Genomic DNA, 60,220 nt, shown 5'->3' on the forward strand with positions numbered 1-60,220 from the left:
AGCTTTTGAAAGTAGCCGGGCAATGATGTAACAGCATTTGTTGGGTTAGTGAGAGGTTTATAAGGTGAAATACTGTGTCAGTTTATAAACATGTTCTGTGAGAGCTATTTTTATTTGAATGACTCATGTCTGACAATGGGGATGGGGGCTGGAGTTGAGATGAACTGAGTTTGGTTGCAATAAATGTGAGAGCTCTGATCAAAGCAAAAGGGAAAAGGGAGTATCTGTTAATCTTTCATAGTCTCCCTTTGGGAAAGTATCCTTTTGAAGTGGATATACTCAAGGCACCTGTATGTACCTGTGTGCTACACTTCTAGAGAACCACTTACCCAACTGCATTGAAGCTTGGTTCATAAATGATTCACTGTATCGTAATCTGGGGGATATTGGGACGTGCCTTTTCTTTAGGTCAATACATATGCCACGCATACATTTCTGCATGTTATTGAGACTTATCTTTTCATTTTACTGATGGCTTTAATGTTGTATTTACAGCCCTTGTGGGCAATGTACATTTATTTTACTACCATACTGGTTTAGTTGAGTTATGGAAGTGTATAAAAAATGTCAGTAGGATTGTGATCAAGCTTCCTTGCCAAAGGACACTTCACTCATGATTTTAAGAAGGGTTCTGATGTTCCTTCAGTCCTATGGCAGGACACCAGATATTGTTTTTGTCAAGCTGATAAGTTGTATTTCTGACATGGCCTCATATGTTTGGTCGGTTCTGCAGTTTCTCTGACCCAGGTAGCTGTTTTCATTGTCAGTTCTTAATATGATTACGCTGGGGCAGCTGAGGCCTCTTCTTCTGAGGTCGCATATGCAGCACTGTCCCTTGATGCCATGGGATATATAATTCAGCTCAGCATGGTTGTAGCACTGGGGTTATTCTGGGTCTATATAATCAGTAGTTAGTTCTACAGGGTCATCACCGCTTACTGTGGCCTGTGAGCTGGAATTGAGGTTGGCCAAACATTGCTTACTTGTAATGTATCATGAAAATCACTTTCTTGATCACATTTGACCTTTATATGGTGAGTCTGGGGCTTGACTAACAATAACCATATTAAAGCTTGGTCTTTAGATACAAAAAAACAATTTAATGAAAGCCCCTCGTTCTAACAGAGTTATTATATAGTACTACACTGTAAACAGTTAGCAGTATGAATTTTATTTATTTATTTTTTTTATAAATATATGAGTTGTCCAACAAATCTACTAAATATGCTATTCAATATAAGCATGGTACTTTTTTTCTGAAGGAAATAAACCAGATCTAAACATGGTGCACACAGTTCATTTTCATGTTAACAACTGGGACTTTTGATGGCTTGGGAACCATTAGGCTGTACATCTGAATTGTTTTTCTAGGGGGTCGAGCAACCCTCACCCTTTGAGCTAGAATAGCCCTGTACCAAGCAGCAAAGGAATACTCTCAAAGACCATAAAGGTACAGAAATAACCTAGTGCATCTTGCCTGTAATGCATTGCCATTTCCTACAATGTCTCACAGTTCATATATGAAAGCTGCACACATCATTCTAAATGTGTATTTATTTTTAGTTAAGAGCACAGTTTTCTGCTTATATTTTAACAGTTTAAATGTCAAATTGTATTTTTTTTATCCATAGAAAGATTTTCAAATTCTTGAAATAACCTTGTGATTAGGGCCAAATATGACAAAACCTACCCTGAAATACATAAGCCAGTTCTAAATGCAATTCCATATTTAGTGAAGGCTTTAGTCTCCAGTGCTGTCATCCTCTCGCCTTCATGAACACTAGATTTAGCAACACTGCTTAATGGTCCAGGTTTAAACTTTGGATTATCCAGTTCTGTTGGCGCCTATCTTGTGCTTCAGATGGTTCCTAGTCTGATTTAAAGATGATGAAGGGCAACTGTTAAATGAATAATCCTCTGACACTTCAAAGAGCTCACTCAAGACATGAGAAATGAACGGGATGACGGTGGAACATGTTACGCTATTTATCTGTCTCGTTCAAGTGCGAGTATATCGGTCTGTTTGTTTTTTTAGTCTAAATAAATCTTATAACCAAGCAATGTTTGTATTCAGAGTTTCTAGTTTTCATTCTATCACGTTTAACAGAAGCAGCCCAGAGAATGTTTTCTTTGCATGTTATGTGTGATCTTTCAATGGCTTTAAATGCAGCTTTTATTTTGCCTAAATTAAATGCTCATTGTTTGATTTAATCGTACTTGTGCACTATTTGAAACCTCACATGTATAGTCTATTACTAGTATTTGAAGAAGTTTGTTTTGCTGCTTGTTTTTTTATACACTTTTATTGTTTTGTATTTATTTTATTTGAGAGGTAATTACTACAGTATATATCGTGCATGTTTTCAGTTGCATTTGAAGAGCTAACAATGTTTTGTATTATTTTTCAGTAATGTCCTCAATGCATTAATTACTGTTGGATATCAAGTGGCTGCATCTCTTGCTAATCGCTACCTATGATTTTTTCTCTGCTTGTTCAGTGGTCTGGTTGAGTCTTGAACTATGTAAAAGTACAACTGGAGTCATGAAAAAAGACTCCATTGAGTAACAGTTTGATCCATTCCTGTTTTTTTTTTTTTTTTAATGAGTTTAATGAGACACACCTGTTACGTCTACAATATGGCTAATCAAGCTCATAGTAAAATCAGGGATGGATGAAACTGCTGTGTGGTAGGAGTCTTATTTCTATCCCTGAATTGCATATGTAGGTCTATATTGCAAAAATGGTGGTAATTTAAATGAATGCATTAGACTGTGCTACATCAGTCTTCCCTTACAACCCTTGACTTCGAGCTCCAAACTTGCACAATTGAGTGAAGTCTCTGTACATTTTAAGATGTGTTGCCCTGGATTGAATATGTGTTTTATATTAAAAGGTATACACTTCTTTTTCGGTATACACCACCCCACCCCAATTAACCCAGTTCTAGAAGCTGATCCTCTGGAGTTCTGCATAACCATTTGACTACTGCTTACTACAATTCTGATGGCAATTAGTCTCGTTCTCGTATATTCCATTTTTGGGGGGGGAGGGGGGCTGGCAGTCGAACCCGTCAATCAAAATTTGGAGGCACCAAAAGTTGAAAGGTGAGGCCAAGTGCCAAAACCAAATCAGTCAAAAAGCTGTCATTCATTCCATCAGCTGTTTTAATTATATTACAATCTCATTTTTAAATTACGAGATGCTCTGACTAAAATTGTCAGCAGCCAAGGCACACTTTCAGAGCTCCTACATTTGCCAATGAGAATTATTTTTCTCTCTGTTTTTAGTTTTAACGTCAGACAGAAATAAATAAATCGCATGGATGTATTGTTTGTGCTAATGAAGCTCACACAAGTGAAACCGCATTCCCCTACACATACCCAGAATGCTCTGCAGGTTTGTTTTTCATTTCCTTTGGAATAAATTGAGCATAAGCTTGTTTGACATATGGAAGCGAAAGATTTCCATCTCCAAGCAATGCTGGGTGTCAGTAAACCCCTGTGGTCCTTTGGAGGGGGTGTAATGCACCTTTGACCCTTATGACCTGGACCACCCAGTAGGCTCCCAGTAACCCATTATGGCATGACATACAAAGATTTTAATCTGTATCTTAGGGTCCAGTTGGATGTGAATCAATTAACCACATAAAACTCCTTCTGGGGTATCAACTGTGCACACATTTTGTGCCAAAGCTACAGTACCCCGGCATAAAGAACTACATCAGAGACTTCCTTAAGGCATTATGTACCATCCAATTCCTCTGCATTACTGATCATTCTAAACACTGTTTCGACAAGAAGGCTTTGCCAGTATCTTGCACTTTACCCTAAGTGGCAAAACTTTAAAGAAGACAATCTATATTACTTGCTGGTATTCATTGTAAATCTGTGACCATTAAATCATATTCCTCTTTTGAGAGCGCATACGGTAGAAATCCTTAAGTAACCAGCAACTGTGTGCGGTTGAATTTTGCATTTTGTTGGGCTGTAACTCATCATGGTAAGGAGGATGCTGAAATCAAGTTAAGTCTTACTCTACTACAGCTAGTGGTTTTTACTGGTAGTGCAGCGAAGCACACACAACTATCCCTGGTGCAGTTTCTCAATGACACTGGTCATATCCAATAGTAATTGACCTCTATGTTGAAGCTCAAACTTCTCTAGAGAAGTCTGATGTGATTTCCTTGCCAAGTTGTATAATCTGCTTTATCTACCTTGTTATAGAAAAACAGTTTGGAAACTGTCAAGCAATTTAACCCTCCAAAAAGTGGTCAGAAACTCCTTTTAAATTGTTCTACTAGCGCTGTTAATATTACAACCCTAAATCCAATCCACACACAAGGTTAATTAAGGGGCTTGAACTTGTGCTTCCTGAAAACTAGAAGTAGGGGAATGAATCTGTATTTCTGTTTTGTTATATACTTTTAGTTGAACACCAGTGCACTGTGTGTTTGTGTATGTGTGCTTGAGTACAGTATGTTAATTTTAATTTCAAAAGTTTGCCTTTCAGCACTGCCTCAAATCCCCTCAAATGAGTACGTCACTCAAAGTAGGGGCTGAATCTAACAGGATTAATTGCGGTGAATGAGATTTGAGGTTTTATAAAAAATGCCAAGTTTTTCTGAATACTTAAAGGTGGATTAGTGTGGTAACTCAACTGCCATAGCTATGTTTACTACTAAGAAGCTTAGGGGCTACTTTATACAATTATTACAATTATTTACTTGCTAATGAGTGTCTGTGTGAAATAATGACAGTTGCATTAGAACAAATTTAGCAAGTGGTAAAAATGTTGTGTGAAACCTGATATATACAGTGTGTGTGTGTGTGTGTGTGTGTGTGTGTGTGTGTGTGTGTGTGTGTGTGTGTGTGTATATATATATATATATATATATATATATATATATATATAACACACACACACACACACACACACACACACACACAATACCAGTCAGAAGTTTTAGAACACCCCCATTTTTCCAGTTTTTATTGAAATTTAGGCAGTTCAAGTCCAGTGAATAACCTGAAATGGTACAAAGGTAAGCGGTAAACTGCCAAAGGTTAAAAAAAAAAAAAAAAAAGTTTAGGTTACCAAAAACTGAAAAATAATGTACATTTCAGAGTTATACAAAAAGTCCTTTTTCAGGGAACAAGTAATGGGTTAACAACTTACAGCTGTTCTGCAGCAATGGAAGTAAATTAAGCCTTGAAAGTTGATGCTAACAATTCCTACAGGTGTCCCAACTTTTGTTGATTACTTACAAACCCTCTGTCTATATAAAAGCAGTGTTGGAATAGACTGTGTTACTACACCCTCTTAAGCATTATTTGGACAGTATTGTACTGCAGGAAGTAGTATATTGCCATCATAATGGCGAGAAAAAGGCAATTAACAAAGGAAGACAGACAGACCATTATAACCCCTAAAAGTGTAGAAAAAGTCTTTCCTTTAGAGAAATTGCAAAGAAAGCCAAGGTGTCAGTGAGTACAGTTTCCTACACCATCAAAAGGCACTTGGAAACTGGAGGAAACTCTGACAGGAAGAGGTCTGGCAGACTCAAAGCCACAGCAGAATCAGAAGAGTTTCAGAGAGTCAACAGATAGCGTGATAGGCGGCTGACAGGTCAACAGCTTCAAGCACAGCTTAACACTGGTCGAAGTAAGCAAGTCTCAGTTTCAACTGTGAAGAGAAGACTTCGAGCTGCAGGTTTGACAGGTCGAGTGGCAGTATGAAAGCCATTGCTAAGATGGCAAAATAAGAAAAAGAGGCTTGCCTGGGCCATGAAGCACCTCCAGTGGACTACTGAAGACTGGAAGAAGGTCTTATGGACCGATGAATCAAAATTTGAAATCTTCGGTTCATCACGCAGGGTTTTTGTACGCCGTCGACTAGGCGAAAGGATGGTTCCTCGGTGTGTGACACCAACTGTCAAACATGGAGGAGGAAGCGTGATGGTCTGGGGCTCTTTTGCTAGATCCAGAGTCGGCGACTTGCACAGAGTGAGTGGCACCCGGAACTAAAACGGCTACCACAGCATTTTGCAGCGCCATGCAATACCCTCTGGTATACGTCTAGCTGGTCAGGGGTTCATCCTACAGCAAGATAATAACCCAAAACATACCTCCAGGCTATGTCAGAACTACCTTAGAAGAAAAGAACAAGATGGTAGGCTTCAAATCATGGAATGGCCAGCACAGTCTCCAGACTTAAACCCCATCGAGCTGGTTTGGGATGAACTGGACAGAAGGGTGAAAGCAAAGCAACCTACAAGTGCAACACATTTGTGGGAACTTCTGCAACAGTGTTGGGAAGAACTTTCCGAACAATATTTCGGCTGTTATATCTGCAAAAGGTGGCTACTTTGAGTCAAAAATTTAGATTAAGTTTTGTTAAACAAAACGATTCCATGATTTCTTTTTTATCTCCAATTGTTTATTTGTTCTATGCTTTAAGTTCAGAGTACATTGAGACATTAAACTGCAAATTTCAATAAAAACTGGAAAAATTGAGGTGTTCTAAAACTTTTGACCGGTTGTGTGTGTGTGTGTGTGTGTGTGTGTGTGTGTATGTATGTATTATGACATTATATATATATATCTATATTATAGATATAGATATTATATATAGATTAAATTAAACCTTGGAAGCAGTTAAATTACTGATTTGCATTATGTTTATAGAAATCTGTATGTATGTATATAGAATAATACATCAGTTATGCAGCTGGGGATGATGGCAGTGGAATGCATCTGGAGTATTGAATCTTCTGTGACTCTCCCATGCTGTGCTTTTCACAGAAGCAGATTGTACAGTTAGGCACTTAAAGCCATGGTAAAACAATTTACAAGGCTGTAGCCCTTGAACTACACAGTTGGCATAATTAGTATGTAAAACAGGTTTAGTGTCCTATTGGAGGATTTCAAAATTAATTTTGTACTATTTATTTCTCTTGAAAATATGGGTCAACTCTCCAGCTAGTATTTAAATCCCAGAGCATTGCTTCCCTGGATGATTTCATGAGGTTGTTTTTTTGTGACCCAAAAGCAGCTTTACAAGTTTGCAGTTTAAGTCACTTAACAGTTTTTAAGATTGATTTATTCATTTTTGTGTGTGTGTTCGCCTCCCCCCCCCCCCCCCCCCCCCCCCCATAACGATCAATACAAAGCCCATTAGCACATGGTTTATTGATATGCACAAATAGCATTCTAGAAAGATGCCGTCAGGTCCATTGTCCAATGTATGGATTTTTTGGTATCATTACTGGAATGAGAGCAGACTTGCAGTTGTTATTTTATTTAGTTGTTATTGTCTGAATTTGTGAAGAAGCAGTGGTAGCACAGGGGCATCTACAATGGTACACAACCATTAAGAGTACCACAGTGCACCAATATATCTGCACCAGTGCTGTGGTTTAATATCAGGACACAACTATAAGAAACTAAGCAAAATGAGCAGAACCACCAACAGACCACCGTACAGCCACCAGAGAATTTGGAATATTGGGTGTTCTCATTACCTCTAAAACCATGCAGTGTGGCTGAGATGCACAAACCATTTTCATAGTTTGCTGTTTTGCAGTTTAGTACCGTAGGTTGCTGTATATGAACAGCTGCATTTTTATACCCTCAGATTCTGTGTTTGTCAGATAGTCGGATGCCTGTCAAGTTGATGCATAACAAAGTTTGTAACTGGTATAGGAATTGAGACCTCTAGAGAAAGCTGTCGGGGAGCCCATGAGATGAGAATGATGGAGTGAGAAACTGAAGGAAATCGGGGGGGGGGGGGGGGGGTGTGTGAGTTGAAGACTGAGCAGATGAGGGCGAAAAAGTGTTGTTTTTATGATGAATGAACAGAGAGATGGGATGGTAATCTAGCCAGTAACTCTGATACCTCTGTGCTGCACTGTAGGGAGTGGGCGCTGGACACTCGTAGATGAATGAAAAGCGACTAGCTGCAACATCATATTGGATTGTTGCTATGTAAGATTTAACCCACAAGGCTGCTTGTGAACACTTAAAGGGGGAGGTGGGTTTCTCGGCTATTCTCATGTGTATATTTTAAATGACCTTCATAGGAAATGAATACCAAGCCATGTCTGGACAAGGAACACTTATAAAAGCCATAAAACAGTCATCGTGGGACACATTTTCTTTCAATAAAAGATTTTTCTTCTAGTTTTAAAGCATGAAAGAAGTTTTATGTATGTATATGTAGATAGATACGATTTAACTGGGCATTTGCATTTTATATGGAATGACCACCAACAATTTTCAATGGAATGTCCATGTGCTTTTAATTAACTCTGGCTGCTTTGATCAGAAATAACATAAATCAATTAAATACCTACTTTGTTTGACTTGGTACTCTCTCCTTGGAAATTCTTCCCTCTCACAGCATCGTACAGATATTTGGCTGAAATATCTGCCTACCTTCAACAGAATGACTCAATTAACTTTGTGTTCTAAGAGATTTCTATGTCGCCCGCAAAGCCTCTGTGATAAAACTGAACATGAGTGGCTCACCTGATAAAGGGCAGAGCGAGTCACACAGTCAGGGAAGCACAGGTTGGTGTTTTAGTTGTGTGGAGTAGCTGAGGAGCCCCTGGGTGTAAAGAGGTGAGTGGTTTTGGGGTGGGCTCTGGGACCCCCACTGAGCTTTAGTGCTCCTAAATATTTGGGGGGGGGGGGGGGTTGTGTGTTTTTTGTCTTTGTCCCTAGGGTTAAAATAACATTAACCAGACTAATTTTAGCTGCATTTGGTTTCCTTCAAATGGATAAGCACATTTCTTAGTCTTTCAGTCTTTCAGGGAATGCTGAATTAATATAGAAACTGCATAATTACTATCTCACCCAGCCTTCATTTCTCCACTGGTGGGTGAAAACCTGCCTAATTAATCAGCCTTCTCTGTATCAGTTGAACTCCTGAAGAATGTTGCACTACATCTTGATTTGCGTGTTTTTATTCTCCGGGCCTGATGTCAAACCCGATGACATTTACTGTCCTAATGATAAATATTTTTTTCCAACATATTCATGACTTCTATCATCTGCTTAGTCTGTTTTTTTATGTTTGATGCCAAGTATACATCTTTCCTAGACATGCTAAGCCATGAAATCCGGTTTTGGATATCACAAAAACAGCTGGTTACTGCATTTATTACAAAAAGATTTCTGCATAAATGCAGCCTGCTAGGTGTATGCTAATCTACTTATTCCACCACGAAGGGGCATTTGGTCATGCCTGCAGAAAGATAATTGTAGGCTCTTGGCTCATTTTTAAATAGTTTCATTATTTCTTTTTAAATTGCTTAGAATTTATTTGCAGATGAGTTGCTCTGTTTTCTTAATGCACTGCTATCTGATTTTGACAAAGCCTTTATGTTTTGCCAGTGCATTCTGATGTTTGGGGACTTAAGTGGGCTGTCCTATGCTGATACAGGGGGCAGGGCTAATCACTCAAGCCCCACTGCCTGGGACTGTGTGCATGGGGCTGCTTCAGATGTAGATTACAGCTTCTACTGCAGTGTGTCTGTGTGTATGCGTATTTGTGTGTGGGTGATTTAATGCCATGGAGTGGAACAACTAATGGCATTACCTGAAAAAGGTTACAGGGAGAAAGAGAAGGACACTGCTTTTTTTTTCTTCCTTTTTTTTATTTTTTTTGTTTTGCATTTTGCTTCTTTTTGAAGAAGTGTGTGCCAAATGAACCAAGAGAGAAGGAAAGTCATGCAGTGTGCCTTAGCATTGTTCCAGCTCCTCTAGACCTGAACAAACTTCAATTTAAACAGCGACCTTTCGATATTTTTTGTGAAGCTTTAGAGAAGAGCGCAAACTGACAAACGCTGGATGTTTTAGGGAAAATAAAAAAAAAAAACAAAAAAAAAAAAACAACAAAAAAACTTGAACGAATAACTACCATCCATTTAAAAAAAATAATTTGTGATTTCACATTTTATACAAGGGGATCTAGAAAATCACTATATGTTTGTACTGTTCATAAAATAGTACAGTCTGGCACAGCTTTAGCATGATAATAACTTGCTATTGATGGACTCATTCATTTTATCATTGGAGATGTTTCTGACAACAGTTTATATGTACTACAGGAGAAGGTCAAAGTGATTTTAAGTTTTTACAAGGAGATTTTTAATTGCTGGTAGATGCAGTGGGTTCTGCCTAGAAAAGAAAAAAAAAACGGATTCATGAGGAGAAAAAATATCAAGAACAACCGCGGTTTGTGAAAAACAGGTTTTACGGTTCGAAGTGGGACTGATTGAAGTAGCCAAGTGCTGGGACGCTGCACCAAGGCCTGTCTGACAGGGTGGTCTGTTATTACAATTAGCTGGATGTTTTGATAGACAATAGCAGGCATGCTGTGCGGATTGAGAAGGGAACTGCAGTCAGAATTTGGTAAGTGTTTCAGTAGATCCTTTGTGCTGTTTAAAGGAAGATGCTTTTTTCTACATATAGTTGTAGTACACACAGTGTTTGTAGCACATTAGTAATTCCAATAGCCTATTCAGAACACAGAGTTATGTCCGTGTTGATCAGTCTGATTTTTTTCTTTGTTTTATGTAAACTGCATCATTCAATTTGCCTTATTCACGTCAGGGTAATGATGGAGCTTTCATCTTCAAGAGTGAAGGGAATTTTCTGGAAAAACACAAAAAATATTTACACATTTTTAAAGCATCAACCTTGGGTCAGATTCATTGCAGCTGTTGACTAACTATACAAAGTTTCATTACCCTTGTCTCCTGCTGTTGCTATCTACATTTCTTCATTCATTTTGTACCTTGGTCTTAATACCTTTCTTGCGCTTTAACAAAAGCTGGAAACGGTTATATTTCTTAAGGTCTTCCCCAAGGATGTGAAGTTTTATTGAATAATAATTCACTTCCTCAGGAAGGATTGTTTCTCTCAGAGGTTAGAAACTGATGGTACATGTGATAGCCCCGACGGACTATTTGTTTTTCTCTGTGTAATAAGATAAAATGAGAATTTAATGATGGGCCGTTTTGATACTAGTCAAGGTTTTATCTGTGCACAAGATGGCAAGGAGGTCCGTACACTTACTGGAGCCCATGATTCATCCTTTGGCTCTCCTGATGTTTTATATCAAAGCAGGTTTTTATAGGCTTCTTCTGACAATCCATTCATATATACTGTGTGTGTGATATATATATATATATATATATATATATATATATATATATATATATATATATATATATATATATATATATATATATACTTCTCCTTCATAACAATATAGCGTTGGGAGCCATGGTCACGAGAAATGGAAGCCAGTCACGTTATAACTGGTTCTCCCTTATAAAGGGGAAGCAGTCCATGAACCATTGACACACCAGAGACTGACACACCAGAGACACTGATCACATACAACAGGGATGACCATGGGAACCAAAACATAATATATTAGTGACATAATTATAACGAAAAGCCCTGTACTCCACCATTTACGTCACTCCTTGGTTAATATATTCCCAGTCAGATTTGATCATTCAGGCAAACATAGACATGTTGGTGTTTTGCCTCTGAAGTTCAATTCAAGCAGTGTTTGTTCTAAATGTTTGTCCCAGTATTAATTTAGAACACGATTTAAGACCATTTTAAATAAGTGACTATATATAGATAAACTTTCTCAGGTTTTCTAATAATTGCATGTCTCTGTGTCTCGGCTCACAAAAAGCTCTTGTTATGCCACCCAAAATCGAAAGTCAAAGATTAGCCTATCATGTAGGTTAAGAAAATGGGCTGGTCTAAAAATAGAACTGCAATTCCGTAGACATTTGAACAAGTACATACTGCCACCATCTATTTTATATTATATTAGTGAATCTCCACAACCTGATACGTTCAGTAAATCAAAACAAACAACCTGCCCATTTTCTAATATAGAAATAGATTTTATTTGCTTGTACAACGGTTGTACTGACATTAATTTGCTTTACTTCTCTGTTTAACACCTGCTAGTTACTGGCAAGAACACCCTTGGCCTCTAAGATTGAGAATTTAGCCAAAGTATGTGCTGCTTTTGTGAAAAGGACAAATGTCCACTGTGGACTAGGTTATAAAAACCACTAACTTCATTCTTGAGCTAGGTTTGAATGAAGAGTTTTAGAGGTAACAGGCATCACATAGCTCATTTTATTATGTTGATGATTATGGCATTCAGCATGGAAAGCACAAAGTAACTGCAAAGGCCATCTATCAAGTTATTATTTTGCCACTTTAAACAAAAAGGTCACATTCCAGGCATCTTAAAGTGCTCTGTATTTTGACCTCCTGCCCCTCCTTGTTTATTGTCTCAGAGTGTATTGTATTTAACCTTATGTTAAACCTTAACATTAAAACTTCACAGGGTAAAGGCTCTCTTTCTTAGCAGTGTTGTGTTGATGGCTCTTGCAATTTAGTGGTGCACTTCACCAGCTAGACCTTTTTAAATAAACTTGACATATAATTGATGTCCTGTAAAGTGGCCCTGGGTGGTATTTGGGTTACACAAGTCTTAATTAACTGGTTGAACTTTCAGTATTCTGTTGTTGCCAAAAAATATTGATGGTTCTGTTATCTGGGTGAAACTCCTACTAGATGAATCTTGCAGTCTTTAGAGTTTTTGTGTATCTTTTAATTTTACCGTCTTGCATATCATTATCACCACTATAGCAGTGTTCATAACATAATGCAGTTTACAATCGGGAAACATTTCAACAGATTCTTAGGTAAAACTATGAAGTTAAGTGAAGTAGAGAAACAATTTAGTTAAAGGCTTCATCAGTGATTTCATTTTACAGATAGAAAGGTTTAGGTCTGACCAGGGTGCACATACTGTAGTTTTTATTCAGTTAGATGATCTATAATTCTCTTTTGTGCTTTTATAATATGTTGTAGGAATGTGCTTAGTTTAAAATGTCCAAGGAGTCCATCGTTGAAAGGCCACTCATCTCCACAATGGTGTCTTCCATTCTGTACATAAGAACATTGTATCACATGATGTGCTTTAGGGAGTGCAAAAGGCTGTTGCCGTTACAGCTGTATGTTTAAGAGATACTTCATGCTTTTAATGTGTTCAGCTGGGATCCACAGTTGTCTAAGGCACTAGGCTTTCCCCACCCCAGGCATGTAATATGATCTGCTTCTGATCATGCTGGGAATGCGACAGGCTTCCTGAGTTGGAATGTGCTAGTTTATGGATAATCCTTATAGGTGTTGGTGCGAGGGTGAGTGGAGAGGTTCATATTGGAACTTGAGATTTTCCACACTAGTGTAAGCTAGGCTGCCAAACCTAGGAGAAAGTATTGACAAGCAACAGCTGGAGGGACGGAACTGAACTTTAACCTTATTACTGACTGAACCTGAATGAGCTTCAACACGGCATGCCCGTTATTGGTGGCAGTCGTTTATATAGTAGACATTTTGAGTCTTTCCTGAAAGATATATCCTATATATTTTATTATACACTACTACTGTATGCGAGGGCATCTCCAACAACAAAAACAAAATTAATTGAGAGCTAGTTGGCACAGCAAGTTAATTTATGAGTCTCTCTGGAGGACTCTGAACAATTGCCAGTCTCTGCTTGTCAGAAGTGCAGGACTCAAGGGGGTGTTCAGGTCAGAACTGAGGGGCACTCGCTTGTTGAGTTTGGAGAGGAAGTCCCTATGTTTCCTGTGTCTCACTTTTCACCAGTACTGCATTGACAAGCACCAAAAACAAATCAAAGATGTATGTGTCTTTTAATAGCATGTTTTACATACTTAGTTATTTCTTTAAAAAGTAACTGTTTCATAAATTACTGTACCTTAACAAATAAGTGCATTCAGTTTGCCTTTTTGTGTGTTTTTGGTTTTTTTGTTTGGGTAGGAAAGGGAAGTAGATAAGCACCAGTCGGTCAAGTTGTTTGCAAGTGCTGAGGAAGGAAGCACTCTCAAATGCTTGTTCATTTCATCAAAGCTTAAAGCCTCTAATCTTTGAGGTCTGGTTGACGCTCTGAAGACCGTGGCTTAAAACGGTAAGGAACTGGCAGGATTTAACATGAAAGATTTACAATGTCTGAACTTTTTGCGTTGCTTTGCAGTTTTTTTGTAGGCTTTGTAGTTGGCTCCATGCTTTGCTTGGTTCCTGTCTCCAGTGTAAGAACAGAAAGTGCTTTGCATGTACTGTACAGCTTGTATCGTTAAAATATTTACAACGAAAAGCCCACAAAGCTGCTCTCTGGTGCAGTGGTTCACCATATTGACAGCAACGGTATTATTACATCCCACAAAAGCCAATTAATACTCGGTCAAAATAAGAGCCTTACTGAGGGAACATCTCTAGGGTAAATGTGTCCTTTAAAAGGGATTGATTTTAGAAGACCTCAAATAAAATCAATCACAATATATAATGCAATGGATTTTACAGTAATCTGAACTGCAGCACAGCAGATTCAAATGTATGTATGTATATTTTTTGTTATGACCAACACAGTTACTATGCATTTATTTAATTGACAAACAGGTTTATTTTACAATTTCAATTGCCTATTATGGACGAGAGGGCACTGAACAAGAATATGAAAAATGCAGTTGCCAAAAACATTCCTGGAAATGTGGTTGGGGTCAGTTCCTGTTTTTCAATTCAAATTCCTTTTTAAAATCAATTGCCAGTTCCAATTCCCATTCCTTTTAATCAATGCCAACACATCATTGATCAAAATTGCAACTGGCATCATTCTGTTAAAGTGAGCTTCTCACAGTGGCAACACATCCTTCGAAGGAGTTGGAATTGGTTTTAAAATGGAAATGGAATTGACCCCAACCCTGACTGGAAATGAATGTGTTCCCTTCCTTTGACTTTTGATATTGAAACAAAAATGGAGTTAATAAACAACTCCTAAAATTGAATTATGTTGTGTTGGTTTTTCCTCTCCTTCTCTCGGAAAAGAGGGGGGGGGGGGGACCTTGCAAATAGAACTTCTACAAACCTCCCCTCTGCAGTCGCCACGGAAACTGCCTTTGTCTATTCCCTGTTATTTGTGCCTCACCATTCCGCCTCCTCACTTGCTGTTTATCTGGGTGCAGCTGTAATGTTCAGTGCCGTCCCTTATTGAAGTGGCACTGATAAGGCACAGCAGGTAATGAATAGTGTCTTGCAGGCACATTGTGCAAGGGTCTTTTCATAATGGATTTGATTTCCTGTTATTGCATGGCTGATGGCACTGATTAGATGCCAGGATTGTGAAATGTGTGCGTTTTTATATCTGGATTTAACTCCTTGATGATTTTAAACAGTAAGGTTATCTCTGTTTAAATCCAAGTTTCTTCCCATACTGTTGTAGCATCGGGTGGATTTAATCAAAACATGCTATGCCCCATTGAGCTGTGCAGTTTCCGTATTCTGTGGTGCTATTCAATCAAAATTCTAGACTTAGTTGGAAACATCCCAAACGTGCTAGTCGATCAAGTATGGCAAAAGTCAGATAGTGGGTTGGGTTTTACATCATACCCATACCAAACAACTACAAACGTTTCCAATATTAATCTCCAATTGAAAACGTTCATCCTTAGCCGATGGATTAGTCTGTTCTTATTAATGAAGGAGAAAAACATGAATTTATCACCATAACAACCTGCTGAATATGTGTAGCACGCGCAGCGGAGAGCAGCGGGTGATTGAAAAATGATCCTTAGCAAGTGGCTCACAATTCAGCGGTCTCCATTCCGTTTAGAATCAACAAAGTTGTCTGTTCCAGCAAATCTCATGGAGATCAGAAGGGGCCAAAAAGCCATTGCCCTAACAGTTTTTTTGGGAAAAAGTAGTTTCCGAAAAAAGTATATAACATTTATTTCCACTTTGACGTGACTGTGCAGCGTGTTGTCACTCCTTCAGAATGCCGTGCACGCATGTAGTTTAATTTTACACTAGACTGCAGAGTGAGAGGAGGGTTGCTTGCATCTTCATTGTCAGGTGTTTGTACCTCTTTTTTTTAAAGCTCTATAGATTTAACTATGATGACCAAACAAGAAATGTTTTAGGATCTGAGAACGGTAGCGGGACAGGCTGCCGATTTGCTACATTAAGGACATATATTATTAAGAGGTTGTAATACAGATTGATTTGTTAAATTCCACAAATGATATGGTTTTTAAGCATATAAATGTTGGCATAAGTGCATACTTGCATATGTGTAGATTTGCAGTAGCTTATAGTGGTGTACTTTCTTCCATGGCAAAAATACTTTATAATGTAAAAACAAAACACTGCAAAACATCAGGTTTTTTTATGTTTCAGATTTAATTGTGTATTCATGTATACTGAGTAAGGGAGAGACAGTACAATTGGTATAATTACTCTTTCTGAGAGCTGTCTGTAGCCCCCAGTACATCTCTAGAGATGGCAGCTGTGTTCCTTCACATTGCTTCCTAGTTTTCTTCGTAGATAATGGAGAGTGTAATTAATACTTGAATTTGCTATCTGAATAAAATATGTTGTGAATATGAATTTTACGAATATTTTCTTTCTTTATTTTTATCTGTAATTATCTGCATAGTAATTAGGCGAGACGTAATTCACAAGAGTCCTTGTTAAAATGACCATCTATAACCCTGGGAACAAAACCTGGCTATTTTCCACTGGGCACAAATCGAAATCGTTTTTCAGAATAAATAAACCTAAAATGTACTTTTAATTTGAGAATAAAAAATGGTATTTGTGCAAAAGGTGATATATTTAGTTTAATTTTCAAGATAAGCCTGTATGACTTAATGTACTGTATACAAGACAGAAAAAAAAAAAAAAAAAAACAGTACATCGTGCATGCCAAAGCAGCAGATTGAGACCCATTTTTTTTTTCTGGGTCGCATCTCGGAATGTGGCTGGTCCATCATTCCTAGTATCATTTGCTTATGGACTTTGACAGCTGTCTTTTTAATCTTTGCAGCATTGCTCAAAATACATTTAATTTCCTGTATGTCCTGATAGCATTTGAGTATTATAATTTTATTTTATTTTATACTTCTTCCTCTGGTATGTTACAAACAAACTTTATAGTGTTTCTCAGTGTGACACTTAAAATCATGCTGCTGCTCACCGACCATAGACAACAACCCACAGGGCTTCCCAGTGATTGATGTGCACCCGAGTAAACTGGGGCAGTGAAAAGGAGATCCGTGCCCTATAAGTAGCTCTACTTTGGAGGGAAGCATGTGGCAGATGACACACACCCATGCACAGTTCAGATTGATGTTGCCAGGACTCTCTAGACAAATGGTGCGTTTACAGGGAGTGATTCTAGACTGGCTCCTCGGTGCCGGGGCATACTGTAACATTTATACACAGTAACAGCAGGAGATACCGTTCTGATATTTCAACTCGCAGTGCCCTGTTATTCTATATTGAGGTCTGGCAAAGCTCATTTGGTTTCTGCAGTTGAAACTATGAAAGCAAAAATACATGCCTGTGTTTCCTCTGAATATTTGACAGATACCAGCTGTATCTTTTTATCTGTTTGAGTTTGGTGACTCAGTGACTCAGAGTGGCTAGACTTCATTTTATTTTTTTTTGGTTTTAAATTATTTGCGATAATTGGCTTTTAGAAATTAGCCCCCTTTCCAAAATGGTTAGTTCTTTTGTTCCAAATGGTGATATTTTATTCCTAAAACCAAAATCAACTCAAAAGTCAACATTATTCAAGAATTTAAAGGCCAGTATTAAAAATAGCTGCGCTAAATACTTAGTTTTATTTTCTTCAAATTATCTCCAGATTTTCAGTCAAAAAAGTGTATTGCGTTGACAGACATTTTAACTAAAGTAACTGTAGTATGTTTTAATTTTAGGCTTGTATTTGCCAATGGGTGCAGGAAATAACACATTTTTTTCCCTGGACAATTCTCCTACAGTCAGATTGATTTGACCATTTTCAAGATGATTCAGTCATTAAGGGTTGCTCTCTAGCATCCCCTTACATAAGCATAAATGAGCAGGAAACATATTGTTGTCATCAGCTTGGGAAATCAGTACCATGACTTGGGTCTACACTTATGCAACTTGACATATGATGCTATAGTGTAAAGTCTAGACCTGTAGATACTGTGCAACAGTTCAAGCCCACTGTGATGGAGAACTCCAGAGTGATGGTTTAAATTCTATAATGTAAGGGGAGTTAAGCTGACATTTTGTAGGGTTTTCAAACTGTATTTTTGCATATTGTCAGGAAGGCCTTTATTGGTATGTACGTGGGTTTGCACAATTTCACATTGCTTGCTCATTTTATTTCCTTTTCATTGTGAGGCGCACAGAAACTGTTTAATTACTCGTTAAGTTCTGCTCCACAAAGTTATTTTTAGCTTATTTAATATACTGTAGTGTTTTTGACCCAAGTGCTGCCTTGGATGTCAATTTAAAATTATAGACCAAATTGTATAGGCGGGTTTACTGTGCTGCAAGTTATTTAACTACAATATATACTATATAATCCTTTTCCCCCCTATATCAGATGATGGCCCATACTCCAAGGGGAGCAAGAACCCTGCAGGGGCAGAGAATTCCCTCACTACAAGAAGGCAGAGTATACCAGGTAATGTAAGATTATTCTCCACTGATGGAGTTGAGGCGGGCAGGTCCTCTCCATTTTTTTTTTTTTTCACCCAGGTTTTCTCCCAAATTTAGTGTGCCCAATTATTATCTGTATCCTCAGTTCACCGCTCGCAACCCCCCCCCCCCCCCCCCGGCGACTCTGGGAACGGAGGCTGGAGCACGCGTCCTCCGAAACGTGCTCCTGCCAATCTGTCGTTTTTCGCAATGCGGATCCACAGAGAGGCCACCAGATCTATAGTGCCGGAGGACAACACCGATCTGGCGGCTCCACTGCAGAACCATCCCTATCGGCCACAGGGGCCGCTGATACACGCTGAGCCATGGATTCCCCTGCCGACCTAGGCCCTCCCTACCCGGGCAGCGCTCGGCCAATTGTGCGCCACCCCCTGGGAACTACCAGTCACGGTCGGTTGTGACTGAGGAGGGCAGGTGTACATACTGCAAGTCATACTTTAAAACTGTAATTATAACAACTGGGTAATTTACCCACGATTCCTGCATTTAATTGGTTACTTTTGTGCAATTGCAGGGAAATGGCCTTGTGAACAGCATTTTGTTATCTGCTGTAATTTCATGGTAACCCCATAGCACAGGCCATTTGCTTCCATGTAATCCACCAGTAGTTAGCATGCAAGAGCAGGACACACTGGTATTTACCCAGTTATTATCATGCTCTTGAATGGTTACCCATGCTATGTAAGCTAAATTTCTATAACATTAGGCATGCACTGTATCTGGAGAGCTGATTACAATTGTGGTAAATCATGTAAAGGAGCTTTTTTTTTATCACAAGCTAACGATCATTATCTGTGGGTTTATGGAGGCTGTCGGTCTGTTCGACTGCCTGTTTTTAATCATTTACTACACCCCTTGACCAGTTCCATAGTTATTCTGTGTATCAAATATGGGGATATCGGAAGGTTGTCAGTCTGTTTGACAGTCTATGTAGTGAACCTCTTATCCAGTTAGGAAGAAACCTTGAAGAGGGCATTCTGGGAGCAGAGTACTCTGGTCTGTCTGTCCGTACTCTATATCAGACTTACGTTTTTACTAATACATCGAGAATCATCCCCTATTCGATTGTAAAGAAACTGGGACATTCAGTTATTAAGAGGATCAGAATCTGGGGGCACATAGAGGCATCTGTGTGCATGTCAAACTTAGGTTTTTACCTGTGCATACAGTAGATGTAGGTCATGTAACCTATTTGATCATGTTAGCGATAGCTTTCGTTTTGACGGGGATGGCAGGGGATACATGTTATTGACACGCTTGTTTTATTGTGTCTTGCACATGATCCCTTATTTCAACTAGTGGATTACCACAGTAATTTTTTTTTTGTTGTTGTAGTTTGAATACATTTAGATCATAATTGTATTTTCCCTTGGGAGAGGATACTACTAATATATGTGTATTTTGACAAAATAAATAAATAAAACAAAAAAGCGGTCATTTGAAAACAAGTACAAGAAAACCAAATATATTTGTAGCTGCTCGTATGAAAATGCAAAGTCCCATGTGACAAAGCACAAAAGAGGTGGAAAATTGCTCCGCGAAATCTAGTTACCTTGGCTGGTTGAGCAGAGTTCCATGATTTTTATACCTGTGGCAAGTGGTTTAACCCTTAGAGTGTTGTCTACCAATATATTTGCCCTTAAGCCTTCATTTAGAATTTAGAAGTACATCTTTGTTTTGTAAGAATACATCTGAGTGTTTCACAGCCTTACCACAGAGCCTTGTATGGGTTTGTTGTTCATTACACTATGGTATATCTGTGCTAGTAGTCATGGATAGTTTGCTGTATTTGTTTAATGTTATTTTATGACAACTTAACAATGACTGTATTGTATTATGAAGGAGGGTAAAAAGTGTCGTGACTACTTCAGATTAGGGTTAATTGCTGAATCTTCATTTTTGTGGTGGTCAGAAACTGGACAGTAGCCCACATCAGAAAAAGCACCAGCAAATTCTGTATAGTTCACCATATCTGACAGAGACCCAGAACTGATGAATATCCCAGAGCTGTTTTGTGCAATTAGCTGTTTTGCTTCCAGCCCTGTACGACCTTAAAGCAAATGTATCCTCATTTCAGCTGAACGCTTCTAAAAATAAATAGAGGTAAAAGTAGACTTGCTCCAGTTGTATTCAATTCTGCCCTTTGTGTACAGCAATTTGTTAGTTATTGATTGTTATTCAAGCTACCAATTTAAGACTCTGCTGTAGAGAAGGATTAGTCTATAGAAAAAGACAATGGTAATCAGTTCACAATGCAATCCATTTCAATTTGAATTAAGTGTCAATGTTGCTTTTTCTTCATTACTCTCTGTATCTGTATATTTGACAGGTTTGAGTTTGGTACATTGTTCAGATTTGATGGTATGTATCAGAAGTCGCCGCTGTGGTGTGCTCACTCTTCCATTGACCAGACTTAATGGGGGAAGGGGATGAATTGATTGAAAGGTGTAACTTTTTAGTGTAATTCTAATTCGTGTTTTGTGTTAAACACGCCATATTATTGTTAAGCCACAAGTGAGGCATTTGATGTGTCGTCTACAGCATTGCCATTAATATCTGGTGCATTTTCTGTTCACAGAGGAGTTTAGGGGCGTTACGATAGTGGAACTAATAAAGAAAGAAGGCAGTACTCTGGGGTTGACCATCTCTGGAGGAACAGATAAAGACGGGAAACCAAGAGTGTCGAACTTGAGATCCGGGGGTCTGGCTGCAAGGTAAGCACTAGAGGAACTCAGAAGTGACTGTAAAATAAACTATTTCGTCTTTTTCCAGGTATGTTTTGTCTTTGTACTCAAAAAGACAACAAAGTTCAGTTTGTATCAGGCAGAACATTTAAAGTGTTGGCAGTTGGGTTGGCTGCAATTCCTTAATGAATTCACCCTGAGTTTATTTTGCCTTGCTTAATCTGCAGGGGTCACTCGTTTCTGTAAAACAGCCTTTTCTTACAACGCTTTATGTTACACTAATGTACTCTTTGCAATGAACCTTATTACAGCTTAAAAGCTATTTCTGGCAATTGTCGTGGTGTGTTTTGCAGAAGCGACCAGCTAAATGTGGGTGACTACATCAAATCGGTCAATGGGATAAACTTGACCAAGCTGCGACATGATGAAATCATCAGCCTCTTAAAGAATGTGGGCGAGCGTGTGGTCCTGGAAGTGGAGTATGAGCTGCCCCCTGCTGGTAGGAAGTTGACTAATATCTTTGCTTCCAAACGAGGGGTGGGTGAGAGAGGGGCTAATGAAATATTAAGCTGCGCTTCTCTTGTTGCAGATCTCCAGAGCGTTTTAATCTATGCTAGTTTTTTTTATTTTTATTTTTTTTAAGTATTGGCCTAGACAAGTTCTCATTCTCTCGTCAGGTACGTACATGCTCTGCAGGTAGAATCAGGCTCAAGGGCAAAGCTGTATTAGTTTTTGACAAAATGTATGGGGCACAGGCAATTTAGAGGCTAATACACTTAAGAGATACTGACATGCTTTTGATGAGAAATAAAATGTAGGTCCCATACATCGTTACAATCTCGGAGCATTTGCTGAGCTTGTATTTTATAGAGGTTTTTCATTGTGATGGATGAATAATCTGTGCATTACAAAAATGTTTACCTGAAAGATGTTAAGTGTCCCTACTTTCAGAAAGACTTTCTTATTAAAGCAGCACAATAATAATAGGCTTTCCCTAAAAGGTACAATACTGTCGCTTTGAGTTAGGAATTTTAACTTGACTTTGTTAGTTTAAAATTAGCTGGTGTTAGACTGGAGCTACTTTAGGTTCAGAATCCATCTCAAACGTACCATGTGTAAAAAGAGCCTAGCAATTTTATTATAAAGTCGTATTGACTCAAAAAATTTAAAGATGGACATGGTGACTCCGTTCTGTTTTGAAATAATCACTGTAGGTGAGAATGACAGAGAGTCTCCACCCCACTAATTTGGTTTGTGTTTGTTTTTAATTCGCTCTACAAAGATGAAAGGTGAATTGTGGAATATTGCTGAAAAAACTAAACTCTTTCCAGAAATGTAAATCTAGCCCCCTGAGTCTAGGCTGCTATGTTTAACAAATGGTAACACTCTGAAACTGGAGACTTCATTGCAGCATTGAAACCGCTGAGTAATTGGTAGAAACATGCAACTGGAATGATGCAAGCATTTCCTATGTGTTTTGTCTATCAAAATTTGGACCACATTTTTTAAACGGTAAATTCATATTATCTAAAACCAAATGGATATCAAATGTTTTAAAAGATACACAAGAGTAACATTTTAAAATGTTACATTTTAAGCACAATTCTGGTAGATACTGTACAGTGTAATGCCATCCCACAGTGGTCTGAAATGCAAGTCTTAAAAGAAACTGGCAGAATGATATTTCAGATTTTTTTCAAGGTTTGAGGCATCTTTGGTGTTGCATCATGCCCAATGGGAAATGGGAATCACATTTAGAATTGATAGTGTGAAATTGTTATAGCTGGCCACCATGAAACCTTTCAATGTATTTTGACAAATTTTTACTGTAGTTTTTAATTTTGCACCACATTATTGCTTTGAATTTTTATACAGTTTTGAACAAAATACCCCCAGGGTTTGTTAAAAATACACTTCTATGGAATCTGTCTTAAAAAGTATTAATTTGTTTTATTTTTATTTTCAAACACTAGTAGAATTGGTGGAAAAAGGGTCTTGAAAATGCAAATGAACTATAAAAACGTGAATTTCATGCAAGTATGATGTATTTTGGAGAGAAATCCACTCCAGTCCTTTGTTTTAACAAGTGTTGGTTGTCTCACCTGTCAAGACTGTTGGCTTGTAAAAGGGGGATTGTGTTTACTCAGTACTGACCTGCTTCCTCTTCTCTCCAGCTCCTGATAGCAGCTCAGGTGTTATTTCGAAGACAATCGAGATCTGTCTGTATAAGGAAGGCAACAGCTTTGGCTTTGTGTTGAGAGGTTTGCATCAATTTTAGGTTTTTTATTGCAGTACTATAAAAATGGCACTACTCCAATTTATCTAAAGGTCAACTGTTACCTTTAAGTACCCAAATAAAAGGGAAACAATATATTACTATGCTTCATTTTTTAACCACAGGCTTCATAATATCTATAGCAGGCAGTAAGTCAAACTTTTAAAAGTCATTTTGATGCAGTTTTTCTTTTCTTCACTATTTAAATTCAGTAGTGTTGCTCTGCCATTATCCGCACTTCCAAACCATGTGGGCAAGAGGATAATTCCATGCAAGTTTAACAAACAATTTTTATACAGAGGTTAAAACGCTACCAGAACCACATGATAGCCAGTTAGCATATGCACACTTTTTGGTTTGTCAAAGGACAGTCAAGTAAACACACAACTCATAAGAGACACAGCTATTGGAGACCATTCAGAAACTACTTGGGGATATAGATCCTGGACTATTTGTAGCTGTGTGATTCCCTTAACAGCGGTGCAGTGTGAGGTGGACATTTTTAATGTTGCAAATTGTGATTTCAGGGGGAGCTCACGAAGACTGGCACAAATCACGGCCAGTGGTGGTGACCTATGTGAGACCTGGTGGCCCAGCAGACAGGTACAGTTTCATTATATTGAATCGGCAATCTAAGAAGAAAATGAATCATGAAACCTCATACATGATGAGCTAGATTCTCAAAGCAGTTACCAGGCCAGAATGAACTAGTTTTAATTGGGGGGGGGGGGTCTATGAGTAAAAAACTGCTTTGAGAAATTCTACCTATTGTGCATTGTGATGCAGAGATACAAAACCAAACCAAGTGGTTTTGATTTTATAAATCTTTTACTTGATCCCACATTCTACACGTGATGGTCCCGATTTAAGGGCTTTGTATCATGATTTAATATTACTTTTCAAATCTAGCGAATAGTTTCATTTTAATTGCAGGCACTAGTCAGCAAAGCACAGTATGTGGATCAGCAATAAGCCAGTTTTACCTGGCAAGGTTTGTCTGTTGGGTATAGCCATGCAAACTGTGCTCTGCAGTCTTTTGCTTTTAATAATTGAGACACTCCTTGGTCTCTAAGCTTAATAGAAGGTTACACTTGCCAAACTGTACAGAATGAATGTCTTTAAATAGAACTTTGTATGGGTCTGAAATGTTACAGTTACCATAACTACTAGGATTCGTCATGTTAGAATAACTTTGTGTATCATCATGGTAACTTTTTAAAACGAAGATGTTTTTAAAGCACTACTGTGGCCTCAAGAAGGCTCTCAAACATGCCTTGTCTCTAAGTTCAGCTGATACACCAGAGTGTAACCATTAACACGTCCCCCTGACACACAACCCAGTGCATGTGAGAAATGCTACGCACCCAATGCAGCATGGACAGGTTACTTATGGGAGAGCCCTATTGAGCCCACTGGGCTTAAAGCTTTTGAGTTTTGAAAAGTCACCAGGTTATGATATACAAAGGTATTCAAAACAGCACGAGGAACTCTAGTTTAAGGTAACTGTGATATTTTAGACCCATACTGTACAAGGTTACTCTTCAAGTAAAAGGTTTTCTATAGAGAAACACTATAGTCCATGAATCTCAGCCTGTAAGGATTAAAGACATTCTGTATCTTTCCATTTCTGTGCTCTTGATTCCATTTTTTTTTTTTTTTTAAATCCTACGATTTAAGAGTATCTTTGGAAGAATATTTCTTAGCGCTGCTTTGTTTTAGTAAAAAAAAAAAAAAAAAAGTCGACATGTTGGTCTTCAAAGCGAACGTGTTAAACTTTAATGTGCTTGCTTTAGAACTGGATTATTGGATTAGCGTTGGTACATTTTCTGTGTCAGCCAAATGGAAGATGGAGTTGCTTTCTTGTCAGTCTCCTTGTGCATCTTCCCCTCCTCCACTGGCAACTTTACAGAAAGTGCATATTTCTCATTCTGCATCTTTCAAAGATTCTCACTGGAAAAAACAAACATTGACAAGTTTGCATCCCTGCCATCTGTACTGTACTTGCTTGGGAATTGGGTACATACACGTTTTAAAACCACAACCTATGAAGGCAGAGATGCTTTTAGAGCAGAAAGAGTGGGATGGAAAAATCCAGAGTTCTTAGTTTACCAAGTATATAGTATCTTGCTAGTTGTTGAGGTGGTGGAATTTGTGACCCCAGAAAAATGCATTCTTTGCAGTGCCTAGTGCTTGCTAATTTGAATGCTTCGATAAAATTATCCATTTAATAGTACAAAATGTCCTATCAGCATCCCAGTCTAGCTGCTTTAAGATTGAATTGTCAAAATGCAACATAAAATGCACTTAATTTATTTTGCATTATGGTCTTCAAATCACCCCTTTTATTCACTGGGTGGTATCAAGTCAACTGTGGCTGTTGCTCTTCCCTAGTCAGCAGTAATGAATGGGAAAATTTCAGCTCTGCTTGTTCTCTGCAGGGAAGGGACCCTGAAAGCCAGTGACCGTCTCCTGAGTGTAGATGGGATACCCCTGCACAGTGTGGCACATGCCGATGCCCTCAATACACTGAACCAATGTGGCCAAGAGGCCCTCTTCCAAATCGAGTATGACGTTTCCATCGTGGGTAAGAAGGTCTTCAGCTTCTTTGGGGTGGGCTGCTACTGGGCTGGCCAAGCATTGTCTCGCAGGGTTTTTCTTCCAACACACCCCTAGAGTAAAACAAGCATGTAAATGCCCTTTGCTTGTTCCGTCTTCTGACACCTTAATTTTACAGGATTATATGATTTGGGTGATTTTAACTGTCCTAGTTTAATGTTTTTAATAGTGCTGTCCAGCTTATTGAAACTGTAGGACAGGTGTATAATACAAGCCTGTGTGGATGTTTGTATAGGGATGTACACAAAGCTTATTTTGCATTTTTTTATTTTTTTATTTTACCTTATAAATGGGATTTTAACATAGAATACAGTGTATAGTTGTTTTACTGTAGTTGTGCATTTCCTGGCTGGGGTTAAACTCTTAATTTAAAAGCTCATGGTGTAATTTGTACTTTTACAAGCAATTGACTGGACTGATGTTCCTCAGCAAAGAAATTGAACAATATCTTTTCTCATCCGTATTGTGTTAAATCTAGATAGTGCCTTCCAAATGTTTTTTCGGTGTTCTGAAAAGTCAAGACTCCAACTCACTCCAATATTCCGCTGCCTTTGATAATGAGTGTATTTAGCTTCCACTTAATTACTGATGCAAATTACTACGTGTTTTCAATTTGGCTGAACAGCAGGCTCCTGACCTTCTGACGACGGAATGATTTGAACTTTTCAAAACCCCCGTAACTGCTGCTTTCCTGCAAAGGGGTCTCTGCCCCCTATTTAGTGCTAATAATACTTTCTAATATAATGCCATTTAGTAATGCAAGTGGTGAGCATATAAAGCAGTTTACAGGTGGCTAAATGCTTCTGTCGTTTGAAAGCCATTTCTAAGCATCCTAACCATTTTTATGCATCATATTCTCCCCGTCTACACACTTCAAAAGTCAACAGGAAAAAGTTGAGCGGTTTTGCAAATGCAGCTGACATCTGTTCCTGAATAGAGGAATGCCAATCTCCAGTACTTCCGCTAAGCTTCACCATTGAAACTACCCATAAGTGGCATTTTGGAGAAATGTGCTTTGGAAATACTTCTTAGCCAGTTGTTAAAGGACAGCAACTTTTAAATCCTGAAAACAGGTAGGGAGTGCAGTAATCATGATGCTTTGGCTACATGCAAGACCATGGATTTACTAATTTACCACTGTAACCCCACAGATGCAGAATTTATTTTAAGAACATTTGATCTAAAGGCAGTACCGCATGGAGTGCAGGGCGAGTCATAGGATTGGGATCTTTTTAGTTCAAATCCTGACTGCACTAACCTGTCAATCTCGGGATCCACAGAGAACACTGCACAGGCTTTTTTGCCCTCATCGGCGGTGATTAATTAACATTTTTGGTTTTGCGTTTGGTTTACCCAGATTCCGTAACAAACGCATCAGGCCCTCTTTTGGTGGAGATTGCGAAACCTCCAGGGTCGAATCTGGGGATCACCTTGACAACAGGGTTGCATCGGAACAAACAAGTGATAGTCATTGAGAAGATCAAAGCAGCAAGCGTGGTCGACAGGTAAGGCAAAGTCAGCTTTAAAGATCAAGGAGTCTGCTTCATCACAGTCTCAAAGAGCACTGCCTCGCCAGTTTAATGTGCTAGTGGTTCTGTCATTAAAAGTTAAGTAGAACAGTTTACAAATTCATAAACTTGTGTGTTGCTGATGGTGGTTAACTAATGATGCAGAGAAATCTGTATACATCCCTGAATGAAGAGTGTCATTTTAATATGAATTTGATTATCACATAAACTGCTTTTGTCATCCTTCCATGAATTTAAACACTCAATCAAGTCCTGACGTAAAACTATAAGAAACTAAGTGATTTATTCATGTTTTAGTGTGCTTAGTTTCTTATACTGTAGTTGTACCCCTTAAAGGACACTTATGCATGTAACATTATGTATTTATTTATTTGGCAGACTCCTTTATCAAGGCATGTCTTGTGCACCAGTAACACCCTTGAAACCAGTACATTTTTCCATTGCAGCTCTTGAAGAAAATAATGGTGCACAGCCTCTCAGTTGTCATTTGGATACTGGCCTTCTTTCAGAAACTCAACCATACTCATAGACAGTAACAAAGATAAAACACAATGCCAGTGACTTTATTAAACATGCCGGTAAAATATTTGCTGCTGTTATATATCCAACTTTTTTACAAAACCGCATCAGTGTGTGCTCAGTAAGATAATACTAGCAGAATAGGCCAATGTATTTCTCTTGGACACGGACAGTGCAAGAAACTGAAGCTCTTGTATAGATTTGGTCAGACACCTAAACCAAAGTCGAACTCAAATTAATGCCTACAGTAGAACTGTGCAGTGTTGCATAACTAAATACTAAACTATTCTCCTGCTAAGTCATTCCACACATATAATTAGTGAAGTGTTTCCCCTGCTTGCCCCTTTCCCATGCTTTCTTCCAAAGCAATATGTAAGAATCTACAACATGCTATTAAAAACCGGTGCAATACTTCAATGGGGGGCCTGGGGAAGTTGAACGATGACGATTAATACAGTACCAGTAAGAAATGAAAGTTACTTTCACCTCTGCCAAATACCCACGAGTACAGAAACAACAATAAATGATGAGTCAAATCACAAGATAATAAACAAACAAATACTGTGCAAATTCAGAGTTAATTCAATAAATCCTTAGCAGTGTTTTTATAATCTGTTTTGTTCTACCAGATGCGGTGCGTTGCACGTCGGGGATCACATCCTGTCTATCGATGGCACTGGTACTGAACACTGCTCAGTCCTGGAGGCCACTCAGCTGTTAGCCAGCACCTCTGAGAATGTTAAACTCGAGATCCTGTCTGCACACCACAGCCGACTGCCACTGAAACCCCAGGAAACAGGTGAGTGCCATGCTTCAGTTGTTATTCTGCCACACTGGGTACAATCCAAGGTTGTAAATGTAATCCTAACTCTTTATGGTGTTTGTTATCATTCTGGTGGTTCTGAGTTTTGTTGGTCCAATAGTGAGTCACTCTGCAGGTTACTAAATGTTGCGTTTGGAAGCTGACTGCACCTGTGCAGCATCTAGACAGGTCCGCTGCAGTTCATTTATTATTCAGAATTGCAACCTCTGTGCAAGATTAGGGTGGTAGGTTTTTTTTTTTTATCCTCACTCTTTAACACATGCATGATCAGGGATCGAAATACCAATTTATTTGCGCAAACTTTGCATTAATCAAAATTAGGTATACGTTTTCAAAACTGTTATAAGCTACCGCCTTCCGATACATAGAATTACACAATGCAGTCTGTGGCCTTGCCAATATTTGCCTTTATTTAGACCAGCAGCTGTGATGACAAATGCTTTTGCTTTATCAAGACTTGACCGCTGCTATTGTTGGTGGTGTTTTTTTTTATTAAGGTTGTCCAGAATGCTTTTACCGTGGGGTGCTGCACATCTTCCTAGCTCTGTGTTTTGCATTAAGAAGTGGTGTACATCTTTGTGTAGGCTGTTGTCAATATAGAGAAATGGGGTGGCAATATATGATGTGTGTGTGTGTGTGTGTGTCTATATATATATATATATATATATATATATATATATATATATATATATATATATATATATATATATATATATTTCTACAAATACAACATGTACATATAATAACACATTTGTACCACTGCTTCAAGAATCCAGCTTTAAGGCCAGTTGACTAATAAGAAACTGACAGATCTCAATAGACAAACTACTCCTTGCAGGGTTTTATTTATAGTGTGTGGGTCATTTTATACTTTCAATTTAAGCTGAAATGTTCACTGCTGGGAATAGAATAGAGATGGTCTGCTTTACTGCTTCAGAAATGGGGTATATGTTGTAGCTTCCCAATGTTGTATTATAAACTAGGATATACTCGTAGAACACTGCAGTATTGAGAGTGGACAATACATTGAAGTGCATTTGTAAACCTTGCATGTAGCAAAAGCTGTCCTAATAGAGCAGTGGTTGTATTGGCAGTTTTTACGGTATATTTCCTGGTTTTGTGGTCGTACAGGGAATGTTTTGAGAGTTATGAGTGATTAAAATTAATGGTAGCATGTTTACTATACACATAATAAATATATATTTTTTTAAGATAAATGTAATAAACCAGAAGGCATTCGTCGGAAGTTTTGCTGTTGCCTTCAAATTCAGTGGTATTAATCTCCCTTATAAGATGAAGGCTTTTCAGTTTCAGCACTTCTGGTTTTAATATGCGCTAGGTGTTGGCATTTGCTGATGAAGATCAAATGAAACTCTCTCTGTAGATTTATTTTCCAGAAAAGTGGCTTCTTCAAAAGACTGATAAGCTTAGCATCAGTCCGAGAAAGTGAGGATTTTAAATGATTTTTTTATAATTCTTTAAAGAAATGAGAATTCTACAACTCAATCTTTTTTCTTTTTTTCTTGCAATTCTCTGCATTATCTTTGTGATTCATCAGTTAACCTGCTAGCTGGAATTTTAAAGAGGCAGCACTTCTTACCTCCACGTTCTTTGCCTAATGTGAAAATGAAATATCAATCTTCCAAAGAGCTGGAAGATCAAGGATTACCTCTTTTCACATTGTTTAAATAGAGACTTTTGAGCAGTTTCTGGTTGCCAATAACAGATTTAATATCAGTACCAAGTTTTTCTCCAGTATTAGTTGGTGGTTTTCCAGACGTATGCAACAATGTGCACTGCTTATGGTAAGTATTCACTCGCCTTGGATGTTTTCACAGTTTGTTGTGTTACAACCTGAAATCTTGATGCATTTAAATGGGATTTATTTACCTTTTGATTTACACAAAACACTCAGGCAAGATAATTTTTATTGTGAAAACAACAGTTAATGGAGGGGACAAAACTGAAATGTCTTGGTTAGATCAGTATTCACCCGCCTGAGTCTATACTTGATAGAACCACCTTTGGCAGCAATTACAGCTGTGAGTCTTTTGAGATAAGTCTCTACCAGGTTTGCACATCTGGATCATGCAATATTCACCTATTCTTCTTGGCAAAATTGTTCAAGCTCTGTCAAGTTGGATGGGGATCGTTGATGGACAGCAGTCTTCAAGTCTTGCCACAGATTATCAATCGGATTCAAGTCCGGACTTTGACTGGGTCACTCTAGGACATTCACTTTCTTGTATTTAAGTCCGGCTAGTGTCGCTTTGGCTGTGTGCTTGGGGTCATTGTCCTGCTGAAAGGTGAATCTCCGTCCCAGTCTTAGGTCTTTTGCATGCTGAAGCAGGTTTTCCTCAAGGATTTGCCTGTATTTAGCTGCATCCATTTTGCCCTCTACCCTAGGATGAAAATCATCCCCATAGCATGATGCTGCCACCACCATGCTTCACAGCAGGGATGGTGTTACCTGGGTGATGTGCTGTGTTGGGTTTGCGCCAGACATAACGCTTTGCATTTAGGCCAAATTGTTAAATTTTTCTTTCATTGAACGACAGAATCTTTGATTTGTGGAGTAACTCATCTATTGTTGACACATGGACAGTTTCTCCCATCTCAGCCATGGAACGCTGTAAGTGTTTAGACAGGCACGTACACTATATCCCCAGAATCGAAAAACTGTGACAGATGAATGTATAGCCATACACCTCCACTATATCTTGTGCTGCCAGGAATAATATGCTAGCCAAGTTGAACATGACTTCTCATTGGTAATGCTCTCTGGTAAAAACCTTTAATTTTTTACTGTAGGAATTAGAAGTGGTCAGCTTGTCTGTCAAAAGAAAGTGAACTTTAAGGAGAATTTTGCCTCATCATTTTCCATTTGCACTGTCTATCCATTTTTTGTGAGTGAAAGTTTGGATGTTGATTGTGCCAGAATCTGCTGCTTAAAAAATAAAACTATATAATTACATTTTTAAACAAGTGGGATGCAAGGAAATTCTTTTTGCACAAGTTATTGAGAATATCTGAATCGGAGGGTATATTGTATGTCCTTCAAAACATCACGCTTCCATTTTTACAAGTGACAAGCACTTGCCATAGAAATTGAATACATTGTATTAACACATCTGAGAAAAAGTAGTTCCAAAACAGGGCTGGGTGAAAGAAAATACGTTTTATCACCATTGCATTCTGAGATTGCTATAGAACAAATTGTTTGTCTTATGTGGTCATTATTCTCATTCTGATGGTATTTTTTTTGCTACATTTTAACTAGAAGGACTTCATTTTTCTTTGACAGTAAAAGTACAGAAGAGTGACCACCATCATTGCTGGGACCCCTGTGTCAATTATTGTCATACTCAGCACCCAGGACACTGCAAGACCCCCACCTGGACCTCCTCTAACCCACCCACCAACCAGGACTACTGCAAATGTAATTACAGTGCCATTCATTCCAGTTTTGCTGGGCATCTTAGCGACCCATTGAAAGATTGAAGCATATCATAGAACAAGTTCAGCATAGGCCAGTGCCTTGCCGATTCCTGGTATGGCCTTTATCGGCAGATTCCTGGTTTCCATGAAGTCGCGTTGACTTTTCATTATTGTTTTATTTATTTTTATTTATGAAAAAATTAATTAAAAAAAAACTCCACAAATGCTATAGAAGTATATGCAGGGTCTTGCCAGTTATTTATTGGGAAGTTAAGTAGGCCAGCTGAGCCTCATAAAGTGTCATCTGATGTTGTGTATAAGGCCTGAAGTACTAACAGGGCTGTTAGTTGTCTGTAAAATGGGTGGCAAATATTTGTGAAGGTTTGACGTGTTACATTTTTATGTATTTTGAGTTGCCTGGTTACTTTAGGGCAGCATGTCTCGTATTTTATTTGGCGATTTTTGTATGAAATTGATCTGCCAGGATAAGAACATGGAACCAGTCAAAGAGTAAAGACTGGTTCATACTTCAGTCATGCCACCATCGCCAAGGGCAACTGTCTGGTGATCCAAGGGAAAGTTGAATCCTTCCCTAGTGAAGCTGGTTGTGTCATGCCTTGGTCTCAGGGTATTCACAAGACTTAATGAACTGGTCTTATGAATTTCCAGGACAGTTTATGGGTAGGTCAACATTGCCACCAATGTGGGAGAATGTGTTTATAACTGCTTCACTTTCTTTAAATAGCTGAATTCAAACTACCTGTCTTTCAGTAGATTTAATTTAGTCCCCTAAATAAAATCTCAACACTGACATCCAGCACCACAGCAACGCAGCCCCAGAATGGAACAGTGAATCTCATTTTTAATCCCTCCCAATTCCAATTCCCATGTGGCATTAATCAGCTTACTGGCTTTAAATACTTCAGCAGGCCTTTCTGGTGTAAATATATGCAAAAGCTTGCCATTTTAGGTACAGTAGAAGATAATTTGCCTAAGCTTTGTTGGATGAAACATTGTCCTCTCCCAATGTGAATCACTTGTGTGTGTGTGTGTGTGTGTGTGTGTGTGTAGAAGAGTAAATGTACAGCACCTGTATCCCAGCACTGTGCCATACTGGACCTAGTAGTCAGACAGTTTAGTTGCAATATATTAATAATTGCAGAACGTTAATACAATTGAGTTAAATATATGGCCAATACCTTTTACAGAGTATAAAATAACACTTCATTATTGTGAAGATTAATATTGACTATCCAATTTGTGCTTTTGAAATATTCATAAAACCTCTTCTTTGCTCAAGTTTGTTTCATATCACTGTTCTGTCTGTTCCTACAGTTAAACACTTTCCCTATTTGTGATCTCTCTCATTGTGATAGCTCTGGTGTCTACCAACTTTTCTCCGGGCTCCATGAGCACTGCAGGATTCTTCAGTCAGAACTCAAGCACTCTGCCACGCAACTCTCAGCCCGTGAGTCCTCGTAACACCATGATGAAGAGGAGGCAGAAGAAGAAGGAGCACAAGAGCTCATGTGCGTAGGGAACAGCTGCTCTTTAACAGCACTCTATTTTGATAACTGACTGATTTTGCAACCAGGCTTATGCGCTCTCCTCCTGCTTGTGCCCTGTCAGTGTCTCTGGCCTCCAGCTCGGTGGGCCCAGGAGGTCAGATCATTCACACAGAGACTGGCGAGGTGATCCTGAGGGGGGACCCCCTAAATGGCTTCGGCATCCAGCTTCAGGGGGGAATCTTTGCCACGGAAACCCTCTCCTCACCGCCGATCCTCCGCTTCATTGAGCCTGACAGCTCAGCCGAGAGGTGAGCCACACTTTATCATCAAGTCATTTTAAAAGTAGCTACTACTTAATGCAACACATTCCAAATCCTCCTGTACACAAGTATAATATGGCATAAAACCGAACTGGTTTGTGATGCTGTTTAAGTACAATCAAATAATTTTCATAAGCAAGCTGTCTCTCAAAATGTGTGGTATCAGTATTCAAAATGTTTTTGTGTTTTACTGCCAAGGTACAATGAGTGGGCGAGATAGTTTTTGTTAATTTTTCCCTAAACAGTGGATTTCTGCGATGATGAATACCCAGACTGGTGTCATAATGATATATTGTCACTAGAGGCTTTCATGATAAAACCGCTTCTGCTAGCTCATAATGTGCACTAATCCTGTAGGCAAAGAACAAGCTAATTGGTTGTAGATGTAGATGAAACTGTGCGAGACACATTTTATATAGTTTTCAAGGAGATACTGTATTTAATAGAAAAAGGATTCCATTTAGAATTTTTAAAGAGGGTATCCCATAAAATGTAATTACTAACCTACACCAAAAGCACAGCTAATGAAACCATTAAAAGGAAAATAATACAGGTTTCAGATGATTTTAAAATAGTCTGAAGCGTGGATGTGGAAATAATTGATGAATCATGTTATGTGATGAACTTGACCAATTCGATCATTTCTGATCAGTAAATTATAATTATTCTTGAGCTGAGTTGTTCTGCAGTTATTAGTTGTAAACCTTTCAAATTTTTTCATATATTCTCATTTATCATACTGGATTATTGCTTGGTCACCTACAAGACTTGCATGCTTTGTTGCGTAAAAGCGGTGTGTGTGTTTCTCTCTCTCTCTCTCTCTCTCTCTCTCTCTCTCTCTCTCTCTCTCTCTCTCTCTCTCTCTCTCTCAATCTCTCTCTTAAATTTGCCATTTCTTTTCATCAGTGCGATATCTCACTCATTGCAATGTCAGCTCGGATCTGTCCAGGCTCATACTCACAAGAGTGTTTTCTTCTGAGCAAAATTAATTAACGCTTAAGTATTGAGACTGACTGGCTGGGGAGGCTGTTTATTAATAATGTCCAAATGAGGTTAGCTAAGGCTTTATATACTGAAAGCTCAGTAGAGCTAGGGCAATACTTTGACTGGGAACTGTATATGGAAACTTCTGCTGTGCTGTGTAGCTACCCAAGTATGTCCAAATTCTAGCCTGACTAAATTCCTAGCTCTTGACCTTAAATTCATTTTCTATACCACGTTATTATTGCAAAATGGACTCGGGTTCATTTAAAAAGTGCATTTTAATAAAATGTATACAGTAAAGGTTGATACTGTGTGCCACTAATTATCAGCATGAAGCCCAGACTTCATCCCATCCACTCTTTTTATTTAAATTTGTAATAATTATCCTAACACTGTTACTTGTATTACTTAGCCAAACAGACTTTAAAAGCATGAAGACATACATGTCTCATTGCTTACAGAGGTTACTGAGTGCAACTTCTGATTACAGTGGGGGCAATATGCACTGTTCCTTCAGCACTGAATATATTGCTGGACCCTTTTTTCGATCTACGTCCTGGAGACAAACTCAGATAATTTTCTAATCAATCTGAATCTGTCTAATGGGGTTCAGGTCATAGTCCTTGGGCATTGAATTATAAACTATGGACCAGTCATGGTATTAAAGAGGTGGCCTTTTAACCCTTGCTCGGTGTAATTGAAATTCCGAATGTAAAGCTTTCCTTGTGAAAAGAAAGTGTTTAAGTTTTGAACCGTTGCCATTTTGTAGTTCAGACCTGGAGTGGATTTTCAGAGTTGTTTGCATGTTGTTTTTTTGTGGTGTTTCCAGCTGTTCAATGTCTTTACAGTTATACGTTTAACACTACTCAATAAACATCGAAGACAAAAATAATCACATTTCATTTGAGCAGTTTCTTGTCTTATTCGAACGTACTTAACGCCTGTAGCTAATTAGTATAATTTCATGATACTTACTGTAATTCAAGAGGTAAAGTCATCGCGGTGGATATCAATCTTGGCTTTCTTTCAATATATAAAATCTTTCCACAGCGAGTATTTTGATTTGTCAGAAGTCAGATACAGAATCACATCTTAAGACCTACTTGTTTGATGTATCTTTTTAAATAGTTAAATTGTTTTTCAATTACAATCAAAGTGTGTATATATATAATGTCCTGCATAGTAATACTTAAAAAACTATAAAATCTGTGAACCTGATGAAGACACGGTAGTGTCGAAACACGTTGTTTGTTTGTTTTTCTAGTCGTATTTTAAACTAAAAGATATTTTTTATAAGAAAATAAATGAGCAGGAATTATACAATTAATCCGTTTTGAAGTAAAATAACGAGAGTGCGACCATGACCATGCTTTCACTATATATAATTACCTTATACTGGTCAGCACCTCATTAATACAACCAAAAAAAACCCACAAAAGGGGAAGTATTTCGTGAGTGCACATCACGGTTTAATGGTTTTTTTTTATATATATATATATATATACACACATACACACACACACACACACACACACACACACACACACACACACACACACTTTTACTAATTACCTACAATGGAAAAATATATATAAAAAAATTTAAGATCCCAGATAATCAAGGTTTCAGTCCTGTTTCTAATCCCAGACCAGCCCGGAGGGGAGCAATTAATCTTCATTAATAATGTTGTTGGCATATTGTACAGCTCTGTACAAATAGTCGAAAACTTCCAAATCGTATTGGATAAACATGAATACATCATAAAAGCAATTGCTTTGACTCCTTTGGCTACCTTTCACTGTTTTCTCTAAAGAGGAGCAGACCAAAATGGCAAGAGGGGCTGCTCTATATTTTACTAAAGGGAAGTCTTTGTATAAGAGAGTTAATTTACTAGTAAGGGGAGCTTTTAAACTTGAGGGACCTCCCATTATCTTGCGTTCTAATGTGGAGGCTCTTCATTGTGTTCACAGGTGTGGTTTACTGCAGGTAGGAGACAGACTACTGTCCATCAATAACATACCAACAGAGGACGGAACTCTGGAAGAAGCTAACCAGCTCTTAAGAGATGCTGCGCTCGCCAACAAAGTCACCTTGGAAGTAGAGTTTGATGTTGCAGGTAGGGAAATGACAGGATTCTTTTTCCTACCGAATTTAAGTGCAGTGGACTTCCGCTAATGGAACTGTGCTAGTCTGATCTGACCTAAATATGAACCGCACTATCATAATGAAATGCAGGCTGATGGCAGCTGTAGAAACAAAACTTGAATATTGTGTTTCTGTGATTAGGGTGTAAAACATGAACAATTATCACTGTGTGCTTTTACTAAATAAAAAGGTTATTGCTAATTTTATAGGAAATCTAAGTCTAGCAAACATAACAAAGACAGGGCTTTATTAAGTATCCTTACTCACTAAATCGCTAACCTCTTCGGTTGCCAACTGTTTATCCTTTTTTAAGTCAATACCGAATCTTGCTGTTCTCGCAACCTTCAAAAGAAACTAGTTTGCAACTAGCACCAAGTGCTGGTGTGAAAGGTATTTCTGTTCAGACATTCCAGGTGCTACCCCTAGTCAACACAGCTGTGGATGGGTACCTGGAGAAACAGACAGCTGCCGAAGTGCAGTCAGGTGTAGTTCAGACCAAGTCAATCTATGTTATTGTCCTGCTGTTAGTCTTATAGGAGATATTATTGAGGTTTAAAGAAAAAAAATTGATTTTCTCACTGCGTGCTGGGTGGCTCACTATCAGCCTAGTGTAAGGTACTATACATGCAATCCAGGACAACAAAATACCTACCACTAAGACTTACAGACCTACTTTGACCTCACTAAATTACAATGCAATCAAGTATAATAATGCACCTGCAATATTCTGCCGCTGTTTAAGTGGTTAAAATAGAACCTATTTACCCTAAGAAGTCTGTCCTAGAGAATCATAGCAGTTAGAGGTAGCTATAAACCAGACCCACATTGTTTTTTATGGTATTGGTTTCTGGGGATATGTCCATCTGCATGTCGCATTTACATATTTGCATGTGTCTGGAAAACATTAAAGAAACTGGCTTTTAGCCAGGAGGTCCCCGGTTCAAATCTCAGCTCAGCTACTGACTCATCATGTGACCCCAGGCAAGTCACTTAACCTCCTTGTGCTCCGTCTTTCAGGTGAGACGTTGTTGTAAGTGACTCTGCAGCTGATACATAGTTCACACACCCTAGCCTCGTATCTTGTAAAGAGCTTTGTGATGGTGGTCCACTATGAAAGGCGCTATATAAAAATAAATTATTATTATATACTGTACGTTATGGTCATCAACGTTTGTCATCTGATGGCCCTAATTTTACCACTGTGGCAGGTTATGTATGTTCATGACATAACTTGCTCATGTTTACATTTTCATTCCCAGAATCTGTTGTACCCAGCAGCGGCACATTCCATGTTAAACTACCCAAGAAGAAAGGAGTGGAGCTGGGAATTACAATCAGTGGTGAGCAATGGCCAGTGAAGCCTTATTAAAAAAAAAAAAAAATTCCTTCTTCCAAACCCGTATTCAGAACAGCATCGACGGCCTCATACAATCCCAGGCCAGTAAATTAATCTTCTCCTAAATCGATTCCTGTGCAATGTGCTCTGTTCCATAACTTCAGCAAGCCTGTTAGGAGACTGTCATTCCGTGACGAAGTGCTTCATTAGAAATGTTTAAAAAAACAGTGGGTGGTTCTGGACATTTATCTTTGTCGATTTACCATCCTCTATGTTTCCCCTCTTGCTGGAGGGATAACCATTCCAAATCCGCTGGAATGCTAAAATAATCTACTCTTAAGTCATAGTTTAGTTAAATAATTTGCAAACAAGGGACAATTTTTGTTGCGAGCACAACAACCGATAGAATGCTATTTCCATGTACAGTGTTCTCAAGAGGACTTCAAGTAGTACCATATTCCATGTCATGTCAAATGAAGATGCTATAACATGTATGTCTTTCAAAACTGCACATTTTAGACCAATGTAGAAAGCAACATGGCTTCATTACTTTTTTGTTTTTGTTTGTCAAATAATTAACCACTAAGAAATACATAAATATTATGTTAAACCATTTTTTAGAGGGGCTTTCTGTTGCCCTTGTAGCATCCTAATATGTCTGTGTCCAAAAGCATAACGTTTTGCATAGTTGGCAATATAGGGGTTATCAGAAAGCCCAACTCTGTCAATTTTAAGTGTTGTCCTTGGCGTTCATGGGGTTTGTTAAACTCATTTGTTGTAGTGCAACGCTCCAGGTAACGGGCCTTCTCGGTGCAGCATGCCCTTGGTGTAGTGGATGATTCATAATGCAAAGAACACTAAACATCAGCTTCTTTCCCTTGACAATCTCTGTCTCGTGGAAGGTCTGCAGTGTCCTGGGATAACCAAGGGAAATGGAAAGTTTTGGCTTTATGCAGCGATCAGGCACTATAGATGTTTGGCATCTGAATTTCTATTAATTCTTTATTACAGTCTGTTTATAGAAACTGTAGGCTGATACAAATAATCTTCATCTGTTTTACTTTTCCCAGCTCCCTGGCTGCAAGCAGTGGCTGTTATAATTTTTAATGTTTTTATTAATTAGATCCATTATGAACTTCAAAACATAGCAAGATGTTTTGTTTCCCTGCAGCAAATGTAGCTTTTAATATGCATTTACTTAAATGCCCATGGCTTTGTAAATTGGACCTGATTCCTGTCAGATTTCCTTGTTGTCCAGAGAACATTTAAAGTCATTTTTACAAAGTACCTTGCTCTTGCCTAATTGTGTTTCTTAATGTATCTTTCCAATGTATACAGAGTCTGACAAATGTTTTATGAAGTCTGTGTTTAAATTTCCCTTGGGGAATGGTTCTGTGCAGTGTGATACAGCTTATAAATTGAATGCCCTCTCAATTATCTTCTCTTGACTGACAGCAAGCAGAAAGCCAGGAGAGCCCCTGATAATCTCAGATATTAAGAAAGGCAGCATTGCACACAGGTACACATCTCTGCGTCTCTCTTTATATGAAATGCCTTTGGGGGAACTCTTGACAGAGCTACAGTGTCATTTAGCAAATCAGTTTTTAATTTTTAAAATTTATTAGATAGAATATAGAAGAAGGAGCCATAGAAGGAGGAGCCAGCATCTTCTAGAAATGCCACTTTGGGTTGTTTCCTTGTGTTGTGTTGTCAATACACTGCTGTACTAGATGGTGCTGCAGCTATTGTATTATAAAGATGCTGATCTAGCTGGCAGTATATATGGTAACCAAAACTAAAGAGCAGCTCCTGAGTTTATTCAAAGCACCTTGAAGCTACTTGCTCTTAAAGTCAAAACTCAACCATCTTGAAAGACATGTGTGTTATTACTGTTAGTGACAAAAGCACACTGCTTAAAAGATAAGGGGAAATGATAATTGATTTAAAATGAATAACATTGGTTCTATTTTGTAAAAAGACTAAATTGCATGTCATTCATGTGTAAATATATTAGCCTCTAAGCACATACCATTAATGCAGGTTTTTTTTTTTATTTTTCCTTCCACTCCACAGAACTGGCACCCTGGAGCCCGGAGACAAGCTGCTGGCCATCGACAACATCCGGCTGGAGAACTGCTCCATGGAGGATGCAGTGCAGATCCTGCAGCAGTGCGAGGACCTGGTCAAACTGAAGATACGCAAGGATGAAGACAACTCCGGTAGGAGACACCCTCCGGGCTGGTGTATCCCACTGAGTCAGTTTGGAGGAAAAAGACACGAGTGCCCCAGGAGGACCTTGAGGGGACTTCAAGTTGCTTAATAAAGTTGGACAATTCAGAGAGGACTTGCTGTTCTGAGATAAGAGTGAAATACAGTAGCTGTGATATTATTTAAGTGTTTTTTTGAAAAGCATTCTAACCTGCTCCAAAACATATCAATTGTTTTTAGAAAGCTTTTATTGCTTTATTATTTATGTAGAATTTTCAAAAGCAGTCCTTAAAAAAAAAAAAAAAAAAAAAAAAAAAAAACATTCCTTAAAACAATTCTATTTGAGAAATTCTGTTTTTTTTTTTTTTTTTTTTTACAGTGATTTTTACACAGGCATGAGAAATATATTTTGTGTGTAATACACTACATCTGAGACACCTTTAGACAAACAGAAAGCTTTCTTATTAGCGTCTGTACATCAATTCAATTTATCTCACCTCTTTTAAATGAATAGGAGTATGTTCTCTACTTGTTTAACATTCTTGTTCCATGGTTTTACTGTGTCAGAGAGGAATGTATGATCTGATCTTGTCCACTCTCAATCCCCACAGATGAACAGGAAATGACTGGCTCTATAATCTACACTGTGGAGCTGAAGAGGTATGGCGGTCCATTGGGAATCACCATCTCGGGCACTGAAGAACCCTTTGACCCCATTGTCATCTCCGGCCTCACCAAAAGAGGGCTAGCAGAGAGGTAAGCACTTCTACCCCTCTAATGTAATGAGCTCCCTCTGGTGGTTGGTTGTCAGAAATACAACATATTACACTGTATAGAACACTGTATTCCACTTTATATAGCGAGCCTTGAAGTCAAACCTCTTGCCAACTAAGCTTTTGTCAAAATGCTACTTCATATCAATTGTGAGGAGCTAGGTCTTACAGAAGCTAAATGACTAGAGGCTGGCTTAAGCTTTCCCCTCCATTGTAATTTGGAGTAATTATATGACAAGGACGACCCTCCTGTATCAAGGTAATGCATTAGATGAATGTAGAGTGCAACAATTAACTTTAACTATATATTTCTGTACGGTCTCATAAAAATGCTCGAATAAACCAATCCTTTAGAAAAAAAATTATGGTTTTAGATGTTAAATGGGGAGCCGCATATACATCTTATACCCAATGTACTTTTTGGGGTCATTCCCTGAATGCAAAATAAAAAAAAGAAGGGCGTACATGAAATACAGTGAGTAAAGTAGCAATGCTGTGAGGTTGCAAACATCGTGTGAAGAGAGAAAGTCTGTGATGAAGATGAGCTTCCATGTTATAGTTATCCAACTTTGTGATATTTCCATCTAGGCTATGTCCATTACAACCACAAGGGCTGCAATGAGTTAATGCTGAACATGTGTGTGTTTTACTAGGCTTTTAACAGCATGTCCCTGTTAGTTTTATGAAAATACAACCTACTTTAACAGTGTTCTAGAGAGTAGTGCTGCTATTGGTCTTTATGGTTTATTTGTATTCATATTTTTCATATAACTATAGTTACACACACAGTACTACATACAATAAATGGTGGATCAATGTCTGCTAAAAAAAATGTCAGAGTGGCAGTGACAAGATAATTAAAACAGACCCCGATGTGTCTGTCTGACATTGCTTTTACAAGTCCACCTCCTTGTGGTCATTTGTAGAAATGCAGCTTCTGGTAAAGGTTGGGCATCCACACTCCACTGCTTATAAGTATTTGTAACAATTTGGAAAACAAATAAGCGAAAATAAATAGAATGCACATACATATTCAATTCCATGAATATTGCATTGAAAATGACTAGACAAAATGTTAAATAAAAAAATGTAAGCAAAACTATTTAAATGGCATATTTCTAGATTTGAATAGTGTTACAAAATGAAAAAGAAAGATTCCTTTAATTTATAGTGTAACTTAGTTTTACTTGCAAACATTAACGACCATTTTTCTCATAGCAGAATTTCCTTATTTACAATTCAAGAGGCAGCATTGATACTTTGAAATTCAAAGATTTCTAATGACATACACGCTATACACTACAACAGTATTGAAATTTCTCTCAAACATTGCCTCCCAAGGACTGGTGCTATTCATGTGGGGGACAGGATCTTAGCCATTAATAACGTGAGCCTGAAGGGGAAACCACTGAGCGAAGCCATTCACCTCCTCCAGATGGCAGGAGAGACTGTCACCCTGAAGATAAAGAAGCAAGTGGACAGTAAGTGTGTGACAGAGAGGGTGGCAGGTGGGCCAGTAATTAAATTCTCCGGCTGCATGATTTTATTATTGGGCTCCATGATGGGCCAGCAAGAGTCTTGCTGGATGACTGAGAAAAGAAAGACTTTCAAGGTCAGAGGAACAGTGCAAGAGTGTCCCTCAAGTGTTGCAATAACATATAAATTGGTGCTGATACAGCAACTTGAATTTGGCTGTGTCCTTTCACCTCTGATAACTCCTCCAGTAGAAACCTGCATAATAGAAATCATAATGTAATAAACCCAGGTGCTAAAACACCAGAAAATGCCTTTGCAAAAACTGAACATTTAATTGACTAAAAACTAGCCAGTTTTTTATTAAACAAGCTTAACTGCACATGGCTACCTTGTTTGTGTCCTCAAGATGTCATGCCACTGTTTATTGGACCAACATTCTGTAGAAGACCACATGGGTTAAAGTGGGTTTTAGAAGAAACCTCATAGATGTTTATTTCTTTACACAAACCAACCTGACACTTGGTAGTTCAAACACGTTTCTATATGAGTTATGTCTGTTACAGCTGACAACTTTGCTAGCTTGCTTAGATGTTCACAAAACAACCTGAAATTTATTAGTCAGGAAGAACCAAGTCACAGAATTGAAAATCAGCTGTACAAATATCTACAGTAAGCAGGCCCCTTTACTACAAAATAGTAAAGGGGATCCTCATCTCTAACGTGCTTGTATAAAACTGCTACTTTGCTAAGCATTTCAGCCATAACCTTGAGCCTGAAAGTACAATCTAAAATGTTAATGCTCCAACCAACACTGAAGCTACTGTATCATGTTTTGTACCATTAAGGATGGTTGATACAATTAAATAAAATGCTGTGTTTTAATGTGATTGAAATGGTAAAGAAAAAGCGAGGGAGGTTACACAAGTTGTAAAGCCTTTCATGAAAATGAGTGCATACATTTATATTGCAGGACCAAATTCCCAAAAGAAACTAGGAGCCATGAATGACGTGAGCGATCCCGAAGACGAGCTGACAGACTCCCAGAAGACGTGCAAACTCTCGGAGATCTACTCCACCACCATTCCCAGCGTAGACAGTGCCATGGAGTCTTGGGACGGCTCTGGATTCGATGCAGGATACGGAAGTCAGGGTGAGACCGCTTCAGTAGTTACTGGGTTAAGTGACGAAGTACAGTGAACATTAGAGTTTCGTGTTCATTTCAGTGAGCTGTTCAGCACCCCTCCAGGGCTTTTATAGGAAACAAGCTACAGTAACATCTGGTACATTATTGCCCTGAGGTGAAGGCCTTGCTTTATAGGTGCCACATTAAAACACGTCCACATTTCAGCTCAGTTTCCTGCCCATACTAATGTTTTAGCCAACCTATTTGCTTTTAAACTAAACTAACGTCCGAGACATTGGTTGCTGAATGATGCAACTTACTGGCTTTGTACAGTAATTAATTACTTAATTTTACTATTATGTACAGTTCATTAAATAGAGAATACTGTTTTATCCAGAACACTAATTTATCCAGAACACTAATTGATTCAAAGGCAAAACTTTAAAAATAACTTTTTTCAATGCCTCTGTTTTGGCAACATAGTTTATTTGAACAATTCCAGTGTTTATGTACACGTAGTACAGTTAAGTTTACTGCAGTTAGCGGTCCTGTTTATACGGCAGCCTGATCATACACAGCGTTTGAACCTGGCTTCTCCAGCAGTGATCTTTGCTAAAGTGTGAGCCTTGATTGATTCCTCCCTTGTTTAGGTACATACATCCACCAGGCAGCAGGGATCACGCTGCATCCCCACGAATGGAGGAACACCAAACAGCGGAATAGCACCCCTCCCGCCAACCTCCGGAAGAACTACCCCTACACTGACGGGGGCTTTAGCGAGGATGACTGGGACAAGCCCACAGGGTAAGGGCATGGATGCTAACCAGCCGAGCTGGTATCTTTGTAACAAGAAGACATGTTTTATAACTCAAATTTCAGAGGGTTGAGGAGTTGAAAAAGTTGTCAATTAAGTTAGGAAACATATTTATATAGAAATGTGACGGTCGAGTCACCAAACAGACCCGCTTGGGTTCTTTACCCTTCTCAAATCACAGACAACACACACAAGTTTGAAAGAAAAATAGCGCTGATGCGCAACTTTAATAACAAAAATAAGCAAAACAACAAAGACAAAACAAACACCTAACTCCTTCGGAATACTGACTAAACATTTACTGCAAGTTCCTAACTATCACGCAGGACGGATACACTGTTTACCTGCAAAAAGACACACAAAATGGAAGGCTATTTATGTCATTGTAGTGCACAGTAATGTAATTGTGTGCTTGTTTTCTTCCTGTCAAATGGCTTTTAAGATTACAGATATGGAATAACTGCAGACAAGTTGTAGAGTAACGTCCCATCTCTTGGTTGCTTTCAAATCTACACTTTTTTTCGCAATTCCCCCCCCCCCCCCCCCCCCAAGACTGCTGCATATCCCTCATGTTTTAGCTGCATTTCTGTACCTTCACCTCATTTTCAAGCCACTATTTTTCTTGATTTAAAAAAAGAAGTTGTGTTCATTACCTGAGAAATTCACACTAAACAAAACCTTTTGTAGTGTTCATTCGTTCACATTGTCTTGTTACCCTGTGTGTTTTGTTGTTTTTTTTTTTTCTTTCTCTTCTCAGGTGTTCTGTGTCTCAGATCTGAACTCTGTCCCATCTGCCTTTGTACTAACTGTGAAGCTCCCGGTTTACCCATAACGCATCTTCTTTCTGTTGCTTCTCTATTACACCAACACAGTCTTCTTAAACCTTCGGTAGTCCAAAGACACTTTTATTTATTTATTTATTTATTTCTGAACTTCACTTTGCTGCACAAAGTCCTAACTCTTGGAAGAGGGGCCTATCGCTATATTTTTTTAAGTAACTGCATGAAGGTTGTTGTTCTGAAGAACTCTGTCTTCCTTTGGCTGAACAAACAAAGCTCTTCCCTCTTAATACTAGGACTGTTTTTTTATGAAGACCCTCCTCCCCACTTACCCAGCAAGTCTAGCAGAGTCTGCCATCAGTGATGGTGAACTGTTGTTGCTGTTGCGGCTTTGCTCATCCCTCAAGAGGATTGCTCACATGTTTTGGTTCCTGCATTGAAACAGATATGTCAGCCACCACCAACACAACCCCCACGACGGACTAAACCTGGAACACGAGGACAGTTTTTGGTGCCAAGCTTTGGAAGATTTAGAAACTTGTGGGCAGTCTGAGCTCCTAAGGGAGATTGAGGTAATCTTCCTTTTCCCCAGGAAACATTTATTGATTTATTTATTGTACCAAGCAGTTATTCCATCAGGTGATTTTTAAAGACAATTGAAACAGTTGATATATAAAAACAGTAGGTATAAGCATGTATCGCAACTTTTTGACTTGCTTCATTTTGGCAATTTGACTTGACATTTGGCTTACTTGATTCGGCTGAGAGATAGGGAGGCAGTTCAACTGCCAAACCCCTTGGCGAGACCAAAAATGAGGTGGAGGCTGGAGGATATAAACTCAAAGCTAGGCCCTGACTGCAGAAAGAGGTAAGTTTAAAATTTTTCAAAAAATGTTTCAAGATTCCCATTCATGGCAATATCTCATTCAGTCACTTAAACAATTTCCTCTATGCTGTGACTGAAGGAAAAAATAGGACAAAATCAAGGATAAGTAATGTCAAACTGTCTTTAAAAAAGTAATCAGAGGGAGAATTCAAACATCTGAGGCTCCATAAGGAGTAAAGATTCTCGTGCCCACAAACTGCACTTGACCAAAAATGACTTATTCAAACTGGTCAGATGTTAGGTGTACATCTGATCATTAAATAACCATGCATGTCTCCAGTCTCTCTTGTATATTAAAAATACAATTTATTTGATAGTGCACAGGAGGCCAGTAAAGTTCAGGCAGTCTAATGTTTTCAAGTTAAGATATGGCTTGCTGAGTTGAGGACCATCTGCTGTCTGGAAATTGAACAGACGGAAGAGTGTTGAGGTGTAGTTGTCGATTTACTTAGAACAGACTCAACATGAATAATGCTGCCAATGCAGTCAAATAGTTACTCAACAAAGTTGTATTCTGTTGGTGAATGCACTGAATACCATTACAGGATGTAAAGAATGGGTTCGGATTCAGCAAGACAATACAATGTATCTTTGCAGGGTCATCGGTAGAGTCAATCTAAATCTACAGGAAAATACGGGATACTGATAATCGGGATTGCTGCTTGAATGGGATGCAACTCTGGGAGATGGTTCTTACCAATGACATGTATGCCGTTTAATGGGATGTCACTTCTTTTAATTGGGATACAGTATTTTCAAATGAATGGAGATTGCTCTTCAAAGCAGGACAGGTTGTGTAGCACAGTGCAGTGAGTGTGTGATTCCACTGTGACTTGTGTAAATTGCTGAAACCAGATTGAATTCTTGAAGGAAGAGTCTCCTGTGGTTTCTCAGGCTGCTGTTGCAAAGAAAGTTGGCGTGTCAACATCGCAGGTGTGATTTTAATTTTGTTTAGGAATAAAAAAAAACATTGACACTTATTTTAAATTATGTGTTTAACATTTACTCACAATATGATGTGATTTAGTTATTCGAAAAAGCATGACCTAAGGTAGTCTCAAATGCCTCTTGTTTAATTGAGACAGCTGCTTTTTCAGGATATTTTTCCTTCTCCCAAGATGTCCTGATAAAGCAACGCCAACTATATGCAAAAAAAACCCAATGGAAATTGTGCAGAGTGTTCTGTGGAGCATCCTGTGTGTTGAGTATTTCTATTAATAATGGCTTATAAACATGTAAATCAAGTAAACATAATCATATGAAACAGTGTCTGGGCGAAGGTCTTCCAATTTAGTATATCAAGCATTTCTGTCAAAAATCTTTAGAGACTGTTGAACAAACACATCACATCACAATGAGACTTCTCATTGGGCCACATTGTCAAAGCCTTAACTCCAGTCTTTAATTAACACCTACTTTTTAAAGAAGACAATGTAACAAAACTAGAACTGAACAACTAAGCTATATATTTCAGTCCACTTTATGACAATGATGATGACAATATAGCTGCAGAATATGGCAAGTCTATGGAAGACAGCGAATTCCGCGGGAGTCTGCAAATTCTGAGGAATTCCGTTCTCCACAGATTTGGACTACCGCTAGTCCTCAGATGCCACAGTGAACGATAATCGTTGTACAAAACAATTGACTGTAAATGATGACTGTTCACAACTGATAATGAAAGGAATTTAAACATGACTAATCTTCAATTTAGCAGTTTAATTACCTTTTAAATAAACAATTTGTCAGTATAGTCTATGTAACTGCATACGCTTGCCCCCACCTTTTTATTAAGGTCTCGTATTATTGGTCCGTTACTAGGGGCCTTACTAATTTTACTGTGTACAAAGTACGGCTTTTAGTGTGCCTACTACACTAAGGGAAACCTGCTTAAAACTTATTAGAAAAATGTGACATGTATATCTAAATCTCTTCCCAAGAACTGTTAGTAGTCTAATTAAAAAAATAAAAAAAAATGATGCATGGCGCAATATTAAAGCTTGTATTTTCTTGCCTTTGGCCAGGCACTGATAATGAGTGGAAGCACACTCAGTTTGGACGTTGACGGGAACAAGTTGCATGTAGATTCTGTCAGCCAAACTGGGTTAAGCCCTCGGAGGAAAGGAGCGATCCTTCTCCACGCTGACGAAAAGAGGAAGAGCAAGAGTTCGGGGAGTGGGGCCGAGAAGAGCTGGGAGACGCAGAGGATCAAAGACGAAATGCAGGAGATCATGTCACCAACGCCGCTAGAACTGCATAAGGTATAACAGTCAATGAAAAGCAAAGCAGTTGATGAGAAAGTTCCTCTTCAGTAGTTCTGTACCACACACTCGTTCACTCGCTTGCATGCTTTATTCTTTCATTTTTTTTCCAAGGGAAATTAGTAACCTATCTGTTAGATATGAGAGACTTGCAGGATTCTGCTATCTCTGCTCATAGGAACACCTCCTAAGAGAACTGTAGTGTCATAATCCTACTAATCTAAAGCAATGCACAAAAAAATGAAAACTGTACCTGCCTATGAAGTAGTGTTTAGATTATGCAGAGCTTGGCTTAAGTTCCCCCTATGCTGGTTAAACTCAAAGTACCGACATACTACATACCGGCAGTATTATATTGTGTGCAACACAGCAAGTTATATCCTGTATATACAAACCACACACACACGCACAGACCCACCACAGGACACAAAAAAGGGCATTAGATTTGGATGATTTTGACCATGTTGTTTTGCTTTCGTTTTCTTAACATTAGTTTGTCTGTTGCCCACGTGTCAGCCTGTCCCTATCCAGTTTTAACTAAAATAAGTGTTAAAGGGACTCGGAGCTCTTAAATAAAACAAATCCCCTGGGCCAGATGAGAGCCTCCCAATAGTACTCAAAGACATTAAAGAAGTTATTTACAAACCGCTAACCAAGATCATGCAACTTGAGAGAGGAGTTGTACCGACAGACTGGAGAATTGCAAACATAATACCGATCCACAGAAAAAGTGACAAAACCACACCAGGTAACAGTAAGCCTATGACAAAAGCATATGACATTGTTTATTTAGATTTCCAGAACGCTTTTGACAGAGTCTTGCATTAAAAGATTACTTCTCAAACTGAACATAGTAGGGATTCAAGGAAATGCATGCACGTGGATTAGGTAGTGGTTAACATGTAGAAAACAGAAAATACCGATTTTAGAGAAAAAAACTCAATATGGAGTGAGGTAACCAGTGGAGTACCACAGGGATCATTATTAGATCCTGTGCTCTTCCTAATCTTCATTAATGAATTAGATTCTGGTATAGTAAGCAAACTTGTTAAATTTGCAGACGACATAAAAATAGAAGGAGTGGCAAACACTTGCAGCAGCAAAGTTCATTCAAAATGATCTACATAAGATTTAGAAGTCGGCAGACACATGGCAAATGACATTTAAGTGTGTCCATTATAAATACCATATGGAAGATATTGAAATCGAAGAAGGAATCTGTGAAAAAGATCTAGGAGTTTATTTTGACTCAGAAATCATCTAGACAATGTGGGGAAGCTATTAAAAAGGGCAACAAAATGCTTTACAATCCATTAGTAAGACCCCATCTAGAATATTGTGTTCAGTTCTGGTCACCTCTCTACAAAAAGGATATTGCTGTGCTAAAAAAAAAAAAAAGAGTGACCAGAATTATTCCAGGTTTAAAAGGCATCTATTCATTTAAAAGGAATCTATTCAGTCTTGAACAAAGAAGACTACATGCCAATCTGATTTTAAGCATTCAAAATTCTAAACGTTATTGACAGTGTCGATCCAAGGGACTTTTTTGACCTGAAAAAGAATTTTTTACACAGAGAATTATGGGAGTCTGGAACTAACTCCCCAGTAATGTTGTTGAAACTGACACCCTGGGATCCTTCAAGAAGCTGCTTGATGAGATTCTGGGATCAATAAACTACTAACAACCAAACGAGCAAATTGGGCTGAGTGGCCTCCTCTCGTTTGTAAAGTTTCTTATGTTCTTATGATTGTAAGTGAATTAAAATATGCTTGTTTTGTTGCAGGTCACTGTCGTGAAGGAGAGCGATAGCGATGACTTTGGCTTCAGCGTCTCAGACGGGTTTCTAGAGAAGGGGGTTTACGTGAACATGATCCGCCCAGACGGGCCGGCCAACCGTGGGGGTCTGAAACCCTACGACAGGATCCTGCAGGTAACCCACTAGTTTAGTTCAGTGGTTTTCAAACACAGCTGCAGTGCTCTAATCATGGTCTGGGCTTACATTTTGATTCTTCCTACTGCTACTCTTCTAATAAAGACTGTGGTCAGCTGGAAGTGGAAGCAGCTCTGTGTGACTTGAGAACCACTGGCTTGGGTTATAGGATCTGAAGACTGGTATCATGTTAATTTGGTTCAAATCTAGAGTCATGTGGTTAATGCTACCTTATTCACAAATTGCATTTCAGTCTCTTGTATTGTAATCTAATTAGTTATGCATGTCCAAGCTATTGCAATCTGTGTTTTTTTTTTGTTTTGTTTTGTTTTGTTTTAGTTTTTTTTGTTTTTGTTTTTTTTGTACACTGAAAAACAAGACCTAAATTCTGGTAGAGGAATGCAGACACTGCCAGACACCAGTTAGAAGGAAGTTAGCAATCATGTTTGTGTTTGGTACCTGGTCCTGTAAGGCAGGAAAATATTTATTTGGTGCCTTTTCTGAGCAGAGCATCTCAAGTTGCTGTAGGACTGCAGTGTAAACATGTTTTAAAGTGCTGCAGAGGTTCAACAACTCCCAAACCTGGAAGGATTTAAAGTAGTAAATCTTATCTCTCATTTACCTTTATAATTGTAGCTTAGTTATAATTATAGTTTAATGACTAAGCATCTATTCCTGATAATGTATTAACCCCTGAAGTAATTTTAATGAAAGATTACCCAAATATAACTACTAAAGTAGTTTTGGGTGTCTCCTGCTCATCCCAAGCTTTTTTCCTTTTATTTTTTTGTGGCAATTGGTAGAGATTGTATGGAGCTGGGGATGATCTGCAGATAGAACAGCTGGAACAGCTTGTACTCAACTTCATACAGAACTAAGGACTTCATTCAAGTTGACCTAAAAAGACCAATTAAGCTCTAACCAAATTGAGCAAGTCCCTGTTTTTCACTTTCACATATGCCTATTAGACGGTGGCATTGTAACACAAGCCTCTCTTGCAAGAAAAAAAACAAAACAAAAAAAAAAAACTATTTAGCGTACAAGACATTTGTCACTGGTAGACAAGTTCATTTGAAGATATTTTAATAAGTAGCAAATAGACAACAATCAGCCCTGATCCCAACACCACAAATTAGCAAGTTTTGAGTTTTTTTTTTCATTTAATGTAGGACATTTTGCAGTGTCCATCAGGGCTTTCAAATAATTGTTTCAAGTGGGACAACTTTAGGGTTTTGAGAATTTTTGTTGGAGAATAAAATTAATTGAGAACTGATTGACATAAGCATGTATCACAGCATTGACAGCCTCTTCTTTTGGGGTACTTAGTGCTGCCTCAAAAATGAATGGACATCTCTCAGCCAGCGCTGAGGTTGGCAGAGGCAGTTTGACTACCAACCTTACTATGAAGCCAAAAATAAGGTGGAATTTGGCAAGGAGCAGATAAACTCAAAGCATGTCACTGACTGTAAAGAAAGGCAGGTGTAAATGTACCCGGCTTGATTGCTATTGGTAGCTGACATTGATTGAAGGTTGACATAAATGTTACCTCCTTAGTCCCAATGTCTGCTTGACTTTTGATGAGGGCTGCATAGATTTTCCCATCAATCAGATGATCATATTTGCAGGTGTATTCAGTTTTCTGCCCAAAAACCTTGCCCAGCTTTACATTGGCATGTTCTGCTTTTCAGGTGAATCACGTACGCACCAGAGACTTTGACTGTTGCCTGGCGGTGCCCCTGATCACAGAGGCAGGAGATAAGCTTGAGCTGGTGATCAGCCGCAACCCCCTGGCACTGTCTGCACGCTCTCAGAACAACAACCGCGAGGAACTGCAGGGCAAGCTTCCGGCCAGGGCACTGTCTGCACACGCTCAGACCGGGGACAGTGAAGAGGTCAAGCTTCTGGGGACAAGGGAAAGCCCAACGAGCACAATGGATTTATAATAGGGTTCAGGACAGTACTTCATGTCCCAACGCTGACACAAACCTGTTTAATTCACAGTATTTGAAATGTCGTAGTCACACAAGGATGTTCTTTTTGTTGTGTTTTTTTTTGTGTTTATTTTTTTATTTTATTTTTTTCAACTACTTGATGTGAAGCACATACGCATGAAGAGAAATATTTGAAGAGCAAAAACACTTTGTAGGCAGTTGTTGGGATAAAGGCTGGCTGAGTCTTTTAAGGATATTTATTTTTGGCTGATTTTTTAAGTAGCTGAAAGATGTACTCCGATGTATAACGAACAGTCAGCAAACAGAAACTTCATCCCAAATGTCTTTTGTATCATCTCCATACTGAAAATGTCATACAGCCTGCCCCCAACACAAGCCCTCTCAATAGAATCAGAACCATTCTTTTCATGTACACAGAGATGAGCTGATCATTTATTAATTGCCAGACCTTGCAGAAATGTTTTCCACCACAAGAGAAGATCCCAGGCCATTTCTTTATGGAGTCCGGCATCCTTACTGTATAACAGCTATTTCATAATTTCAGTTTCAGCTTCAGGCAGTATTTATCTGCGGATAAGGGGTCAAATTGCTTTTTCCTTTCACGGTTTGTCACCTGGGATTTGTAAAGCTCAGAGGCAGGGGAATTGTTTAATAAAGAGAGGATAGAAATTAATAGTAGTTTTCCTATTTGGCCCTGTGCAAAACTACACTTTAATCCAGTTTTCATTGGAACACCTTATCGCACAACAACAATTATTTGGTTTTAAAGCTCTTTCTTTTTGGTGCCACAAATAGTAATTTTTGTATTTATCCACAGAACATGTTTGTACTTGATTTTGTTTTTCTAGAATAGGCACAAGTTTAATATTTTTAATTTATTATTGGTATTTACCACCGCTTCAGTTTTATAATGCACTTTCTCACTGTCTCTAACAATTAAATCTTCTTACTGTCTTTTGTGCCAAGATTGACCTTTTTAAAAGGACAATAACCAAGACATATTTATTACGAGACTTATTTTCCGTTGGATTGCAATGAAGCCTGTTTATCCTGACGCCTAACTGCACTCGCTTCATGTGTCACGGGTGTAAATGCCCCACCTGAACCTCACTCTTTCAGTCAAGGATGTGTGGTACCTACTGCACAATAAAATAATGTCTGTGATGGCAGCTGAAATGGCCAACCTAAATGTTTTGTAGTAAAATAAGTTACTGTGCTAGTGAGAGGGGAGTTATTTAAGGTTTGGCTATTATCCCTTTTTAAGTTTTTGTGTACTGTTTAATATAGTGGGGATCCCTTGCTTCATGCTGTTCAATTCTCTGTCTTTGTGTTTTCATGGTGCTGTATATTCAAGTATTTGTTTTTTGTAATTGCACTGCTCTTGTACATCACACATACCTCAGTTTTCACAATTCATATTACTATATACAGTACCCTTTTTTAACTTAAAATTCAGTTAGATCACAAATGCACATTTTAATTTACACATATATTTCATACATTCTAGTAATGCCTGTCCCATTTAAGTTGTATGTCCAAGTTACTTAAACTCCATTCATTATTTAAAACATGTATCCCCAAGGTAAAATTGTTAAACCTGACCTGAAGGTGGCACTGTTTCCCATTCACATTCCACTTCATGTTCTCACTTCCTTTTTGTAAAGCACTAGTTTATTTGTAAAAGCACTTAATTAACCACATTATTAACTGAGGATATATATGAGATATATATAATATATCTATATATATATATATCTATATATCCCCATATATGCGGCTTATATATATATATATATATCTTTATCCCCAGCCTGTTGTGCGGCTTTGTTAAACAAGATTAGCACTGAAACAAAGCAAGTATTTTATCAAATCCAAATGAAAATAAAAGGTACTAGAAAGTGTGGCTTCTATATTTATATCAAATATATTTCCATTCCTTTATATATTCAAAGGACTTTGTGTTTAAAATGTTTATATAAAGTGTGATTCTGTTTTGACCCCGTTTATGGACTACAGGTTATTGTAGTCCTGTGCGTGTGCTCTAACTGTGTGAGATGTGCAAACAAGATAAGGGAACACAAACACTTGTTAGTAACCCCCTTTTGTATTTGCTTGCAACTATTTCAGGCACATTGTTGGCAGGGTTATAAAGTTAGCTGGTTGTTTATTAGCAATCTATTCTGTTGTGAACGAGTGTGGCCTGTAGTACTGTGACCCTTGCAGTGCATTATCCATTAACTTGTTCTATGTCTAATTGCCTGGTCTTGGAAAATTTGCGAGTGGGTGGGTTGTCTTAGGAGCTATTTTTTTATGTGCTGGAAATTTCATTTGGTGTTGGCATGGAAATGGATAACCCCATTTAAGTAAAGCTAAGAAAGCATTAAAAAAAAAAACGTTTCAGCGGCCCATTAGGTTATAGTCAAGTATCTTTTTTGTTTTTTGCTTTCCTCTACAAATATTGAAGTGGCTCTAAAAATGTGTTTTTAAAAACATCTGGCATACAATTCAAATATATGTACTGATGTGGTAGAACAAATACAGCTGTGACTGTATCAAGCTCTTGGGAAAACCTGTTTGTTTTTGCAAAGCATGTTGACTAAGAACAGGTTTCTGCTTTTAGATTCCCGTGGTGTTTTCAAATGGTCTGTAACCAACTACAATATCTGTCAGGGAGGAAAACCAGATACATTTTAATATTTAAATATATTTTTAATAGCTTTTTTATCTAGTACCAGGCCCTCAACTATCCCTTATTATTTTTTTATTTCTGTAGAAATTGACACTGGATTTCAGAGTCTTAGGAGTAGACTAACGAGTATTATTTAGTTTTTGTGTACTGCTTAATATAGTGGCGACCCCTTGCTTAATGCTGTTCAATTCACTATCTTTGTGTTCTCATGACACTTCCTTATTAACCCTCAAAGAGAGCTCTTGTATAACTTGCTTCAAAACAGTCCTGTGAAATGTGTTCTTTTACCAATGAACTAAAGTGCTGCTCGCGAAAGTGAGGCTCCGTGTCGCTTCATGATGGCTGGATAAAAAGTGTATTTTTATTATTCTTTTCTTTTTAATAATATTGCCAATACCAAGTTGTTATATGTAAGTATAGACATGTGCCATATTTGACACCTAAAAGGTATTGCTAAGTGTTTTTTATGCAAAATTATATAGGAGCCTGAAATGTGCTTCTGTATGTTTTTACTTCATTTTAAAGGCTTTAAATTTGCCTCTGTATACATCCCTATGCATTTTTAACTATATATATATATATATATATATATATATATATATATATATATATATATATATATATATATTATGTATGCATTAATATTAATGTGTATTTAAGTGTAATATTAAAGATGTATTCTCTGTATAGTATTTTTATATTAAATTTTTTCCCCCAAGTATCAAGCACAATATTGAAAGTTGGATGGATTCAGTACCTATTTTAGTCCGTTTGGATGCATTTGTAAATATGTATTCTTTAATAAAGGAATTGTAATGATGATTTTCTTTTTTATTAATAAAGACAAATACAGAACAGGCTGTGTATTATGTTCATTTTCAATATATTCCTTTAGGGATGGAATTTGTTTTCAATGTTAATTCTATCTGTTTGTGCACAATATATGTCCTTTGGTTTGTAAGTGCATAAATATTTTTAGCAAAGTGCAATAAAAGCAATTTCTTTTAGATGAAATGTTATGAAAAATATGAAATGCCATTTTTTTTTTTTTTTAATCATTTGAATATCCATACATAGGTGTGTGTGTGTGTGTGTGTATATATATACCGGCAGCTGAGAGATGCAGATGATGGTCTCTTCTGTTCCTGAAATCTTGCAAAGACTGTGGACATGGGGCAAAGTGGGTGTAGAGGTGATATGGTGCTCAAGTATTAACAAACAACAACATTCACAGTGCAGTGATAGTTTATTTATAATCCAAAGTCATTTGACAACTGTAAATAATAATCGCTGGCAATACACAGCTATGTGTACTGCTTAGTAAAACCCACAGGGTTCAGTCCCAAAATAATAATCGCAGTAAATACACACACAGAACACAAACACGGTCACAAGTCCAAAGTGAGTGCTTTTTAAGTGCGAGTGGTGAAATAAATTTATTTGTGAACAGTAGTGCAGTGCTGTCTGGGTTGGTGCTGCCTTTAGCGACAGCTCCTGGATCGTGTTAGCCATCTAACAAGAACAAACTTTTACAACTATTACGACAAACAAACAATCACTAAGCACTTAACGGTATGTCACAGTCCTTCAGCAGTTCTCTCGTAACCATAATAACGGAGCTAGTTCGCTCGGCCACATCCCCTTTTGTACCTTCAGCCACGCCCCCTTGGTTAGCGAGTGCAATCGCTTTTCCTCCAATTTGCGATTGCCACATCACTTCCTGTCTAGAATGATGACTTGGTGTACTGTGGTTCCGCCCCCTTCCTGGATGGCTGACTTCCAACTGACCCTGGAACTGCCAAACCATCCAGTCTGGGTCACACTGTTCCCTTTACACAGCACCCTTACAGGTCAGAAGGGAGACTTATAACCAAGATTCATTCTTTCTCTGTCACAGGAAGTTATAATGGTGGGTGAGAATTCTGAATCCCAAAAGAAACTCTCTATAAAGTAATAAAATAATAACCAAAAACATTGTAAAAGATGTTGCATGCACCAAGAACACCATGTAACTGACATTGGATAGTTATCTAATCTTGAGTAGTGCCCTCTTTTTTTAACTATGAATGTGCCAAGTTGTGCGAAACCTTGACCTTACTTGTATTAATATATTTTGTAGCCATATGCACAAAGAGACACACAACAAGCTATTTTTTGTATCCCTTCAAGAGTATACATTGTATAGTACGGAAGAGGTTTTAACGGTATGTTGAATGATATTTGCTTGTGAAGTGTATAAAGACACATTTCAAATGAACACTGCAACTGTAATGTTTAACCTGGCACAACAGGTGCTGATGTTGTGGCATTGACAAGGTTCAGTAGCAACAGGTACTGGAATCCTTTTGGACAAGGTAGCAATAAACCGCAGAGGCACCTACATTTGGACTATATGTGATCAATCATTACAGTATGTGTGTGTTTTATAATCAATCATTACAGTATGTGTGTGCTTTATAATAAAAATATATACTTGTCTAAAGCAATTTCATTATAACAGAAGTATTGGAACAAAATCACACTTTTTTTCTTTATTGGGATTTCAGTGCCAACAGGGATGCTTTGTACTTCAAAATTGAATTTTGTGACTATTCTTGAAGGAGTGCTATCCATTTTGCTTAGACTGCAAATTAGGCAAAGACGTATTTGATTTATTCATTTATTTGAGAAATTTAATGAACTAGACAAATATTTAATAGTGCCTAATAGTGCCTTCCCTGTAATGCGTTCAACTTTGAGATTGTATTTTAAGCATTTGGAGTTTGTCCGAGTTTTGGCAGTCAAGTTTCTTAAATCTATTGGAATACTATGGTGCTACGTCCCATTATTTTAGTGCTGGGAATTAGTATTAGACATCATATTTTGCAGGCCCTGTCAAATGCCTTATTTTCTTGTTTTTGAGCTTTCAGCACACAATGCTCCTTGTTGTTAAAATATTTGTCGTCTTATTGGTCAATGTTCCGTGATCTTTATTTTTCATGATGAAGTTGTCCGTTTTGTTTTGCACAGTCTAACTCTTAATTGTTTTGCACACCAGTAGTGAACGGTCCAATTAAAAACTGTACTGTGTGTTCTGAAATAGAGATCGTAGACTTGGGATAAATGTTTGAGCAGCTCTGTCTTTTTTTTCTTTTTGATATTGGAAACTTGAACAGGTAACATGGCTGTGTAAGGCCTAAATCACACTGTTAGTGATAACAGCTAGGAAGACAGGCTCGAGACCCTTGCTTTGAGATCAGGATAATTTCCTGCTGCTAAAATGAAATATTACTTTTTTTACAAAGCCAACATAAACACAATTTACTGACAACACTTTTTGGATTACAGGAAATAACTTGCATATAACCTCAATGATATTTATATAGAGAATGGAAAGGCAACTGTCCACTTTTTTTATTTTTCAAATGAAAGTTTGCCATACATTCAGACATAGAGGGGGGAGAGAATGGGGGTCTGGCTCCCCCTAGTGGGGAGGAAAGTGGAAGGTGTGTGTTGCACCCTGATGGAAAACTTTTTGTGTGTAAAGATTCTTCCCCTCCTAAAGGGAAGAACCTTCCAATACAATTCCTTAGAATCTCTACACACACTTTGCCACTTTCCATCAGGGTACAACACACCCACCATCCACCTTCCTCCCCACTAGGGGGGCTAGTGGCCTCCAGTCTCTCCTCCCACTGCTGGACTTCTCTTTTTTGAAGACACAACCAACATCATAACTTACCTCCAGGAGCTGGACTTGAACTTCTGTCTTCAGGGAGAGATGGCCATGGGATTAGTCCACTGCACCACCAGCTCCCACATGAAACATGTGCTTCACACTCACTATAAGATTAATCAACCAATGTTTTTAAAACAATAAATTAACTGGATTTGACCCGTTATCTCAGATCATCAGCACAGCACCCTAATGACTTAACTCACTGTGCCATCTCTCTTCCATAGAAGATATTACTTTTTCATTTACTATAAGGTAAATGAAAAACATTTTTGAAAATAAAGGAAGGAGCTCATTTAGATTTGAACCCAGTCCTTCAATGAGAACAGTACACCATACTAGCACATTAGCCCACTCTGCCATCTTACTTATCTAGAAAACCTTCTTTTATCATTGTCAATATAGGAAATTATTCAATTTTTTGAAAAAAAAGGAATCACCTGGATTTGAACCAAGTCCTCCAAAGAGAACAGTACATCATATTAGCCAACTAGCCCACTGCACCACTTTACCCCATGTCGACCTAAGTGGGACGAGGTGGCAGCAAGGTCTTAAGCATAGAAATAACAAAGATGGATATAAGATCAACCACTTAGTTTGATGTTTAAGACCACTGACAACTTGTCCCATTTTGTAAAACTGAGTCTGAAAACACATACCCCTAGCATAGGGGTTTGAACTCACTAATCTAGAAAGCAGGGTGCCAAGCTCTACCAACAGAGATAGCCAGCCAACTCTCCTGCTGTGTGAAACACATTATTACATTTTGTGATGTGGACCTGGGGTTAAGAGGTGATTACCAACTTGGTTTTATGTGT

At 38.2% G+C, this 60,220-nt stretch overlaps 1 protein-coding gene across 1 annotated transcript; it reads left to right on the forward strand.

Moving 5' to 3' along the window:
* The first annotated feature begins 9,491 nt into the window (after positions 1-9,491).
* Positions 9,492-54,482, forward strand: LOC121298271 (glutamate receptor-interacting protein 2-like). The gene is made up of 24 exons (XM_041225301.1): positions 9,492-10,413; positions 18,503-18,583; positions 21,197-21,332; positions 21,656-21,801; positions 23,477-23,563; positions 24,105-24,180; positions 26,016-26,161; positions 27,551-27,698; positions 28,871-29,040; positions 32,369-32,503; positions 33,879-34,031; positions 34,132-34,318; positions 37,285-37,430; positions 38,719-38,799; positions 40,251-40,314; positions 40,869-41,014; positions 41,615-41,759; positions 43,118-43,257; positions 44,223-44,402; positions 45,026-45,179; positions 46,414-46,540; positions 48,879-49,115; positions 50,900-51,046; positions 52,735-54,482. The coding sequence occupies exons 1-24, from the start codon at positions 10,374-10,376 to the stop codon at positions 52,987-52,989; spliced, it is 3,327 nt and encodes a 1,108-aa protein (XP_041081235.1). The 5' UTR covers positions 9,492-10,373; the 3' UTR covers positions 52,990-54,482.
* Positions 54,483-60,220: the final 5,738 nt, after the last annotated feature.

Source organism: Polyodon spathula, chromosome 23, assembly GCF_017654505.1.
Source record: "Polyodon spathula isolate WHYD16114869_AA chromosome 23, ASM1765450v1, whole genome shotgun sequence".
Classification (NCBI taxonomy): Eukaryota; Metazoa; Chordata; class Actinopteri; order Acipenseriformes; family Polyodontidae; genus Polyodon; species Polyodon spathula.

Coding starts and splice junctions, on each gene's coding strand:
- LOC121298271 (XM_041225301.1), top strand. CDS start 10,374: ATGCTGTGCGGATTGAGAAGGGAACTGCAGTCAGAATTTG. Junction 10,414..18,502: donor GGAACTGCAGTCAGAATTTG/GTAAGTGTTTCA, acceptor CCCCTATATCAG/ATGATGGCCCATACTCCAAG. Junction 41,015..41,614: donor CAAGGATGAAGACAACTCCG/GTAGGAGACACC, acceptor CAATCCCCACAG/ATGAACAGGAAATGACTGGC.